The sequence below is a fragment of the Ictidomys tridecemlineatus genome, chromosome 4, assembly GCF_052094955.1.
Source record: "Ictidomys tridecemlineatus isolate mIctTri1 chromosome 4, mIctTri1.hap1, whole genome shotgun sequence".
In the NCBI taxonomy this organism is placed as follows: domain Eukaryota; kingdom Metazoa; phylum Chordata; class Mammalia; order Rodentia; family Sciuridae; genus Ictidomys; species Ictidomys tridecemlineatus.
Window position 1 is genome coordinate 55,408,993 of NC_135480.1, and position 72,089 is coordinate 55,481,081.

At 36.1% G+C, this 72,089-nt stretch overlaps 5 protein-coding genes across 7 annotated transcripts; 2 read left to right on the forward strand and 3 right to left on the reverse strand.

Annotated features, from left to right (window-relative positions):
• Nucleotides 1–709: 709 nt before the first annotated feature.
• Nucleotides 710–20,510, reverse strand: Znf215 (zinc finger protein 215). 3 transcript variants are annotated; one of them, XM_078046557.1, is made up of 6 exons: nucleotides 20,168–20,510; nucleotides 12,039–12,599; nucleotides 9,497–9,579; nucleotides 7,873–8,005; nucleotides 7,465–7,560; nucleotides 710–4,829 (listed from the first exon to the last, which is right to left on the reverse strand). In XM_078046557.1, the coding sequence occupies exons 2-6, from the start codon at nucleotides 12,352–12,354 to the stop codon at nucleotides 3,949–3,951; spliced, it is 1,509 nt and encodes a 502-aa protein (XP_077902683.1). In that variant the 5' UTR covers nucleotides 12,355–12,599; nucleotides 20,168–20,510; the 3' UTR covers nucleotides 710–3,948. The 3 variants fall into 3 exon arrangements, with proteins under 3 accessions (XP_077902683.1, XP_077902682.1, XP_040140772.2); XM_078046556.1 differs by having other exon boundaries at nucleotides 20,145–20,510; XM_040284838.2 differs by lacking the exons at nucleotides 7,873–8,005; nucleotides 9,497–9,579; nucleotides 12,039–12,599; nucleotides 20,168–20,510 and having other exon boundaries at nucleotides 710–5,109; nucleotides 7,465–7,861.
• Nucleotides 20,511–23,157: 2,647 nt separating this feature from the next.
• On the forward strand, nucleotides 23,158–23,856 carry LOC101977070 (PTTG1 regulator of sister chromatid separation, securin). The gene has a single exon (XM_005341071.5). The coding sequence runs from the start codon at nucleotides 23,173–23,175 to the stop codon at nucleotides 23,794–23,796; it is 624 nt and encodes a 207-aa protein (XP_005341128.1). The 5' UTR covers nucleotides 23,158–23,172; the 3' UTR covers nucleotides 23,797–23,856.
• A 14,922-nt stretch (nucleotides 23,857–38,778) lies between these two features.
• Or2d2 (olfactory receptor family 2 subfamily D member 2) lies at nucleotides 38,779–39,726 on the forward strand. The gene has a single exon (XM_005341070.3). The coding sequence runs from the start codon at nucleotides 38,779–38,781 to the stop codon at nucleotides 39,724–39,726; it is 948 nt and encodes a 315-aa protein (XP_005341127.2).
• A 3,613-nt stretch (nucleotides 39,727–43,339) lies between these two features.
• On the reverse strand, nucleotides 43,340–44,287 carry Or10a4 (olfactory receptor family 10 subfamily A member 4). Its single transcript, XM_005341069.3, has one exon. The coding sequence runs from the start codon at nucleotides 44,285–44,287 to the stop codon at nucleotides 43,340–43,342; it is 948 nt and encodes a 315-aa protein (XP_005341126.1).
• A 24,582-nt stretch (nucleotides 44,288–68,869) lies between these two features.
• LOC101976234 (olfactory receptor 10A5) lies at nucleotides 68,870–69,823 on the reverse strand. The gene has a single exon (XM_005341068.2). It carries the CDS (start codon nucleotides 69,821–69,823, stop codon nucleotides 68,870–68,872), a length of 954 nt encoding a protein of 317 aa, XP_005341125.2.
• Nucleotides 69,824–72,089: the final 2,266 nt, after the last annotated feature.

The window sequence follows — 72,089 nt, forward strand, 5'->3', positions numbered from 1 at the left end:
TGGGGACATTAACATTTCAATTTCCCCAAGTGCTGCTCTGCTTTCCTGGACTCCATTCTCAATAATGGTCTCCATTTTCTTTATCTTACTCAATATTAGACCTGATTTACCTAACTACACTACCTACCTATCTGTAAATCTAGCTTCAAGATTCTATAATTTTGAATGCAGGCTTGCCCTGGTACTTTCAAGCCTTCACTCCCAAAGTGGGGCTGCATCATTGCTCCCTCTTGTTCTGAGGCTTTCTTGCTTTTTGGACTGAGCAGTTACTATTTTTCCTAATTCTCTAGCCTGCAGACAGGCACTGAGACAATTCAATCTCTGTAAGTCAATTTAAGAAATTCACTATTATAATTACATATATTCTATTTGTTCCATTTCTCTGGAGAACCCTGAGACAGTGGATCTAACACTACCAAGCTCAAAGGTGGGTGTGACTGCATAGTAATTTGAAGTTGCAGACAGGAGTTCAGTCTCTACTAGGACCCAATATTATGTCAGAAGCTGCTTTTCAAAGGGTGAACAATTACCTTCTACAAAAAGAATGTTCTTGCTCCAGAACTCATGTCTACTTTTTTATTGGGAAGAGTCTCCCACACACCCAACATTGTGTTTTCAAGTTTCTGGTGTGAATCTCTGAGGTGTGCTTCCTGCAAACTTTATTACAATCCTATGAGCAGCTCTAATATTATTACTCCCTGTGCCAAGATAATATTTTCTATTTTATTATACATCAGCCAGAAGATAAAAAATAAACTGTTACTCCTATTTATACTTTCTTAATGTGCAAAAAAATATAGAAACCTGAAAGTGAACCAAAACATGGAGACAATTCACACATCATGCTTTGTATGAACCTAAACTGGGAAACAAAAGCACATGTCAACAGGAAATGGCTTAAAATTATAGTTCCTCTGTATATCAAAAAGTTATGATACGGCTCTAAATATTGTACAACGGTATGAACATATGATCTCATGTAGTTTAATACACAGATATATGAATGTCTATTTCTTTTTAAATTTTATTTATTTTTTAGTTTTTTAGGTGGACACATCATCTTTGTTGGTATGTGGTGCTGAGGATCGAACCCAGGCCGTACGCATGCCAGGCGAGCGTGCTACTGCTTGAGCCACATCTCCAGCCCTGAATGTCTATTTCTTAACAGCCTCAATGACATACAATTTATATATAGTCCATCATCAGTATATAGTTGATTTTAGTAAGCTTATAGAGTTGTGCACTGTCCCAATCCAGTTTTCAAATAATCTGTCACTACTAGTTCTTCCCTTGTATCCACTTACAGTTATACTTCCACCCCTCATGTCTAGACAATCACTGCTCTATTTTCTCTACGTATATATTTTACATGTGTTGAGATTTCCTGGAAAGAAACATCAATAACAATGTTTACTTGGGGAGTCTAATTGGTGGGGAGATGGATGAATGCTTTTTTCCTCAAAGTTTTTTTTTTCTTTACAATTAAAAGATTTATCTACTTTGTTCTTTACCCATTATTTGTATAGCTATTCCCATCATCTAAATAAACAATATCCACCTTTTATGGTCCATCACTGTGAAACCTTCTTATCCCTCCAATAGTAATTCTGTACTTTGTGAAATCTTTCAGGGACTTATTATGACTTTCCCTATTTTATTGTATACAAGTATTATATTTTATCATATAAACCAATGAAAAAGAAATATACAAAACATCCTTGTATACTTGTTATGGTTGGGGAAGGTGTGTAGTTTGAAGACTTTAAACCATTTTGACCCTCTGCTATATTATACATTTTTTTCTAATTATGTCATAAATTATTCTACTCTAGCCTCATTTTTTAGAGTGGTAAACTCTATCACCAGCTTTTGACTGTCTTGCATGGTATAACACAAAATTAGATTTCCAAATAATATCTCATCAAAAGTAAGAGCAATATCTTGTTCCCCCTCTCAACTTGTTCCAGTTTGCAAAACTCTTGATATTTTTAGAGGAATCAACAGTTAGCAGAAATGTTTGATATTTTAGGGGACAATGACATTCAAAGATGTGGCAGTGGACTCTGCTCAGAGGATGTTGTTCATAGATGCAATGCTGAAAAAATACAGGGACTGGTCTTACTGGTAAGTTTTATTAATAGCTCATAATCTTTCAGTTAGACTATTTGAGACGTTAATTTTAAGAAGGAAAACAATAATTAGGTTTTAAAGTACTTCACTGATTTTGGTCTTTTGAGTTTAGGATCTAATTTTTTTCTACTCAGATAATAGAGGAGATAAGCAATTGCATTGTGCTGCTGCTGAAGCTTGATTCTACTACCCCTTAAACAATATGAAAAATATGGGTTCAGGCTTAATTCTGGGATAGTTTGTCAGCACAAATAACAGAGGTGTACTCTGGTAAGGAGCATAATAGCACACTAGAGATTTCCATGTCCTAATCCCAGAACCTGAGAATCTGTTAGATTCCATGGCGAAAGGAAATTAAAGTTGTAGATGATATTACAATTATTTATTAGAGGATTTTAAAGAGATTGTCTTGGGTTTTCTGGGGGCCTTAGTTTATTCAGAAGGTCCTTAAAAGTGGGAGAGGAGAGGAGAGCTAGTCAGGGAAAGATGTTACTATGGAAGAAGAGGGCAACACTACTGGCTGTGTAAATGGAGGAAGAGCCACAGACCAAATAATCTGAGTACCTTTAGAAGTTTGGAACAGGCAAAAGAGTTTCTCTTTTAGAATCTCCAAGAAAGAACACAGCCTATTGACATCTTAGTCCAATTAAGACCCAGACTTATATCCTGAAGATCTATGATACATTTGTGTTAAGTTGCTAAATTTGTGGTAATTTGTCATAGCAGTGGGGAGCTGAATAATGTTCCTCTTCCCCAAAGATACCCAGACCCCTAATCCCTAGACCCTGTGAACGATTTAAAAAAAAAAATCCTGGAAAACTTAAAAATATATATAAAAAAAATCTTTGTACATATGTGATTAAGGATTTTAAGATCAGGAAATTATCTGAATTAACTGGGTGGGCTCTGCATGTAATTACAAATAGTTTTGTAAGGGAATACTTATAAGAGGGTAATAAGAGGAAGATTTGACTTTCGTATTAGTTTAGAACTTTCGACAAAAAGCCAGCATCATTATTTATTGGGAATGTCTCCAGTAGTAATCATTTGGGTAGATTAAGACATGCTTCTTGGCTTAAGAAACAATTTGGGACCCTGAGCTACCCTATAGTAAATACATTTCTAGCACACAAAATAGTAAGACATTTTATTGACCCCAGAATGTCTGGAACTAATGTCAGACCTAAGGCTACAATGTTTCTCCATCCTAGATCTCAGAAAGTGCTTTTTTAAAAAAATGAAATATTAAGACTATATATAACTGAACAAACCCACACCCATTTCCCATTGCAATTGATAAGTTTCTCCCAATTCTAGTTGCCAAGGATATTGTCAAGGGTGAAGTAACAGTATTTCACTGTACTCTTTCCCATTAATCCTTAGAACTATCTTCATATATCATCAAAAGCTCCTTTTTATGTGTGTGTGACTTTCTTATAAGGACCAACAGTTTAATATTGAATATCATCAACAATATTGCTTGGCTTCTCCCTAATAGATACTTCATTAATAAATCAGATAAGCACAAGTATGCTACAGATAACATTTTATGGACTAAAGAAAGATGAAGGTTACATCAAAATAATCAAAAACATATTACCATACTAGTCTTTGTATTAACTTCAAACTCTTATGGCTTCATTTTGGGAATCTGGAAAAGATCCCTCAAACAGATTTCTCTCCAATATTGTTACATCATTTAAAGAATAATCTGTGACAAATATTTTCTTATATGCGTGGGATTCCCTCTAGCAAAAATTCATGGATGCTGAATGAGTTCTACACTCTGACTGAAGGTTTTCTAGTATTTCTTCCTTTTCAGGATTGATCTCTAGCATGAAGTTTTTGGTGTTTAATAAGGTTTGAATGTCTGTTGAAGGTTTTCTTACAGTCCTTACATTTGAATGGTTTCTCTCCTGTATGAATCATCTGATGTCGAATAAGGGAAGAGCTGCGGTTGAAGGATTTTCCACAGTCAACACATTCATAGGAACTGTCTCCAGAATGGAGTCTTGGGTTTTTATTATTGTCTTCACTCTTACACAAGGCTTTTCCACTTTTATTGTCTTCATAAATCTTAGCCTTAGTATGAATTTTTTTATGTTTTATAAGGTTTGTATTTCGGTTGAACAATCTCCCACATTCACTGCATTTATAGGGTTTCTCTCCAGTGTGAATGATCTGATGTCGAATGAGGGATGAAGTCCTGCTGAAGGCTTTTCCACATTGATAACATTCATAGGAATTCACTGTTGTGTGACTTTTGGGGGATTGAATAATATGTGTACTTAGATTCAAGGAATTTCCACATTCATTATATTCTAAATGTTTCTTACCCACTAATTCTGAATTGGATTTGAAATTAGTTTTAAACTTGTGTTCTTTTGTGAGACCCTTTCTCATAGCAATTCCCTGTTGTATATCCCATATAGAGCTAACTGAATTAAGGCTTTTCTTATTTTCATTACATTTAGAGTCTCCCTCCTCTGTGCAGACAGTTTTATGATTAGAAGACTCTTGCAGCAAACTTACGTTCTGATTTTTCTGGATTCCATGTAACCAATCCTCACTTTTCCAGTCTTCCAAGAAAGGATGTTCACTTTTGGTAAACCTTGTCATATTTACTCCATAGGATGATTCTTCTGTAGAAGTCCTCTGCTTAGGAACTGAATCTTGATCTTTTGAAACAGTTTCCATGTCTAAAAAGAAATACAAAATTAGATAAAAAGAAGTAAAACTGCTTAGTGAGGAAAGAGAAGCTAATTCACATAATGGTATATGTATGTATTGTTAGTCTTAAATGCAGAATGTAAATAAGAGAATACTTATAGAAGGTAGTTGAATAGAGGAGCCCAGTATTCATGTCGTCTTCCACAAAGAAAATCAAAGATACCATGTATTTGTATTTTGAGGTGAATGACCATGGGAGAACACTGGATATCAACAAGAGAGAGCTTGGATCTTGTAAGATTCAAAGACCTAGGTCAAGAACATAATAAGAGAAATTAAATACCTGGTCACATGCCATAGCTGGGGGGAAAAGTCTCTCTTTTGCAGGGTAAAGGTGAAAGAGTATCAGCAAACTTTTACCAGTGTAAATGCTTGGCAATTCCAGCTGCAATAGCAGCCTCACTTTGGACTGAATATCACCTAATCTCTCACCAAACCCTAGGTTGCTGTATCCAGGAGCCATCTTGAGAAAGGAGCTACTGTTTGAATTTGGAATGCTCTAGGGATCAGAAACCCCTACATGTTCCCTCTGGGACCCCACAGACATTCCACTTTTATCCCAAATCAGCCCCAGTGATACTGCCAAATTTGACAAATATTTATCAACTCAGCCTAATTAATCTAATTTTATATCAGAAATTATCATCTGCACCACAGCCAAGCTAGAAGCTAGAGTATTAAATCAATCTATTGAATGGAGCCTAGGAATATACAATGGGATTTTAATCCATTTTTCCTGTCTCTGCCTCACCAATGTATGCAGAGTGTATAGGGGCTGGCCAAATGTCATTTTAATATACAGATCTTCAGAGAAAAGAGAAGAACCACTTTCAAACCTGTACCCAATTTAGATGATGAGATTCTGAACTTTAAGTCTGATAATAAGAGGTTCTTGGGGTCTTGGTAAAGAGTACATATATTTTACAAGGGGGAAGATTATGGATGACTTGTGGACAGGACAGACTATGATAGAACATAGCTACACATTCTTTGCCACTTTTCTCATACACAAGTAGAGACTTGATCCTGTGTCTGCTTAGCAAACAGAAGATTGTAGAAGTGATATTATGCCTCCTGTTGACCTAATCTTTAAAAGACTTATAGCTTCTGATTCCTCTCAGGACATTTGCTCTCAGAGAATCTGGCCACTGTGCCAAGAGAAGCCCAAACCTCAAGGAGAAGCCATGATAAGTACTGTGTCCATCGGACCAACTATGTTCCCAGGGACAGTCAGTATCAACTTCCAATCATGTCATGTGCTATTTTGGGCATTCTATCTCATTAGAACCCCAAGACATTGCATCCCCAGCCAACATCATATGGAACATAAAAACTCCTCAGTCAACTAAGAAAAAAATGGGAATTAAATGATTGTTTTGGGATTATTTGTTAGAAACCACAGATAACAGTAATCGTTTTGTAGCAGTATTTAATAATATCATTCATATTTGTATTTCCCTAAATAAATCTTTGTTCTCATATTTGTACAACTCATTTTTCAGGTAACTTTTTCATTCCTATTTTTTTTAAATGTTTATTAGTTGCCAATGATCTTTATTTTTTATTATTTTTACTTATATGTGGTACTTAGAATTGAACCCAGGGCCTCACATATGCTAGGCAAGCACTCTACCACTGAGCCACAACCCCAGCTGCTTTCAATCCTATTTTTAAAAATTAGTCTGACGTAATAACTTTATCCTATGAAATCATCGGATAATGCTTGAAAAATTGGTACAACCTAAATATCCAACAGTGGTGGTAGGGGATGATTAAAAATATAACTTGTAAAGGAACGTTAAGTGTGAATCAGAAAGCACATTTTCATAGTTTATTTGGTAAAATAGGTAACTGGTCATGATACAAAAGGTGAAAAGAACAGGATATAAAATGATATATTCCTCCTGAATTCTGGAAAAAATTTGAAAATTGTTCCATATTTTAGGAATAAAAGAAATTTTCAGAAACCACAGATCTGCATCACAAAGAAATGGCTTTAAAAAATTCAAACCAACATGTTAATATTGTGTAACTCTGGGGTCTGAACTATATTCCTTTTTAATATAATCTTACAATAGTTTTACACTATTACAAAGTGTTAATAAGAAAAGATTATGATGTTGTGGGAGTTAAAGGACAAATTAAGAAGTTTTACAAAGAAGGAAAAGTGGATGATTACTAAAAGTCACTCTAGCATAAAGTGAAGTTTTATTTTCTTCAAAAGGAAGGATAACATTCAATGTTAGCTGATTAATGGTTGTTACTTAGCACTTACCATGTACTAGGCAATGTTCTAAGTGTGTTCCATGTATCAACTCATTTAATCCTCACAGTAATCTGGAGGGAGCTACTATTAATAACTTTTAAGTTACAGGTGAGAAAACCAGCACAAAGGTTGCCCCAAGCCACCCAGCTTGAAGTTGTGGTCCTACCCATGACAATATTTTGCCACACAGGAAAGAGAACCTATGAATAAAAGGTAACGATGCTTTTTTAGGTAAAAATTTTGATTACACCCAGCTAATAATTCAAAGGCAGGTCACTATCTCTGGGTTTAATAAACCCTAGCTTCTTACAAATATATCATATCTGCCTGGTTCTTACCCCAAATGGTCCTTCTTGGGACTTCTCCCTCCATTATCCATCTTTCTTTCTTACTCTCCAATTTGGGGATCTCAACTGGTTTGGAAAGTGGATGAGCTGTGCATAGGAAAAATAAAAATGACGACAACAAAAAACATATAGACACTTAACACATTTTTATAGGGAAGAAAAGACAGTAGGTTAAGCTGCTGAAGGAGAAGGCCAGAAGAGCACCATGTCTGTATATTTCTGGCTGTATATAGAAAAGGACTTTCAACCACACAGAGTAGGAAAATGTGCTACTGAGCCCAAAGGATATTAGGAAATCTGAACCCAGACCCAAAGGAACATAAGGACTCTACCAGTTCAATAGCTTTTCACAGTAGAAAAAGAGATTACTAATAGAGTAAATAAATACATAAAAACCACCTTTATGCAATGAATGTAGGTTCCTATAGTTCTCCAGCATCACATCCCTGTAAAGGTTCTTTACAGCAGGGTCCAGTTGCCCCCACTCTTCCTTGGTGAATTCCACAACCACATCTTTGAATGTCAATGGTTCCTAAAACATTTAAGTTCCTTTTTAACCAAAGGTTACCCCAAAAAATATTACCACAAAAGGAATGAATTTGGAGAGAACAGGGAAGATGTCAGACTATATAAGAAATAGGACGTTTAGGGTTCTAAGTGATGAATATGAAGTTGTAGCAAGGGTCCATCAAATATATTCATATATATATATATATATATATATATATATATATATGAAACAAAACATTACAGAGCACCAAGAATTTATATAAAAGTTTAGGATGGGAAGAGTTTCAGGCAGATTCAAGGGGAAATTGTAACAAAAATGTAGGCTCTGCTGAAAGAGATGGGATGTTTTCTCTAATTGAGAAATGTAGTCTAATTCCTTATCATTCAGGTGTCACAGCTCAATGTCACCCTGACAAGATTGTCTGATAATGGATTTGTCCCTACTCCATCCTGGTTTTTTTTTTTTTTTTTTTACACTCCATTTTATTTGTTTATTTTTATGTGGTGCCAGGGATCGAACCCAGTGCCTCACATATGCTAGGTAAGCGCTCTACCACTGAGCCATAACCCTGGCCCCATTCTGTTTTTATTCTTTGTAAAAATTATTACTATTTGAAATACTATATTAGTTTGTGTTTACCTGCTACCTGTACTAGAATGTAATCTCCACAAAGTAGAGATTTTGTTTTATTTCCCAATCATATTCTCAAATATGTGTTAGTGAATAAATTTACTCTTGTCTCTCTAGCACCCTCAACCTTGTCATTATTGGCAACTTTAGTCACATGGAAATATATAAATCTCTTCCTTTCTCCTTCAGAGTCAGTCTGTCTACATTAATTCTGCCTAATTCTTCACCTTCTCTTCTTTCCATAACCCAACACAACCTGGCTTCTGTCCCTGTGCACATTAGTCTCTCCATGATAAGTAAACAGACGCTGCTTAGGTTGTATTTTTTTTTAATTTTTATTTATTTATTTATATGTGGCGCTGAGAATCAAACCCAGTGCATTACACATGCTAGGCAACCACTTTACCACTGAACCACAATCCCAGCCCCTAGGTTGTATTACTGACTTTTTAAAGCATTTTTTCCTTTAAATATTCTAGTACTTTGACCCTCAGTGATACCATAATTTCCTAATTTTCTTCTGTATCTTTGCTTTCAGTATCCTTTGAGGTTTCTTTTACTCCTGTATAATAAATGACATTGCTCAGGATTCTACTCTTGGACCCCCTTCATTTTTAATTCTAAACTTTCTATTTTAGGCTCTTTTGCTTTAATTATCATCTATCTTCTTGAGGGAACAGATGCACAAAGAATATATGAGGCTAAAGAAAATATTTCCAGAGTGTATCACCAACTAAAATCAGTCCAATGTCCTGTGAAAGAATAAGAAACTAACGCCCTTGGATAGAACTATGTTTGAAAAAAGTTTAAAGATAAAAAGTAAAAGCAGGTCACATTTAAAAAGAGCATATATTTCTAGCAAAGAGTGGAACCCTACTTCACCTGAGGCTTCCCTGTTAGTGAGTCAGCTTCCATGTTCTCCCTTGTGCTCCCATTTTGAAGGACACAGTTCTCTAAGGGTGTATCTGAGGAAGATGAAGGAAAATATTAGGGAGGAAGAGAAGTTTTGCCTGGAAGTAATGTTTTATGATTATAGTAGTAGTTTTAACATGTTAATCATAGGAATCATCTGAAGATCTCTGCAAATATAATTGGGCCCTACTAGCAATTAGAATCCCCAAGAGTGGAGGATAAGAGTATTGATTGTAACTTCTGAAAAATTCCAAAAGTGATTCTGATATATCATCAAGGGTTATGATCTACTGGATCAGAGCAAAGAGGGCCAAGATAGTATTTTCAGACCTTATCTGTTTATACCAGATTTAAAATAAAATAGCTTTGATCCTATCATTACTAAAACTTAACTAAGGCCTAGCTACCACAGGCTGTTAATTCCACTTGGATCTAAAAATATTTTATTTAATCAATCACTCCTCCGCCATACTGAGGAAAATTCTATTTAAGAGTTGTTTTCTATTAAGCTGCATAGATGAGGCAGTCTGGTCACTTTGAAATACTGATTCTTTAAAGGAAACAATTTAATGAAAGTAATTCTCTTCTCTAGCCCTTTGATAAGAAGTAGAATCATGGGCTACTAAAGTTTCTCCAGGATCCATGAGTTATATGGCAATCCTCAACTGTCAGACCACAGAGTTTTATTGGTCTGAGATGAAGTTTTCATTGATTTAAGGTGAAATGAGAAAAAAATAGAAACAATGTGGTAAGTTTGTTATAACTTTAAAATTATTCAATTTCAAGGGCTGTATTTTGATGTTAAAATGTCTTAGGTAATGATAATGGATTTTATTTTAACATATTGTTGAAAAAATAGAGTTGGCAATAGTAGCAATAATAATGTAATACAATCCACTATAAATTATGACCCCAACTCCTCTGAAACTGTTCAAACTAAAACTTAAAATTCCTCCATAATTAACGATTTCACTAAATTTTCTTCAATACTTATTTTAATAGGAATTTTTTTGTAGCACCACTGTTGAACATTTCAACAGAAAGAACATTTCTTTCTTGAAGACTTTTTTTTAGCTCAAAAAACTAATCTTTCTTGGTTCTTTGTTTCATTATTCTTTTCTAGCCTGTTTACCTGGTGTGTGTTATTTTTCTCAGTTTAATTTATATCTTTTTTTCTAGATAATGACTGAATAGGACCATAATACCACGATGACCTTGGAAATAATTCCTTTTCAAATATCCAGTCAGTTGCTCATGTCTTATAAGGTCCAGATATTCACAATACTGGACACACATCTTTTTAAGTTTCTTTTAATCTCTAAATACTTCTGCCCTCTTAGAAAAGTGGATTGTCTTATAGTTTCTCACAGTTTGAATTTTACTAATGACCTTAACATGGTAGGTTTAACATGGCCTCTATCCTCTGTACTTACTGTAATTGGTACTTACATCTGGACTAGCTCTTAAATATTGATGCTTCCTGAGGATTTGTATTTCTCCTACTTCTAGCTTAGCTCTATTTCCAAATCTTTCTGAATACTTTTTGTTGTAGCATTAACTATATACTGCTTTTAAATTGTGGATCGCCCACAGGAACCTCAAATTTAGCACATCACAATAATTAAATGTATCATCCTCTCCACACACAAAATTCAACACTCCATATCATTAATGCATTAACTTCTCCACACGCAAAAAATTCACTACTTATTTCATTCATACTAGCCAGAGCACATTAGTATGTATCAAACCTTATCCTACTCTTATATTTTACCTAGACGTAATTCTTTAGGCTTAAACTCTTCTGTTTTGCTAATGTATCTGCATTCTCTAATACCTAATCTAGTACAACAATTTGTTTTCCTTTTTTTCAGAACCCTCAGGTTCTATAGGTCTATCCATTTCATGAGAAGTTGGTATACATTTCCTATTCTAAAGGAATAGATAGAAATATTTTATGTTTTGCAGGCAATACTCTCTACTATAATTACTCAACTCAGGCCATAGCATGAAAGCAACATAGACAAAATGTAGGAAAATGGACATAGTTATGTTCCGATAAAATTTCATTTCTAAAAATATTTGGCTCGTGGGCCATATTTTTGCCAATCCCTGCTCCACATTCTTTTATTTTGGTACCAGGGATTGAACCACTGAGCCTCATCCCCAGCGCCCCCCTCTTTTTTTTGAGACAGGGTCTTGCTAAATTGTGTAGGGCCTTACTAAGTTGCTCAAGGCCAGCTTTGAACTTGTGATCCTCCTGCCTCAGTCTCTCAAACCACTGGGATTACAGGTATGTACCACTGCAACTGGCTACATTTTTTTAAAGGCAAACAAAACAGTGTTACTCCCCTACCCAATCTGTGTTCTAATGCTCTATTTATATTGCTTACAGATTAAAGTTCAGGCTTGCTAGTGGAGTAACAGAAAATCCTAATAGAGTGATACAGAAAAGATAGTTTCTTAAGACAGGAAGGCCAAATACTCGACCTAAAATTTTCTAAATTCTCACCTTTGTCTTTGAGTATTTCAATCACATCTTCTATGAGAGTCACCACATCTTTGCTGTTCTTGGGATGCTGTAAATTTATCCAAGCCCTGACTTCTTCAGGGAGGATTGTCCGGAATTGTTCCAGAACCAAAAGTTCTAGGATTTGCTCCTTTGAATGAATCTCTGGTCTCAGCCACTGACGACAGAGGTCCCAGAGTTTGCTCAGGGCTTCATGGGGTCCAGACACTTCTGAATACTGGAAATGTCTGAATTTTTGACGAGACTCCTCAGAGTCATATGTTTCCATAGCAGTAAAGGTTTCCTGATGCCAAGACATATCTGTTCTTAGGACCTCACTTTTTTCATGCAGAGTCAAGTTTTGGGGTTTTAAGATAGCCACCAACTTGTTAAGAGGCTGAATCTTCCTAAATAGAATGCCTGCTGTAGTTCAAATCTGAGGATTCCAATACTTTTTAGGTTTGGCTAAGCACCTGTTACTATAGGCAGTATGATTTGAACCAGGTTATATCACAGTAAGAAGAGTTCCAGGAGCTTCAGTGTAGAAATCAGCTTCCCAAGAGACTGAAAAAAGACAAATTTGACCCATAGATAGTAAACATTTATTAGCATGTTGTTGAAAGGTAAAATAGCATAAGTAAAAATTATTCTTAAAATTACCTAAAAAAATTATGGATTCTCTTTCATTTTTGTTTTCCTTTCTTAGAATAGGAAAATATGAGTATGTCTGCTCTCACAACTCCTATTTAATATAATACTTGAAATCTTAGCCTGAGCAATTTATCAATGGAAGAAAATAAAAGGGATACAAACAGGAAAGGAAGAACTCAAATTATCACTGCAGAAGATATGGTCCTATATTTAGAAGATGCATAAAAGCTCCAGAAGACTTTTAGAGCTAGTAAAGTATCAATATATAAAAATCAACATACAAAAAATTAATTAATACACTAATAATGAATTCAGTGAAAAAGAAATCTGGAAAACAATTTCATTCACAGTAACCTAAAAAAAATAAATACAATTCCTAAGAATAAATCTAACAAAGGAGGTGGAAGACCTCGACAATAAAAATTATAGAGTACTGAACAAAGAAATTGAAAGACCTCCCAAGTTCATGGGTAGGCAAAATTAAGTGTTAAAATGGCCATATCACCAAAAGTGATCTACAGATTTAATACAACCTCCATCAAAATATCAATGGTATTCTTTATAAAACTGCATAGTACTGGCATAAAAGTAGACATATGTATCAATGGAACAAAAAAGGGACTCAGGGACAGATAAACTCATTCGATCCTTGACAAAGGTGCCAAAAACATACATTGGAGGAAAGACAATCCTTTCAACAAATGGTGCTAGAAAAACTGGTTATCCATATGTAGAAAAATGAAACTATATCCATATCTCTCACTTGCACAAGAGTCAACTTGAAGTGGATAAGGACGTAGGAATTAGACCAGAAACTTCACAACTGCTGGAAAAAAATGTAGGGTCAACATTCCAATATAGTGGCTCAGGCAACAATTTTCTCAAAAGGACTGCTAAAGCTTAATTAGGAAATTGGATGGCACCAAATCCAAAAGCTTCTGTATAGCAAATGAAACAAGAGTATGAAGAGAATGGAAGAAAATCTTTGCAAGCTATTCTTCCAGCAGAGATTTAACATCCATAATATATAAATAACTCAAAAAACTTAACAGCAACTCCCCCTATAACTCAACCAATAAATGCCCAGACTAAACAGACCTACTTCTCAAAAGAAGAAATACAAATGGCCAACAAATAAACATGTTCAAAATCTTTAACAATCAGGGAAATGCAAATCAAAACTACATTATGATTTCATCTTCCTCCAGTTATAAGGGCAGCCTTTAAGAATATAAATAACAAAAACGAGAGAATGTGAGAAAAAAGGAATACTTCCACATTATTGCTGGGATGATAAATTAGTACAACTATGGAAATCAGCATGGAAGTTCCCTAAAAGGCATGGAACCACACATAACCCAGCTATACTGTAGTGATACATGCATACCCAAGTTTATAATAGCACATTTCACAAGCCACATTATTGGACCAGTCTAGGTGTCTGTCAATGAATAAATGGATAAAGAAAATGTGGTACATATGTATAGTTAAGTTTTATTCAGCCATAAAGAATGAAATTATATCATTTTTAGAAAAATGGGTGAAACTTTAAAGCATTAAATTAAGTGAAATAAGTAGAACTCAGAAAATCAAGCAAGGGTCCTATGCTTTCCCTTTTATGTGGAAGCTACAGAAGAACAAGGATAAAAAAACCAGGGGGGTAAGTGGGTGTTTCATGAAAACAGAAGACAGACCAGTAGAAAGAATTAAGGAGACCAGGGAGAGGGGGGTAGAAAAGGAAAAGGGAGATACTAGGAAATGAAACTATTGTGTGTACATGTGAATATGTAACAACAAATTCCACTATTATGAATAATTATAATGCACCAGTAGAAAAAATATAGGTTAAAAAAAAGGCAAATACACTTTCTCTGCCCCTCAAACACAACCCCACAAGAAAAAGAAATATAGATAAATGACATCTCAAAACAAGTGATAAAAGAAATGGTACCTTGATCTTAAAAAAAAAACCTCATAATTTGATTGAAATTAGATTGATTCTATAGCAGATAACAATTCATTTAAAAAACTGAGCAAAACAAATTTTCAGGCAGGATATTAGGGTTAAGGCTTCAGAATAGATGTCATCCTAATCTCTTATTAAAATACCAATGAGGGGCTGGGGTTGTGGCTCAGAGGTAGAGCGCTTACCTCACACTAGAGAGGCCCTGGGTTCCATAAAATAAATAAAATAAAGTTATTGTGCCTACAACTAAAAAATAAATATTAAAAAAATACCAATGAAGTTATATGAGTGAAAAACTGGCAAAATAGCACTAGAAATTAAGACACTGACACAATTATTAAAATATACTAGAAAAAAATCCATGAACCATTTCATTATTAGGGATAAAAAAAAAGTGAATTCCCAGACTGTAATTTACATTTGTTTAGACTTAACAAGGGGCCAGACTGCAATGCCCACCAAGGGGTCTTAGGCTCAACTAAACATTTAGACTCACAAACATTATCACAGGTCACATTTAGTTCCAATTTACTCAAAAGGTAAAAGCTTGGTAGCAGAGGAGTAAAAGAGATTTTTTTTTTCCCCAGTGACAGTATTCAAGAGTATACCCCAAGTGCAAAGGAGATAGGACTCACATAGGTCACACAGGAAGCACCTTGGCTAAAAAGCCTTACTCACAGAAGCCAAAATCTCTGAGCCTCTCTCTGACCTCAAATAACTCTCTCTGAGCCTCAAATAACCTGCCAAACAATAGGAGTGACTTCATTCAGGAAAGTACAGATACAGCTTTTTATTTGATTTATAGTTCTCCTAATCCAGATGCAATCTATCATTCAAGGGGTCATTTTTATTATATCTTTTAGGCCACGGGTTCTCAACCAGAGGAGATTTTGCCACCAGGGTATATTTGGCAATGTCTAGAAACAGTTTTGATTGCTACAGTTTGTAGGTTGTTACTGTCAGCTAGGTCAGCTAGTGGGCCGAAGCCAGGAATTCTATCAAATATCCTCCAATGTATCAGACAGTTCCATATAGCAAAGAATTATCTAGCCCCAAATAACCATAATTCTAAGATTAAGAAATTTTGCTCTAGGACTAGACTACATACTTTGGAATCATATCAATGAGTTTAAATTCCAGCTGTACTAGTTATGACATGTACAAACTTGAGCAAATTATCTGAACTCAAGTTTTAGTTTTCTCACCTGTACAATGTATAACAATATCTATCTGATTGAATTTTAAGGATTAAAATAATTCTCATCTCTCTTCTTAGCACATCTAAGTGTTGCCCTGGCAATGCCCACCTCAACAGATCATTATTCAACATAAATAAAAGATTAGAGAATAGGGTTGGGGAAGGACACTTGGGGGACTACAAAAGACAGCCAGAAGGGTGAGAGGACTCACTATACTTAAAAAAAGGGCAAGAGAACATTTGAGAATATGACTTTCTGTTAAAAGTTTGGAAATGAGTGTAATCTATGAGGTCAAAGACAAAGAAAACATACAATGTTCCATTCTAGTTAATATAAAGATTTCCTACGGGGGTGGAGGTTAACAATTCTGATAGTAGTATATGTGTATATTGGAAATAAACAAATAGGAAGGAGATGGTAGAAGACCATTTTCATGTTTAAGTAGGAATTTGCAAATAATCAAGGGATAGAGCCTAGGGTGATTCATCAGGTAACTGATTAGAATTGGAGACAATTATGAATTTGTGATTAGCATAACTTAGATGAAGATGGTTACATATATAGAAATATTTACAGATATATGTATATATACAGCCTAGTATAAACACACACATGTACTTTCTCTTGGAGCTGAATAAGCCTAGAAACAAGGATACTCTTCCCAAATCTTGGTTTCTTTCTTTTCTTTTCTTTTCTTTTTTTTTTTTGAGAGAGAGAGAATTTTTTAATATTTTTTTTTTTAGTTTTCGGTGGACACAACGTCTTTATTTGTATGTGGGGCTGAGGATAGAACCCAGGCCGTACGCATGCCAGGCGAGTGCTCTACGGCTTGAGCCACATCCCCAGCCCCCCAGATCTTGGTTTCTAATACAGTTCTCCGATAATAAGAACCAGGGCTTCTTGGAGAAATGGCTGATTTTGGACTGAATATATAAGATGCAAATGGAGCATCTCGAAGTGCCATAAAGAGCAACTCAAAAGTAAAACAAACCCCAAACATTTATTGGAGTATGTCAAAGATACCCAGAGTTAAATGAAAGAGTTCCCAGAGGCCAAAGTAGAATTACATGAGCAAGAAATTAAAAACTGGATTACAACTCAAACTATAAAAACACCCATAAGCCATAATGCTATAAATAAAAACTTATTGAATGAATAATTGAGGGAGAAAAGATACATCTTCTAAGTAGAAGAATTGCAAATAATTTTTGCAGATAGCCATCCAAGAGAAAAAATGTAACTTTTCCAACTCTTATGTGTGGGCTATACACAGTGATTTCCTTCCAAAGAGTATAGTATGGAATAGGAGAAAAGTATATTTACAGTAGAAAAATCTGACAAATACTATACCTTAGTCAGTTGGTTAACACCAACAGTAATAAATCATGTTGAGAGCATGCACTCGTGACAATGTGATGAAAATGACATTTTGCCTCTGTGATCTTCCTACTCCAAACCCATAACCACATCTACTTATGAGAAAAAGGTCAGACAAATCCCAACAAATGGGCAGCTTATACAATATTTGACCAGTACTCAAAACTATCAAAGTCATTAAAAAAAAAAAAAAAAAAAAAAGATCTGGACAACTGTTATAGCCAAGAGGAGCCTGAGGAGACATTACAATCAAAAGTAATGTAGTATCCTGGATCAATTAAAAAAAAATTCTTAAAAGACCTTAAGTAAAAACTTAAAAAACCTGAATAAAATGTCCCCTGCCTCCTCTCCTCTGTGAATGTAAGTTCCCAAATGGATTCCCCACAATAAGCAGAAAACCATGGATGGAGGCAACTGTCTTCTGGTTTGAAAGAGCCTATCCAGGTGGCCAAGGCTTAAGAAGAAGAGGATAATCATGTCCTTTCTGGGCCATTTTTTGGTCTTACCCAGCAGGCAATCACTTCAGCCACCCCCAAATAAGTCCTTCCTGCAATGAAGCCCTCCAGAGTATTCTCAAGCACCTCCAATCTTTAACAAAAATCCATCTTGCACCTGCGGAAGCCAATAATTAAGAAAGACTGAAATCTGCTACACTTGTTGACATCCATCACCTTCCTGATCAGGCCTTCTTAAAACTGATTTTAGTTTGTGCAATTATATTGTCTCAGGCCACCAAGAACTTCTAGATGGTAAGTTGTCTACCTGTTCTAAAATGACATTACTTAGTCGATCACCTCATGAGGACATAGGATACAAAAAGGTTGCAGTTAACTCAGCCAAGTGCTCTGTAGGTGAAAGGCTGCTTACAGGACTTGTAGTCCCACCTGGTAGAGAAGATAAATTTGAAATACAACCCAGCTCAAAAAACAAAAACAAAAACAAAACCCAACCTAACCAATCAACCAACAAAACTCCACAATGCTTGAGAAAAAAGAATAAAGAAGATCTCTCACATTTAATTTATGGCTGGCAGAAAAGTCCTGAAGAGGTATAATTAAGTACCAGGAAACAAATGAACTAGGAGTCTAGGTACTTTTTAAATTAACAGAGAGAAAGAGAGGGAGAGAGGAAGAGAAGAAGCGAGAAAGCTCACATACTCTATATGGCATATGTACAAAGGAAAACAAAAACCAAGGTGCTAATAATAAGAATACCCATTCCTAACAATAAATGTGCTGGGTTAAAGTTCAAACTCAACCACATAAAAACCTGAAATATCCAAAATAAATGAATTCCAAAACTGAGGGTGGGGAAGGAATGATCTAGAAAATACCAGGCAAATACGTAATAATAAAAAATTATGCAGCAATATAGTGAATTAAAAAATATAATGAATTGAGGGCTGGGATGTAGCTTAGGGATACAAACCACTTGCCTAGCATGTGTAAGGTCCTGAGTTCCACCTGCAATAACACACACACACATACACACATACACACACACACACACACACATACACACAAATGAATAGCACAAATGCATTAGACAAAAAGAAAAATGTATCAAACAACATACTTGAAGCATATTTATAGCAAAATCCTGAGAAAGCAAGAAATGAAATCACCAATGATAGAATAGAAACAGATTAGGCAATGTTCTAAATCCCTAATAGATAACATAAATTGCTAGTACAGTAGATCTAAGTAATATGCTTAGTTTAATAAGTATGTAAAACCAGATAGGTGCTTCAATAGAAACTTCATTCTATGGGAACATTTACAAAAGTTATTACTGGCCTACGAAAAGAAAATCTTCAATAAATAGAAAAGTAGACAATAGTAGAGACATTAATTTAATGCAAACTTAGAATTAACTTATTAATGGGAAAATTGGGAAAAAATTAATTACTTTGAAATTTAAAGTTTTGCTTCTAAAAATAACAATCAAAAGTACAATGGTAAAAAAACTAAAATTTAAAGATAATGCTTTTGCACATCAAAATCTAATGGTTAAAAAAAAGCCTTACAATTAATTAAGCAAGAATAAGTTGAATTAAATATTCAACTCGCAAAGTGAAAAGAAGCAACAAAAAGGACTGAAGGGAATTTATCAGTTAAAAAGAAATTAATGAATTAGTGTAAAAAATTACAGAGACAGGATGTTGAGGATGATATGCTTGCATTTACGATTTCTGATAACAGCTTAAACCGTCAGTAAGCAACAAACACTAGAACAAGCAAAACCAAAGACTGTTAAGTTTAAACTTAAATTATTGAATAAAGAACTCTGAGGATAACCTTGAAACTCACAATAAAGACAATGAATCAATACCACTGCAACGGAGGGGCTAGGACGCGCAGGAGACAGGAACCTGGAGGGTTGGATTATATAACCAGGTGAAACAAGTTGGATGGATTTTATGGCTTCGTGGATCTTGAGCAGCCACTAATTATGGGGAAACGGTAGTACCTGTCTGTGAAGAGGCAGTACTGTCTGTCTCGTTTTTATCGAACAAGTCATAAGGCAGGCAGCTTAAGGTAAGAAGAACCTTGAGTTAGCTCAGGTAAAGAACAGAGGGCGATTCCAAAACGGAACGTCTAAAATACGTAAGGTACTGGGAAGATTTAGAAATCAGGGGTGGTTAGGATTGATTGAATTGCAATATAAAATGGAATTAATCAAAAGAAAACTCGTTACTATTTGCCCGAGGCATCAATACCAGCTATTCCACAACCAGCTGACTGGTGAACTATTTATCAGGTTACGTTTCTTAAGACTGACCCGGAAAAAGCGCCAGCAGTGAAGTTGAGTCCCTGGTTTAGCAGATCTAAAACCCAGCCAATCTTTTCCCTCTGCGAACCCCCTTTATCTCGCTCTCTAACGCAAGTCTTAAGCCTTTCCGAAGCCTTCGCTTACATTCCCTGTTGGCCCGCGCGCACCTCCAGGATCCTGCGCAGAGACCGTCGAGGGCGGGGTGGGAAGCCGGCAAATGCCAAGGAGCGCAGAACTGCGTGTTCCGCCAGGACCTCCTCAAACAGGATTTCCGGAAGATACTTGCCAGCACCGCATCTATCCAGGGCTCCCTTTAGTCAGGCTTTGTACTGATCCTAGTAGATTCGCAGACGTCGCCGTCCTGCCTGTGCGTATCACAGGCGGTGGTAATCACGCGGGAATTAAGAACCCCTAGCTTCCCTCCCTTCTTGTAACTCACAACCACCTCTAAAGTGCTGGGACGAACGCGCACCGGCTGTGGAACCAAGGCCCAGAAGCCCCCGCGGCTCCGGCCTGAAAGTGGAAAGGTATCTTTCCGGCCCCGCCCCTTCCACAGGCCCCGCCCACTCCGTAGACTTTCAACCGACCAATTTATGCTACTCTGGGAGAAATGCATGGAAACTTCTGGCGACTCCCTACCTTTCCCTGAAAAGTGACCAAAACCTTCCTTCTGCCCCACAACCCAGGCTCCATTTACCTGGAACCAGAAAACAGTGACATAATTTCCACGAGATATATCTTGTATATTCGCATGGTCTTCATTCATTTGTCGATTCACTCATTCATTCACTCATTTGTTTTTCATCCAGGTAAAAGCTCTTGCTGATCTGAGCTCAGTTTTGGCTTGTTGGGTGTGAGATTCTTTGTGATATCCAAGAAGGGCGGTCAGTTAGGCATTTGGATTTAAACTCGTCTGGAGTTAGAGAAGTCAAGGGCCAGACTTGTAAAATCGGAGTCAATTCTTGTTTGGCAGAGATGAACACTATTAATGAGAATAAGATTGGAGAGAGAAGGGGAGATAGGAGAGGTGCAAAGATTGGCCTCTAGGAATATCAGTAACATTGGTTGGATCAGGAAGATGTGCCTGCAAAAAGAAGAGGAGGATCAATCCCAGATGTGGGAGGAAATCTAGATGTAGAAATGCAAAAAAAAAAAAAAAAAAAAGGAAAGTGTGTGTCATAAAGGAGGGAATGCTCAGCAGTATCAATGACATGATAATTTTGAGTAGATGCATGTGTCTGGTGTTGTAAGAGTAGAGAAAAAGAACTCAAAAGTCAGGAAAGACTTCCCACTTAGCTTTAAATCTAGACAATGAGTTGACTAAGGTAAAACAAGATGGGAATTTGGATTTGTTTGCCAACCCACTTTGGACTTCTCACTACCATAAGTAAACACAGATGTCACTCATTTAGTCATCATGGCATCATCATAACATTGAAGATAGAGATTGTCATTCCCAAAGTTACTGAAATTGAAAGATGGTAAAGCTTGAGTTCAAGTTCAGATCATTTCATATTTTCCCTACTGATAGCACTCTGTACTTCATGATTTAGATGGCCATTATTAATAAAATATACAGAATTGTGGAATAGTATTTTCTAAAATTAGAGTGTGTGGTGTGACATGAATTATTTATGAAGGGGTTGATCTCTATGAAAGTCATAGCTAGACAAAAAAATTTTTTGACTTGCCAATGTTGCCAGTAAACAAGCTAAAGCATCAGATACAGTCAATTAAAAGGCAGGGAGAAGGAAAAGGCACACAGTAGGAGGGAGAATAACCAGCTTTCTTCCAATATCACCTCTATGAGTGGTGTTTCTGACCAGATTATCTTTAAAAGTCCACTGAAGGTTTGATCTTGCTCTCTATGTGAACAAGGGTTATTTTCAAGTTGCAGTCATGTGACAGCCCAGTTATTTTTTAATGGCACGATTTTAAAAGGCTTCTCTCAATATATGATTAATTACAAAGGTGAAAACCCCTGAAGACATGTAGAATTATAAGGTGGGTTGAATTGTTTGCTACACATACTATTCCATTCTATCATCATGAAATTCATCACTTCTAGATTAGAAACTGTATTTTAGATAAAAAAATACAGAGAAAATCTGAACTGACCCAAGCCAATGGTTTTCTTAGATCACTAATTCATTCAGCATGTTTTTATCTGATAATGTGGCAGATATTATACTAGCCATTGGAATGTATTAGTAAACACAACCAGAAGAGGGCTGCCTTACCGAACCAAAAAATTGAGAAGATAGAGAATTCCATATAACCTGCAACCAGTTTTTCCTATTATTGTTATCTTTCATGATTATGAAAGATGCTACATTTGCTACAATTAATAAAGTTGATAACCCTATTATTACCCAAAGTCCAAACATACTTTGTTCATACTTAGTTTATTTTTTTACCATTTGTACTTCTGCTACAGGATTCCACCTAGGATAGCCATTACATTTAGTTGTTGTGTATTTTTCGGCTTCGCTGGGTTGTGATAATTTCTCAGACTTTCCTTTTTTTTTTTTTAATAATCTTGACAGTTTTGAGTGTCTCTGGTCAGGTATTTTGCTGACATCTACCTGACATTTTACTCATGGATTATATAAATTTGGGGGATGAAGATCATAGGGATAGAGTGCCATTTTCATCACATCATATTAAAGGTACATTTTATCAACATCACTAATTGTCATTGGTTTGATCTTAATCACCTGGCTAATGTAGCATTTGGCAGCAATTCTTTTTCTTTCTTTCCTGAAGTTGTAGTGGATGTAGTAATATCCAGTTTTCAGGCTTAGGAGAATCAGATGCTCTAGCAACAGTCTCCTATTGGCAGTGTAAATAGTGCCATCTAGTGCTGAATGATAATTTCTACATCATATACAATCAGAAAAAGGAGAAGTTATACTCCATTTATATATGATGTATCAAAATGCAGTCTACTGTCAGATATAACAAATTAGAACAAATTTTTAAAAAAGAAGAAAAATCTCCAAGTAGAGGGGTTGGCATTGTGGCTCAGCAGTGGAGCGCTCGGCTAGCACATGTGAGGCCCTGGGTTCGAGCCTCAGCACCACATAAAAATACAATAAAGATATTGTGTTCATCTATAACTGAAAAATAAATATTAAAAAATTAAAAAGGTGCGGTTTTGGAGCAATCCGGAATGGCTACTCTGATCTTTGTTGATAAGGAAAATGGAGAACCTTGTACTCGTGTGGCTCCTAAGGAGGTGCTGAAGCAGGCGGGGGGTGGGGTTGGGGTGCCTGGGCCTGTTAAAGCCTTAGATGGCAGGTCTCAGGTTTCAATACCACTTGTTGGCAAAACGTTTGATGGTCCACCAGCCGTACCTAAAACTGTCAGAAAGGCTTTGAGAACTGTCAACAGAGCTACAGAAAAGACAGTAAAGACCAATGCACCCCTCAAACAAAAACAACCAACCTTCCCTGCCAAAAAGATGACCAAGAAGACTGTTAAAGCAAAAAGCTCTGGTCCTGCCTCCGATGAGACCTATCCAGAAATAGAAAACTTCTTTCCCTTCAATCCTTTAGATTTTGAGAGTTTTGACCTGCCTGAGGAGCATCAGATTTCTCACCTCCCCTTGAGTGGAGTGCCTCTCATGATCCTTAATGAGGAGAGAGGACTTGAAAAGCTGTTGCAGCTGGGCCCCCCTTCGCCTGTGAAGATGCTGTCGTCACCATGGGCATCTGATTCGCTGCAGTCCCCTTCAAGCATTCTGTCAGCCCTGGATGTTGTCTTGCCACCCGTTTGTTATGACATGGATATTTAAATTTCTTAGTGCTTTCTAGTTTGTTTGTGTTAATAAATCATTTGTTTAACAGGCAAAAAAAAAAAATTAAAAAAAAAATCTCCAAGCAGAAAACCACACTATTAACTGTTTGAAATACTACATGTTTAATTACAATATATTCTTGAAACACATGAAACAGTTTGCAGGTATTAAACTTAATTTGAGCTTTAAAAATACAACAAATTTTTCTTTGGTTTAAAATAAATCCTTAGTATATCAAACACAAAAAGACATCTTTTTTATAGTTAGATATGGCCCTTTTTCTTTTTCCCTTTATTTATTTAGTTTTATGTGGTGTGCTGAGGATTGAACCCAAGACCTCACGCATGTCGGGCAGCTAGTCATTAGACCAGAGATTATTGTTGAACCACTACACAAAGAAAAGACCACTGACTCTAATTTTAAATCAAATTAAAGCACGTTTGTACACAAGAGCTGACCGGTACTGTCTCTCCCAAACTTGGGCTAGAGATCAGCACCCTAGCTCTCCAGGAAAAAGGTTTTATAGCACAAAAAGTTGCAAAGGGGGGTGTCTTGAGAACTTACAGTCAACAGGATTTTGACAAGCATAACACAAAGGCAGATAGTAGGTTAATGATCTACATGCCTTAACATTTCAAGGTAGGGAATGAATTTAGATCCCAACATCAGAATTTATGAGGCACCACTGAGGTTTCGGAGAAGATTGTTATCTGGTCAGAGGGAGCCAGACATGGGTGAGTTCAAGGCACAGGCAGGAATTCCAAACAAGTTTAGAAATCTCAGTAAATTATAGTAAAACAGAAATTAACTTTTGATGACTTTGTGATGAGATGGCCCCCAATCTTAAGATGGAATTAGGCTGGGTTCATCAATCATGTGCCTGCTGGAAGGAAAAGTAGGCCCAAATCTCAATCATGTTAGCTTAGGAATCTCTCAACAAGACTCCTAAAGCACAAGAAGTAAAATCAAGAATTAATAAATGGGAATTTATCAAACTCAAAATCTTCTTCACAGCAAAGGAAACTATCAAGAACATGAAGAGAAATCCTACAGAATGGGGGAAGAACTTTGCCACCTGCACTTTTGATAGAGCATTATACTCCAGGATATATAAGGAACTCAAAAAACTTATTACCAAATAAAATAAATAAATAAATAATCCAATCGATAAATGAGCAAAGGAATTGAACAGACATTTCACAGAAGAAATGAGAATGGTCAATAAATATATGAAAATATGTTCAACATCACTAGCAACTGGAGAAATGCAAACTAAAACTACTTTAAGATTTTGTCTCACTCTAGTCAGAATAGCTATTATCAAAAGTACAAGTAACAAGAAATGTCTGCATGGATATGGGGAACAAGGTATACTCACATATTGCTGGTGGGACTGCAAATTGGTGCAACCACTTTGGAAAGCAGTATGGAGATTCCTCAGAAAACTTGGAATGTAACCACTTTTGACCCAGTTATCCCACTCCTCTGCATATACCCAAAGGACTTAAAATTAGTATACTATAGTGATGTGGCCACATCAATATTTATAGCAGCACAATTAACAATGGCTAAACTATGGAACCAAACTAAGTTCCCTTCAATAGATGAGTGCACAAAGAAACTATGGTATATATAGACAATGGAATATTACTCAGCCATAAAGAAGAATGAAATTATGGCATTTGCAGACAAATGGGTGGATCTGGAGAATATTATGCTAAGTGAAAAAACCAATCCTCCAAAACCAAAGGATGAATGTTCTCTCTGATATGTGGATAATGACTCACAAGAGACAGGGCTGGGGAGGGGAGGAGTGGATTCACTGGAGTGAACAGGGGGGAATGGGGAAAACGGAGTGGGTATGAGAATGGGAAAGACAATAGAATGAATTGGACATAACTTTCCTATGTTCATATATGAATACACGACCAGTGTAACTCCACATCATGTACAACCCCCAAAATGGGAAATTATACTCCATGTATGTATGATATGTCAAAATATATTCTGCTGTCATATACAACTAAAAGAACAAATAAAAAATACAAAAAAAAAGAGAGTACACTGTGATGAGCTAAGGGTGCACTTTATGATTTCCAGAAAAATCACAAAAATATAAAATGAATTATAATTAATCAAATAAAAAATAAAAATAAGAGGGCATGAAAGGAGGACAAAGAGGAAGAGTGTATGGAGAAAACAGAAAGTAAAGAAAAGGTAGACTTTAATCTTATTCTACTCATAATGCCAAGTAAAGTAAATGGACTAAACATTCTAATGAAAAGGCAGAGATTGTCAGAGTGGACAAAAAGAGAAGCTCTAACAATATTTTATCTGTAAGAGATACACTTTAAATATAAAAACACAGTTGCGTTCAAGTAAAAAGATGAAAAATGATATACTGGATAAACACTAGTCATAAGAAAACTAGAAGGGACTGTAGTAATGTGAGACAAAGTAAACTTTTATATATAAGAAGGAGTATTTGTAGAAATAAAGAACATAGTTTTGTGTAATAAAAATATCATTCATCACAAAGACAAAAACATACTTAAAATGAGGGCACTTAATATGCTGCTTCAAAATACAGAAAGAAAAAACTGATCAAATTAAAAGGATAATTAGTAAATCCACAGATATAAATATTGCAACAATATTACTGTTGAACAAATAGAGAATCAGTGAGGATATAAAGAACGTGGGATCAACTTGACCTAATGAATGCTTACAGAGTACTCTACCCCAAAAGTACAAAGAATAAATTCTTTCAAATACAAAATGAATATTCACCTGGTAGACTATATCTGTCAGGTAATAAATTAGTCCCAATAACACAGGGTTGAAATCATGTAGGAGATATCACTTGACCACAGCAGAATTAAATTACAAGTTAATAACAAAAATCTGGAATATCTACAAGTATTTGGAAGTTAACACACCTCTAATTAATCCATAAGTCAAAGATGAAATCAAGTGAAATTATGAGGGAACTCTGTCAAACTCATTCTACAAGGTCAGTATCAATCTGATACTAAAACCAGACAAAGACATGTCAAGGAAAGAAAACTTCAGACCAATATACTTGATACACGTAGATGCAAAAATTCTTAAGAAAGAATTGACAAACTGCATACAAAAACTCATTAAAAAGATAGTGCACCATGTTCAAGTGGGTTTCATCCCAGGGATGCAAGATTGGAAATCACTAAACGTAATTCACTACATAAATAGACTAAAGAATCACATGATTATATCAATAGATAAAGCAAAAGCATTTTACAAAGTATAGCACCCATTCATGTTTAAAACACTATAAAAACTAGGGATAGAAGGAACTTACCTCAACATTACACAGGCTATATATGACAAACCCAAAGCCAACATTATTCTTTTTTTTCTTCATATATATTTCTTTATATATATATAATATATGATATATATTTTTGTTTTAATTAGTTATAAATGACTGTAGAATGCATTTTGACACATCATATATAAATGGAGTATAACTTCATTTGTCTGGTTGTACATGGTGTAGAGTTACAGAGGTCATATAATCACATACACACATAGGGTATAATAATGTCCAGTTCATTCTACTATCATTCCTACCCCCACACGCCCTCCCCTCCTTCACTCCCCTCAGTCTAGTCCAAATTACCTCTATTCTTACTGCCCGCCCATTGTGAATTAGCATCCGCATATCAGAGAAAACATCTGGCCTTTGGTTTTTTGGGGTTGCCAAGGCCAACATTATTCTAAATGGAGAAAAACTGAAAGCATTTTCTCTAAAATCAAGAACAAGACAAGGAATACAATTTCATCCATCAAAGACTGCTTTGCTTGACTCAAGGGACAAACTCAAGTCTCCTAGGTCCCCTTTCTGACAGAATATTTTCATTTGTGCAAATATCTAAAGGTGAGGTCCATGGAGTTATGTAAACAGGGCATTCCCTGGAGCTCTCAACTTTGTTAACCTTCCAATCCTCTGAGACACCCAGGGATAATATATACTATACTTGAAAGCACAGATTAAAGTTGCCAAATCATACTCACCCCTTTTTCAAATCTTATACGAATGTTGTTCAAAATGGCATCAACAGATACATGCTCAGGGCCTACAAGTCATCAACTTCTTATTTGTTCATTTGGTAACTAAATTCAAATGAAATGAGCATACATTGGATCAATTGTGTGTTGACTTTCCTCAATGAGTAACACAACTTAATTTCAGAATTTGTACTTTCATTTTATGATTTTTTGGGGGGTGCTGTGTAGTCTCCTGAAGTAGTAGGGTTCAGTTTGGTTAACTCCATCTCAACATCAACATGAGTGTAAGGAATAATAATCAGAGGAGACACAGAGACAAGGTGCAGAGGCAGGAAAGTGGCTACTTGTCTAAGGGGCCACGTTTATTTATACCAATGGGTTACATTTGAAGGTAAAAAAAAAATGTAAGAGAAAAATGGTGGAAGAATTGAGTTATCAGATGGTGTAAAACCTTGTGAGATTTATCTGGACATAGTGGCACTCTTGTAATTCCAGCTTGTTGAGATAGGAGGATCACATGTTCAAAGCCAGCCTCAGAAACTTAGAAGACACTGTCTCAAAAAAAAAAAAAAAAAAAAAAAAGGCGGGGGGTGGGGTGGGCTGGGGATGTGGCTCAGTAGTTAAGTGCTCCTGGATTCAATACTTACTACCAAAATAACAGAAAAACAAACAAAGCAAAAAAATATTTGTGAGATTCAAAAAAATCCTCTGAAGTTGTTAGTGGCAATTTAGCTTTAGCAAAACATCCATCATATTAGTGAATGCTATTAATTTGAATATTTTTGTTTTGGCCCTTGATTTATATATTATTTGTAGTTTAATTTGGGTTTAATAATCTAATTTATTAAAATACATGAATCATGTTCCATGCTGTAAATATGGCGTGATTTATTTAACAATACCCAGATTAAAGGACAGATTATGTCCAATCTTTAAGTGCTAAAACGGCCACAGTGAACATTTTTGAACACATATCTTTTTTCCTTTGACAGGTATATTTGAAGGAAAAGTTTCCTGAGGCTTAATTATTAAGTCTAAAGGTATGTTCATTTTTAAATATTGATACAGTCAACTACCATGTAAAAAGTTGTATTAATGTACACTGACATCAAAATTGCATGAGAGTTCCTATTTAGTAACACCTTCACTAACACTTGCTAATTTCAAACTCTTAACTTTTTTTTCACCCTTTCTAATATCTTAGGTAAAAAATTATATCACAAAAAATTAATTTTATTTATTTAGTTTTTTGTGGTGCTGGGGATTGAATGCAGGGCCTTATGCTTGGTAGGGAAGTGTCCTACCAACTAACTGATGTATATTTCCAGCCTTCATTGTTATTTTATTATGCAACATTTCAATTATACTTGAGGATGAGTATGGTTGTATCTGTTTATTGATAATTTTTATTTCTTTTTTCTATGAAGTGACTATTTCCTTTGCTAAGTTTCTTTTATTGGCCTGTGAAAAACTTCAATATTATAAAAATTGGCTCTTTGATTTTGCCTTGGGAATAAGTCTTTTTTGCTTCCCAGTTGACTTTTTAAATAAATGTATATTCCTATCATGTGTGTGTTTTATACTTAAATCTAGGCAAATCAGTCTTTTCTCTCATGACTTTGGATTTTTATGTTGATTTTTTGAAAACACTTCATTGTTTAAAGTTATGCTTTTTAAAAGGCATCCAATTTTTCTTTTAAGACTTTTGTAATTTGCTTGTATGTACGGCTTAATTTACATCTTCATACATTTAGAATTTATTTTGATACAAGGCATGAAGTAGGGAGGAAGGGATCCACCTAAGTTTTTTTTCTCCTCTTTCAAGTGGTCAGTTAGCATCATTTATGGGAAAAATTTACCATCAATCTAAAAAGTCTTTTTCACAAAATACTAAATTTTTGCTGAATGTGGTCAATTTTTGTATTATTGAGTCTTTTCCTTTTCTGGCTTTATATTTCTGTACAAGGGCCATGCAATCTTAATTTCTTCTTTTAAAAATTATTATTTGATTCTCAGGTACAGAGAATTTAATTATAGTCCTTAGTATATGGAATGTGACTATAGAGATTTCAAAGTTTCTCTATTTATTTTTTTAATTTATTCACTTGTTTTATTTATTGCTTGCTTAATTTATACCCATACCTCATTCCCACTGACCTGTAGTCTAATGCATACATTTTGTTCTTGAAAAAATAATTTTTGTTTTGTTGTTGTATTCTTAATTTATATAATTTTTGTTATATAATTCTTTGTTTCTTTTCCACTCAACTCTAGATGTTTAAGATCATTCAAGTTGCAGGGCTGGGTAGAGCACTTACCAGTACCAAAAAAAAAAAAAAAAAAGACAACTTTATAGAGGAAGGGGATTGAGGGTGAGAGGGAGGAAAGGGAAGGAACTGTGGGATGAAGTTGACCAACCTATACTATGTAGAAGTATAAATATATTACAGTGAATTCCACTTTTATGTATAATGATAATGTACCAAATAAAAAATTAATACACAGAAGACCAATACAATAGAGGGAGATGATCAGGGCGAGAGGGGATATAACACCAAGGATTAAAATGGAGCAAATTATGTTACATGCATTTATGAAATTGTCAAAATGAAGCCCACTATTATGTATGACTATAATGACTAAGAAAAATAAATAAATAAAAAGATCATTCAAGGTGCTGCATCTCTTTCTTCTAACTGTTGTGAAATATTCCTTGTTGTATATTTGTCACATTTCATTTATCTTCTCTCCCTGTGAGAGATATCCAAATTATACAATACCTCACGAAAGCAAAGAACAGAAAAGTAAACATTGCAGGAATATAACATAGATGTGTGTGTATATGTGAGCTTGTGTGTGTGTGTGTGTGTGTGTGTCAGTGTGTGTGTTAATTTTGGAGCTCTATATTTAATAGCAATTGGCTACATCAGATCATTATTCATAAGCATAAGGTATTAAGCAATGACAGATTCCTTCATAAAATGGCTGTACCTCTCTACCTTTTTTCCAACTCTAAATGAGTATTGTTTTCTACTTTTTGGTCAATACTTTACATATATGACTTCCAAATTTCTGCATGTCTAATAGGGATAACTAGGTGTATTTTGTTGCTTTAATTTGCTTGCATTTAATTACTAATGGCTTTGAGTATTGCTTTATATTCTCATAGTCCTCTGAAGTTATCTGTTTGTTAAGTTTTTATGATCTCTTCTTTTTCCTCTTTGGAGTTTCTTTTGTTGTTGATTTTTAGAAATGTATTGTGATTTCCCCTTGTTAAGTTCTTCTTTCTTATTGATTTTATGTAGTGCAAGTATCTTATCTATTCTTTCATCTGTCTTTTAACTCTGATATCATTCATTGAAGACAGTTACCAGATTTAAAAAAAATTTTCTGTTGTTTTAGATGGACAGAATGAATGCCTTTATTTTATTTGTTTATTTTTATGTGGTGCTGAGGATTAAACCCAGTGCCTCACACATGCTAGCAAGCACTCTGCCACTGAACTACAGCTGCAGCCCCAGTTACCACATTTTGATGAAATCAAATCATCACATTTTTCTTTGTGCTTTGGAAATTACTCACTGTGGGTCTGAATGATGTTCTCCTGCATTTTCTCCTGAAACACCATTGTTTTACTTTGACTTTTCAGTATTTAGCCCATTTAGTGTTTACATTAATGTGGTATTTTAGATAGAACCCAGTTTTTTAAGAAATAATGTAGAAATGTACATTTCTTAATGTATATTAAGAAATAATGTAGAAAGCTCATTTTACTGACATTATTTACTAAACTATTTGTCCATTCCCTAAAGATTTTTTAAATTAATTTTATTGTACTTTAAATTTTTACATGGGTCTAACTATGAGTTTTTTATTCTGTTCTATTTGTTCACTAATCTTTTTTATACCACTACCATCTGGCTTTTATGTTTGCTTCTAGGCAATATGTCTTGATATCTATTAGAAAATTCTTTCCTAAACCCTTTTAATATTCTCATTGTGGATTACTATTTTTCCACATTTGGGGTAGGGGTACCCAGGATTGAACCCAGGAGCACTTAACCACTGAGCCATATCCACAGCCCTTTTTTATATTTTATTTAGAGACAGGGTCTCTCTGAGTTGTCTAGGGCTTTGCTAAGTTGATGAAGCTGCTTTGAACTCACCATCCTCCTTCCTCAGCTCCCCAGCCCCTAGGATTACAGGCATGCACAACCACTGAGGGCTCTCCACATAAATTTGTGAGTAAATCTATTGAGCTACCTAAGAAATCCACCTGGAATTGTTATTTGTATTGCACTCAATTTATATAGCAATTTGGGGAGAAATAATATATCTGCAATATTATGTCATCTGATTGAAGGTATGATATATCTCCCCATTTATTCAGATTGTTGTCTATGTTTTTGCCAGAACCATTTGGCTCTCCATGGTGGTCTTGCACTTTCTTTAAATGGCTTCTATATACTTTGTAATTTTTTTTATTATTTTGCTATTATTAATTGCTAATTCTTCTACCAATAATAACCAACTGGAAAACTTTTTTTAGCTCCTTTCTAGGAAAGTTGAAAATCTTTCTTTCAACTTCTTACAGTTTGTTTATTGTGAGGTTTTTTTTCCTCCTAGGGTTTTTTTTTCCTTCTAATTTAGTAATCAGCAAATGTGATCAGCAAATGACACAGTTTTATTGATTCTCTTCCAATTCTTCCACTTCTAATCTTTATTTTTTCCAGGATTTTAAAAAAATGATTCTCAGTACTATGCTAAAAGGTAATAGTGATAGCTGCATACTTGTCTTATTCATGATACTAGAGAATGCATCTAAAATTTCTTTATTAAATAAAATATTATGATCAGGGTTTGGTGTATAACTAATTTTTATTCTATCAATATTCTAAAAACATTTAAAAATATGTATCTTTAATAGTTTTTTTCCTTTGTCACTGAGATAATTTCATTTTTAAATTTTTTATTAATTTTTTATTATATATATATATGACAGCTGAATGCATTTGATTTATTGTACACAATTTCAGCACAACTTTTCATTTCTCTGGTTGACACAATATAGTGTCACACCATATGTGAAGTCATACCTGTACCTAGGGGAATGAAGCCCATCTCATTCCATCATTTTTCCTGCCCCATGCCCTCTCCCTAGATAATTTGATTTTTATCTGTAAGTATAATTTGTGGATTCTTTGTGGGGTTCCTAATATTGCTTGTCTCTGCATCCCAGAGACAAACAATATTTAATTATGCTGTATCATTTTAAGCATATTTTTAGATTCAGTCAGGCTTAATTTTGGCTAGGAGTTTTACATTTATTTTCATCAGTGAAATAAATCTTTATTTTCCTTTTTTCACACACGATTATGTAGTTTTTTATTTGTCACATTTTCACAAGACTCATAAAATAAGCCAGGAAGCACAACCTAATTTTTCCAACTTTTTTAAGAAAAAAATGTATAAAGAAAATAAGGTACTATTTCATGAAAGTCTGGTGGAACTCAATTATAAAACTACCTAGATCTGGAATATGCTGTAAAGTGGCAGGAAGATCTTACAGCTTCATTTTCAGTGATGTCTATCATTTCAACTTCTCCTGAAGTTGTATCAATTATTTTCTGCACTGATTTTGCATTTTATGTTTTTCTATAAATTTACTTACCTTCTTTGTTTTAAAATTTATTCAAACTTAGTTGTTTATGATAATCTTTCATTTAATAAATCATTTTATCTAATTATTTCTGTAATACTCCAAATTTTATTTGCATTTCCTCTCCTTAAAAACATCATTTTAAAACCAAACTGGTGGCTTTATTTTTTATCCTGAAATAATGCATCAGAAGAGAAAAACTATTACATATAATTTGCAAGAAAGGTAATGGGTTTCATCGGTATTATTTAAAGAACAAAAACGCTCTTCAGAATATCTTTGTCCTGCAGTTTAGTAAATAAGTTTGGTCCCTGGCATTTATATCATTTTGTGTGTCTTTTTAATTTTAATTCATTGTTTTTATTTTGATAAAAATATAAAAATAGCTTTTTAACCATTTTAAAGTGTACAATTCAGTGACATTTAGTGCATTCATGATGTGGTTCAACCATCACTACTATCTAATTCAAGAACGCATTTTCCACCACTAAGAAGTCACTCCCCATTCATCCCTCTCTCTACACTAATTTGCTTTCTGTGTCTGTGTCTTTGCCTGTTCTAAGTATTTCATATAAATGGAATCATGTGATATGTGACCTTTGTGTCTTGTTTCTTCTGACCAGTGTAATGTTTTCAGGGTTCTTCTATGTTATAGCGTGTATAGACATTTTGTTCCCTTTATGGCTGAGGATTACTCTTTTGTATGGATAAGCCTCATTTTTCTTGTTCATTCATAGTTGATAAATATTTGAGTCATCTCCATTTTTAGCCTATTTTGAGTAGTGCTGCTGCTATGAACATTTGTGTGCTAGCATTTATTTGGACACTTATTTTCAGTTTTCGTTAGTGTACACCTAGGAGTGGAATTGCTGAGACATATGGTAATTGTATGCTTAACTTATTGAATCACACTGTTTTCCACAGAATCTGCACCCTTTTACATTCACAGCAGCAATATATATGTATATGGGGAGGGGCTCCAGTTTCTTCACATCCTTACCACATTTGTTTCCTCCTTCCTTCTTTCCTTTTCCCTCCTTCCTTCCCTTGCTCCTTCTTTCTTCCTTACTCTTTCATGTTTAAGGATACTGCCAAATGGAGTTTTCAAGTTGATTGTACCAATTTATGCTCCCATAAGCAGTAAAAATTGCTCTGTATTCTCATTCATTTTATCCATTTTGATGAGGGTAAATGGAAGTTCACTGTGTTTTTAATTTATATACCCTGTGGCTAATTATGTTGTATACTTTTTCATATGCCTATTATCTAAATATTGAAAGTTGATGTTCAAGTTTTTGGCTCAGTTAAAAACTGGAAATTTCCGGCTTTTCTTATTAACATGTAGGATCTCTTTACGTATTCTGAGCATTATGTCTATAGCTTACTATCAAGATATTAAAATACTATGTATATAAATAGAGACAAATGATAAAGAAAATGTGGTAAAATAATAATAATTGGAGAATCCTGTAAGGGAGGCACGAGAGTTCTTTGTGTTCTTCTTTTAACTTCTCTGAAAAATCCAAAATTATTTCAAAATATAATATTGCAAAATTAAAGTTTACTAAGCATGATTTACATATGTATTTTGATGAACATATGTAATTTTAAAATAATTTTAAAATAATTGGACAGAAAATTATAGAGATATAAAGAGTTTAACCTCATAATTAACTAATTTGGCTTAAAAGAATATCCTATTCCTTCAGGTTTTGCGAATGCTCATTGATGTTCAGTTTGCTTTTATAGTCGTTTAGGAGCTGTGACTGAAAGAAGGGTTTTGCCAGAAGTTCTCTTCTGATCTCTACTTCCCTCACCTACATCCAATTCAGCAAGTAGTATTCGCTTAGCTTTTTTAAAAAATTTTGTTGTGTTTGCTTTTTCAGCCTCTCACCCAGACATTTGAGGATTCTACAAATGTATAATAAATTTCTTGAACAGTGTCACATATGGTATGTGCTAAAACTCAGACACTATCCATAATCTCAATCCCTTACCCCTACTTATAATAATTAGAAGTAATATTTGTTGAGCTCTTTCTATGTGCAAACTTCATGTTAATCACACTCATCTAATTAGGGTTATCTGGGGCACATCATTTCCACATTCTGCCAATAACAAACTTTCTCAAAATCATTCAAAGCACATGTGGTAGACCTGAGCATCAGGTATACAGTATATAGTATATTTTGCAACAATGCGACCTTTCCCCAAAGACTTGTAAGAAGAACTGGTGATAGGATTTATAAACAAGATGTGAGTGCTATCTACTTGTTAGTGTTTGTTCTCCTTGTAAACATCTGGGAGCATTTTGAGAGGAAACAGCTCAAGATGCACACTAATGATTCAGAATTCTCCTGAGTACTTCCACTGCTCTAGAGACTGCTTCTAGTGTCCCCCATCCCCACTTCACCTCATTTAAGTGGAACAGGATATATGTTGTACTGTATATCCTGAAGGCAAGATAAAACCTTTGAATGGAGTAGAAGAATGCAGAAGATATGGGATTCCCCTTACTGCCTTGCCCTTCGTTTTGACTTTGGAGATTTTTACTGTATTTTATGCCTTCAGGACAAGATGCTCACCGTTGCTCCTTGGGTCACACTGAAACCAATGCACCTGCAGCACTTTCTCCGTCAACAGTTGAGTGTGTTTATTGGCTTTGGCATGCTAATGATCCTTTTATCCCCTGAATATGAGAACAATCTTGGTAAGATTAGTAGAGCGAGGGGATTTACTCCTATGTTGAACTTGGTTTGGAAGATAGTAAGTGGATGTGGTAGATATAGGATAGGTGATTTTAGCATAAAGGATCTTGGAATCAAGAGAATTTGAAGAGAAATTTGGTATTTTCTCCTGGTTCCCTATGGATTTACTTAGTTTCTTCTTCCTAAAATACACGTTGGATTTAAAAATGCATGTTTCTGTCACCCATTCATCCTGTTTCATATCAGAGACACATTTTATCCTTAGAGAAATGAACTCACAATTTCCTGTTAAATTTAGCAAAAGAAAAAAGTAAAATGACAGAAAGGCCAATGGTAAAAATGATTTTCTTACAGAAGCTTCTTAATTCTGAGGGCAGATTCACTATCACCTATGGATACAACTTCTCTTCCACATTTGCATTTGGTTATGCAGACAGTTTGACATTCAAAACTTTATTTCCTTTACAAATCTGGTTATAAATTACTTTTGATTTTGTTGGGTAAGTTAAATCATCTATAGTAGGTAGAGTACTAAGTACAAAAAGTGGTCCAAAGTAAGAAGTAGAATACTGGATCTTAAAAGAAACTGGTTTATGCACCAGACATTTTGTGCTTTGTTCTAATATTAACTTGATATCTGAGTGAAATGACAAAAAAAGAATGTATTTGAAAGAATACATGCTCTATTTGAAAGAATGCATGCTCTATTTTCCATCATTTTGCATACCTTAGACTGCTAACTATGTTGCTTCCAAGAAGTTTGACTCAATTTCTCTCTATATTTGCTGTCATACATGCCAACTTCAATCTTAAGATCAATTATGAGTTGAAGTCTTTCATCCCTTTGACTTACAGACCCGTCCAGATGCTAAGACTCTGTTACTAGATTGCATTAGGTGTAATTTTGCCTTTTTATTTTCTTAAAGACAATTCCTGTACTCCAGTGGTTTCTCAAATGGAATTGGAGTGTCCTTCAATATGGATGTGAAATGCTATTTCTATATTTTTACTTTCTTCTAACTGAAAATTAGTATTTTCTTCTGGTTTAAACACAGGTAACCAAGCCATCCTAGTCTTAGAAATAGCTATGACATTGTCAGCAACAGAAATCAGAAATATTTTCATATCACATTGCAGTTGTTGAAGATATCTCCAAATATTTAATATCATAATTATTTTGAAATGAAGGTGATTATTAGACCCAGTACCACATTTAAGAAATTTAATGTGTTACTAAAGACACATATTTTCTCTATTATTGTGTGTTAATAAAACACATGTATGGCTCTATACACATTTTTATCTTGGTAACTGTATTTTGATATTACTGGTTTCCTTGGCAATCATTAATACATTTATTTTGATGCACTTTAAAGCCTTATTTTGAAGTACTTTCTTTTAAAATAATGTTCTATTTTTATACCTTTATTTTATTTATTTATATGTGGTGCTGAGGATTGAACCCAGTGTCTCACACATGCTAGGCAAGCGCTCTACCACTGAGCTACAACCCCAGCCCCGTTTTGAGGCACTTTTATCATGTAGAGAATTAGTAGCTCAACCCTTGCATAATACCCTAGACTTTACACTTTAAATTTGCCTTCTTTTTAGAAGAGCTCCATGAAATTTTATAATTACTCTCAAAATCTTTCAAGTCTCTCCAGGGAAATTGGCAGGCCTTCTAAACAATTCTGCTTATTATGCAATCAAATTATTTTTATTTACTTCATTTAATTAATGATCATTTACTGAATGAAGTACTATGTCATGTCTTCTAAAGGACCCAGACATAAAAATGGCATAGACAGCTTTCCAAGGAGTTTTACAATCGAAAATGCAAGGCAGTGAGAGGTGTTGGGCAGAGGTGGTAGAGTAGTCCTGTTTGAGTCAAGTAGGAAACCAGCCAAGTGTGTCTTCTGTTCTAGAAGCTCATTCGCAGTTGAGATTTGTATTGCAGAGCTCAGAGGAAGTTGAGATAAAATTGCCAAGGGATATTCAGAGTTGTCCCCAGATCCTTCGAGGCAGGTTATTTTCCCTACGATATACATGAATTCTATAAGGTATTTTGGCTCTTTTTGAATTCTTACACCTTCTTAACTGTCCTTTCAGGAAAGAGACAACCAGATCAGTTTCATGTCCAAAATATCTAAAACAAAGCAAAACAAAATCATGTGATGGAGGAAATGTGACAAGAAGCATTAGACATATGGGATTCACTTACTGAATGAAATGTTATGTCATGTCTTCTAAAGAACCCAGAGATGAAAATGATATAGACATGGAAATTACATGGCTGAACTTAAAAGTGTGATGTTTAGAACATGGAAGATGATTCTTCTGATCTACTCTACACTTGCCAATTGAAACCAAAAAATGAAAGCACTATCTTAGGAAGTATTATTCCGAAACACTGAAAGTGTTCAAACTGAAGCAGCATGATCGTCATGTAAAAGGTCTTGTAAAGGGGATTTTTGAAAAGACTTATTGTGATTGGAGTCATTCCTGGATATGCACAACTGTGTTTACAAGATAGTGACTTCTTATTGAAAAGGGAGACAGACTATGAGGCAGATAAATCAGACACAAGTGACAGAATTTTTCCTTCTGGGACTCTCTGATGACCCCCTCACCCAGCAGTTGCTCTTCATCTTATTCCTGGGTGTTTATTTGGTCACTGTGCTTGGAAATCTGCTTCTTATATCCCTTGTTCAGGTTGACTCCCGGCTTCACACACCCATGTATTTTTTTCTCTGCAACCTGTCTCTGGCTGACCTCTGTTTCTCTACCAACATAGTTCCTCAGGCCCTAGTCCACCTGCTTTCCAGAAAGAAGGTAATTTCATTTACACGTTGTGCAGCTCAGCTTCTGCTCTTCCTCATTTTTGGGTGTACACAGTGTGCCCTTTTGGCGGTGATGTCTTATGATCGGTATGTAGCAATTTGCAACCCTTTGCATTACCCTAGCATCATGACCTGGAGGGTGTGTCTCCAACTGGCCACAGGATCATGGACCAGTGGCATTTTAGTTTCTGTGGTGGACACTACTTTCACACTAAGACTACCTTACCAAGGTAGGAACAGTATTGCTCATTTCTTTTGTGAGGCCCCTGCACTATTGATCCTGGCATCTACAGACACTCGTGTTTCACAGATGGCCATTTTCCTCATGGGGGTTGTGATTCTCCTCATACCTGTCTCCCTAGTTCTTATATCCTATGGCCGCATCATTGTGACTGTGGTCAAGATGAAGTCAGCTGCAGGAAGACTCAAGGCATTTTCTACCTGTGGCTCCCACCTCATGGTGGTCACCCTTTTTTATGGGTCAGCAATTGTCACCTACATGACACCAAAGTCTTCCAAAGAGCAAGAGAAACTAGTATCTGTTTTCTATGCCATGGTGACCCCCATGCTTAATCCCCTCATCTACAGCCTGAGAAACAAGGATGTGAAGGGAGCTCTGAGGAAAGTAGCCACAAGGAATTTCCGGTGCCAGCTTGAAATCACCCACTGACTTACAGACACTTTTGACCTCTTACATAGTAAGACTTGCTAGGTAGTCCTCTTCCTTGTAAATCTAAATATGGCAAAATTCTCATTCTCGGGTCTTGACCATGGATTCACTATCATTTATGCAGCTGTTCTTTTGTAGAAGGAGAAGGATAATATTTCATGATCAAAAGGATGCAGGATCTGCTTCCTTGTGGTTCATCCTTTAACACATAACAGGAATTCCTCTAAGAAAAAGTAGTATTTCATAGACCTTGTAAAATCTTTTTTTTTTTTTTTTTTGGTTATACAGGGGATTGAACTCAGGGGTACTTTACCACTGAGCCACATCCTCAGCCTTTTTTAAAAAATGTATTTTAGTTGTAGACATACACAATACCTTTATTTTATTTATTTATTTTTATGTGATGGCTGAGAATCTAACACAGTGCCTCACACATGCTGGGCAAATGCTCTCCCAACTGAGCTACAATCCCAGCCCATCCCCAGGCCTTTTTATCTTTTATCTTGAGATAGAATCTCACTGAATTGCTGGGGGGCCTTGCTAAATTGATGAGGCTGGCTTTGAATTTGCAATATTCCTGGCTCAACCTCCCAAACTGCTGGGATTACAGGTGTGTGCTACAATTGCTTGTGACCTTGTAAAATCTTTTAAAACATGATGTCTATTCCAGATCTATCATTGCGTATTTCTGAATTTTTTTATATCATAAAATAATAAACATTTAACAAACATTGCTTTTTCACTTATCATGAGCTAGGTGCTGTGTATTAGCACATGTTGTATCTGTATGTGTGCTTGAGGAAATGGAAAACACGTGTACAAGGAAGCAGACTACATGAGCTCTGCTGTCCATCTTACACTTTTTTTTTTTTTTTTTGAAGAGACATGAAGATCAGATCTACAAGGATACACTTTCACATTGGTGAATTCAGAGTTTTGGAATCTTACAATCAATAATGACATATTTTGGGGATAGCAAGTGCTAGGAGGTATAATCAACCCTAAGCCTAAAGGACAAAGAGGAGGGTATTAAGACCCAGAAAGGAAGCTATATGCAGAGTGGACCAGGCAGGAGCTGGAGACTATGTGATATGGAGGGAGCAAGCCACTGAGAGAAACATTTTAAGTGCATTCCCCATCTACCTTTTGATCCTCTGCTATTGTATTATAATTAGAAGCCAGAGAACAAAGGAACAATCCGTAAAAGATAGCAAATGATCTGAAACACATGGACATATACCCCATTCCAGCACAGTCCTACACCAGCCCTCAGGCCTAAGTAGTAGTCAGCGACTCCTTGCGAGTCCCTGTTCCACAGGATCGACCATGGTGGATGCCAGTGAAAAGCAGCAGAACAATTTCACCATCAACTGCTTCGGCAACAGCGAGTCCAGTATGAGTGGGGGCAAATCCTTGGGTGAAAGCACCACCATGAGGGACTCCAACAAAAGCAGGGCCTTCATTTGGTCTCAAGTTGTCTAGTCTCTCAATTCAATGAGTCACTGCCCCAGGCCTTCACAACAGCCTCCCAGTAAATTATGCCTCATCGTGTAGGAACACAGTAGACGTAGGTTTTAGTGGTGGCAATAGTGAGTGAGGATTATTTGATATAAACTGATCTTCATTTAAAAATTTTGAGCATCTGCCAAGGTACAGGTTTTGATGTTCAAGTTTTACTGGGATGAGACCCTTTGATTCCAAGATAAGGTGGATGGAGTGTCAGGACATATCTCTGCTCCTGAAGTCTTTAGGGCAGTGTCTCTGTAAGGACTTTCCTATTGGGAAGTATTACATACAGTTGTATGAAGTAGGTATGAGAGGCAGTCATCATTGTTCTCTATAATTTTTTAAATTATAGACTATATTTTTCAGATGTCTCCCCACCTTATTTTCTTCTCAGAATTCTTTTGTTTACTTGACTGGGAGAACTTGTAAATTAGACCCTAAATCCAGAGAAGGCAACCTGGATAGGAAGTCTGGTATTACCTTAAAGGGATTTACAAAAACATTTGCCATACCTGGTGCCTAGACCCTGGTTATAGTAACCCCTTCTTTAGCCATATATTAAGCACTTTGATTGCCTTTGATCCCTAATTTGTCATCAGTCCAACCATTTGTCCTTTGGAAGATTTACCTTTGTGATAAAATTTTGACCCTCTTGTACTGAGAATTTTACATGTAATAAAATATCTTTTGGGCATGACTCCAAGTCAAGAGTTGCTCACTGAGAACCTTGTTCCCTAAACATTGGCCTGAACATTTGTGCAGTCCAGTCCAAATCAGACCACTGAACCGATCAGTAATATTTTTTGACATTCTTGTCATTAAATTACAATGTAACATAAATAGTCTATGTATGTATTGTTTATATATGTATTGTTGTATAAATTTAATATAACACCTTATATGCTATAATAAATGATTTATTATCCTGCTGTTAAGTTTGTCATTTGGGAGCCCTTGCTACAAGAAAGCTAAAGGACACCTTGTCCTTTATGGCACACAAAGGTAGGGTTATTTATAGAGTAGGTGGGGGGATAGGCTTGTGTGGCAAATACTATTTAGCTTTATGATTATCAATGAAATATTAGGAATATGTTTGCACACAGATAGATTGCCTGGACCCCAAGGCTGCTGTTTGCTGAGAGTCCAGAGTCATATTACTTCACTAGGAAAAACTACTTGAACCAAATAAGAAGCCAGCTTGAAAAGGACAATTGATTTCATCCAATCACATTAAGATTACAGAAAAAAAGTTGAGTACACAAAGAATCATTTCAGTTCCTTACAGCCTGTTCCCATAATCTCTCTCTACTTATCTTTGACTGGGGAGTTCTTTACCCTTTATGTCAAGCAGCTTTCATATCCCATGTGGCTAATGTGAGATTTAGGCTGTTGTCAGTGCGGAGTCTTTTACCATATAAGCGTAGGCCACTGTAGCAGAGGCAGAACTCCTCAGGTGCTAGCCACCTAAACGTGTACATTCTAAACCCCTGGGGCTTCTAACCATCCTTTCATTGTCTCTCATTCTCACTAGAATATAAATCCCATGAGGCAAGAAATGTATCTGTTTTACGCACTAACATGTCTTCAGGGCCAACACAGGACCTGATGTGAAAAATGCTGAATAACATTTCTGGGGGGATTTTTGGGTGCAAACTTAAAATCTGTCGGAAAAAAAAAATGAGTGAAAGAATGAAAAATCAGTTATTTATTATCATTAGTATAACTACTTTTATTACTTTGTAAATAAAAATTCCCTGGAAATATGCAGGTAGGGTTTTTGGGCAAATAGAAGAAAAGTCAAGTACAAGATCATAAAATGAAATGGATAAAATATTAAAAAATGGTGTATTGTAATAGAAATTCAGCCTTTAGAGGATCCTCATTTATGAAGAGTCTCACAGCATACTGAGCCTGCTGTACTGATTTTATTGCTCATGTCCTTCCTTTCAAAAGAGGATCCTGGTCAAAAGTCCCAAATCCCAGTGGGCACACACATTGTGTCTCCTGGGAAGAGGAATTCCCACTTGAGGAATTCAATTCTCTTTCCTTTGTCTCTACATGCTACCCCTTCAGTTTCCATCTGTCAGTCACAGTTTCCATCTGTCAGTCACAGTTTCTGAGGGCCCAGGGTCCTGCGGACAACCCGCTTCAGTGCAGACTTCACTTCGTTATTCCTTAAGCTGTAGATGATGGGGTTCAGCATGGGAGTCACCACTGTGTAGGAAAGTGACAGCAGCTTCTTGTTCTCAGGAGAGGTGTTAGATCGGGGTCGGAAGTACGTGAGGATTGCAGTGCTGTAGAAGAGGGAGACAACCAGCAGGTGGGAGGAGCAGGTGGAGAAGGCCTTGCGTTTTCCCTCAGCTGAGGGCATCCTAAAGATGGTGGAGAGGATGCGCACATAGGACCCCAGGATCAGCAAGAAAGGGAAGAGGATGAATAGGACAGTGGCTGTCAGGGCCTCCAGTTCAAACAGAGAGGTATCAGCACAGACCAGGGCAATGACAGGAGGGCTGTCACAGAAGAAGTGGTTGACTCTGTTGGGACCACAAAAGGGGAAACTGAAAATCCATGTGGTTTGGACAGTGGCCACTGGAAACCCTGAGAACCAAGAGGCAGCTGCCAACTGGGCACAGGACCTACGGCTCATGATGACTGGGTAGCGCAAGGGGTCACAGATGGCCACATAACGGTCATATGCCATTGTGGCCAGGAGACAGCACTCAGCAGCCCCAAAGAAGAAGAAGAAATACATCTGAGTAGCACAGCCAAGGAAGGAGATGGTTGTGTCTTGGATGATCAGGGTTCCCAACATCTTGGGCACAATGACCAAGTTGAAACCTATCTCCAGGAAGGATAAGTTTCTGAGGAAGAAGTACATAGGACTTTGCAGGGCAGAGTCAGCTGTAGTGACCAGGATTATGAGGACATTGCCCATTAGAGTAATCAAGTAAATGGCCAAAAACAGGAGAAACAGTAGAGCCTGTAGCTCAGAGGAAAGGGTTGAGAAGCTCACAAGAACAAACTCACTGACCGTTGTCCAATTTCCCCACATCATTCTCCTGCCCAAGATTTCACTGGGCATTTAAACTCTAGAGAGGAAGAATTTTCCATGTTATTTTTACCCTGGTATACTATAAAAAAGGGAAGCTCCTGTGTCCTCATTCTCTGCATTTCATGTTATAGTTGTTGGAGATCAAATATCTGTTCTCTCCTATATGTAAAAAAGAAAATTTGATCATTGGAATTACACATTTTTGGTAGAATTTCATTTTTTTCCAGACTTAACGAGATGCACTATGCATAGCTACACATGACTTTTTTTTTTTTTCAAATGGAGAATGTCCAAAGTCCCAGCTTCACGCTATGTTCCTATTTCTATCTCTATTTGATAGCGGTGTTAAGAAAGCTCAGATAAGTGTTTCTGGAGAAAGGAGACTTGATGCATAATGAAAGGTGGTGAGATCAGTCAGGACATCTTTTCTGCAAAGCAAAAGGGTGGGAAGGAGAAAATCAATAAATATGAACAGATATTATCAAATGATATCTAAAGAGAAGATCTGAATAGATCCAACTGAGGAGGCCCATACTTGGGAATACTTCACTATGTTGTAGGAACTTCCATTATTAAGCTCAGAAAATTTCAGTCTAAACAGAAAGACATAGAAATGGGTTTATATTTATCTCTGGGCTTAATGTTCTCCATGTGACTGTATGTGGTCCAAGGGAACACAGACAGGAGACAGTGCCAGAACCATGGACCGAACCTAGATGTGTTGAGTATGAAGCTTTTCATCTACTACTCTTGGTTAATTTGTGTCTTGATTCTCAAGAAAATCTGAGGTTCATATTTTATATGTAAGTAAAGTCCAACTCAAATATGCTAATGTGACTAATAAGATAAAATCCTATGAAAAAGAAATGGAAGATTTTGTTATTGTATTAATAACTAAGTTTCAACATTGGGATCCTGAAAACTTGAATGGGGGAATAAATCTAAAAGCATTTAGCATGTTATAAGATGCATTAAAAATGTTCAATAAATGCTAACCATTATTATTGTTACTATCATGATGATGATAAGGCTGACTCTCCTTTCTTTCTTCTGCTGCTTTTTTGGTACTAGGGGATTGAACCCAGAAGCACTTTATCATTGAGATATGTCCCTAGCCTTTTGTTATTTTTAAGACAGCATCTCACTAATTTGCTTAGGGCTTGGCTAAATTGCTGGGATCATAGGCATACACCTCCATGCCCAGCTGAATCTACTTTCTAAAACCTACTTCTTTTCCAAACAATAGCTCAAACAGCCTGAAAGCCCTGCTATTCAATCCTTAAGATGAGATATTAATTTCTTAATAAATATTGATTAGCTTGGTGTGGTGGCACATGCCTGTAATCCCAGAGGCTCAGGAGACTAAGGCAGAAGGATTGCAAATTCAAAGCCAGCCTCAGCAATGGGAAGGCTCCTAGCAACTCAGTGAAACCCTGTTTCTAAATAAAATATAAAATAGGGCTTGGGATGTGACTCAGTGGTTGAGTACCCCTGAGTTCAACCCTTACTACTACTACTACTACTAATAATAATAATAAATATTATCTTCTGTAAGCCAGGTCCTGCTCTAGATACTGAAAATGATAATAAACAAAAATCTCTGCTCCATAGAACTCACTTTCTCATAGGAAAGATAGGTTATAAACAAATGATTTTAGGAGAACATAAAGTATGTTAGATGGTATTCAGAGCAGCAGAGAAGAAAAAAGTAGAGAATATGGGCATTTGCGATGTGGAAAGCGTCAGGGAAGGTTTCACTGAGTGAATAATATTGTGTAAAGTCCTGAGCAGAAGCAAGAAATGGAGTATGGGTAAAGCATAAAGGAGGGAGGGAAAGAGAAAAAAAAAGAGAAAATTGTTTTAAAAATATTTTGCTGATTCCTTTTTACTTGTAAAAGCTTAACCATGCTATCACTTCTTTTAAAAAAATTCTTTGATGCTTCTTCTATTTTCATAGTAAGAATGAACATCTGTGACAATGAAAATAAATATCACATTCTATTCTAAGCATTTTGAAGGTATTATTTAATTTTCATGACATCTTAAAAATGCTGATACTATTTATTAGGCAAAATTTACAATAAAGCAATCTGAAGCACAGAAAAATAGAGTAATAAATTTCTAAGGGTAAGCAGCCAGGAAGTGAGGGCATTAGGAAGGTATCCCAGATGGTCTGACTCCATGTCATGAATTTAATCATCAGTTGACACTTTCACTCATTTTTTCAGAATAGCAATAAGTCTGAGTCCATTGCCGAGGTCAAACTAGAGCATTTGGCATAGGGTGGCAGTATAAGAGCAAAGGAAGACAAATTCGAAAGATGGGGGAGAACTCCAATATGAAGAAACACTGGAGAAGTGGAATACCATTTCCATTGCCCTTATTTTAGAATAATCATTACTTTATCACTATTTTATACTCTAGATAGTATGTTTCTTGAGAATAGAAATTGTGTAATTCACATTTTTACCCCAGTGCCCAGAAAGGCACTCAGTGTATTGTTACTGAATGAATTAATGGAAAATGAAGAAAATATGGGAAATAATCAGGGAAACATCTACGTAGATATAAGGTAAGTACAGTACATACATTCTAAGGAATTTAGACATAAACACAAAAGAATATTATATAGTATCATAAAATTAGCAAAGATATAAAGAATGATAAGAGAGATAAATCCTATTCATTCTCTTTTCCCAGCTTCCAGTCCCCTACAAAGCTGATGTCACACCAGAATACTTTTTGTTTCCTGCACACACACAAAAAGAAATTTTTACCCCATTTTTGCATTTGTGCACATGGCTGTCTTAGAATCTTCTTCATAAGTACACATAATTTTCTGCTCACCTCATGAATCTCACCACTTCCTCTGTAAGGTTTCCCTGCTCACCCCCCATCCCCCACCTCCACTCCTGGAAGAATCAAGGAATTATTTCTTTTACTTTCTCAATATTTTGTGAAAATCTCAATTAGAGAACTTTTATAATTATGTATGTGTATATCTATTTATGTTTTCTTAATTGTCAACACCATGAGGACAAATGAATTCACTGGTATCTTTTGCATCTAGCAGAGGACTTAACTCCAACTGCTCAATATTTAATATAGACTAAGATTCAATTATTTTAAAAGTAGTTTGATGCCACTGTTGTTTCTTTAGTTGAGCCACTCAGGTCAGATTGCAGTGTTTTTTTGTTTGTTTTTTTTTTTATAGGTGCTATTTTAGGTTTTGTCTTCCAAGGTCAATTTATTTTGTTTAAAATTTTTGATATGTTCTGAAAAAATATTTTAAGAACTTTATTACAACACCTTGGCATCACTTAGCATGCCATGGATGTCCACTTCCGTCAAATATTGAATCAAAATATTTCACAGGACAGAGTCAAGATCTTGAGACCTATCAGCTAAGTCATATTCCAAAATGGGTTCACACCAATTTTTACCTCTTGGGCAAAACCATCTACCTTTTTATTTTTTTAAAGAGAGAGAGGAGAGAGAAGAGAGAGAGAGAGAGAGAGAGAGAGAGAGAGAGAGAGAGAGAGAGAGAGAGAAGGAGAGAGAGAGAGAATTTTTTAATATATTTTTTCAGTTTTCAGTGGACACAACATCTTTATTTTATTTGTATGTGGTGCTGAGGATCAAACCCAGCGCCCCACGCATGCCATGCGAGCGTGTTACTGCTTGAGCCACATCCCCAACCCCCATCTACCTTTTTATACCAGCAAACTTAAATCATTTTAGACACAGGTTGGGTATAAAAAAATACAATTAGACGTTCTAACACCTGAAACATACCTCTATAATGTACAATGACAATCTCATGAAAAAATTCACCAAGTGACTGAAATGTAGATAAACCATAAGCACTGAGATCTAATATCAGTTTCCTCCAGAGGCCTTTTGGTCATCCCCTTCTCCCACATGGCTATAATTAATCACTCTGTACTCTGTTCTTCATAGCATTTTAAAACACCTTTATCACAATGGTTTAGCATCATAATTATATTTACGAATGTGTCTTACAACACTCCTTGGAAACACAAATCATTATGGTATCCATGTTACATTGCCTAGAACCTGGTAACTAATAACAAATTCTTGTAGGATTACAATTAACTTTTTAAATTTTTTGATACTGGGGATTGAACCAAGGGGTGCTTAACCACTGAGCAACATCCCAATTCTTTTTACTTTTTCATTTTGAGATAGGGTCTCACTAAGTTGCTTGGGGCCTTGCTAAGTTGTTGGAGCTGCCTGGGATTTGCTATCCTCTGATCTCAGTCTCCTAAATTGCTGGGATTATAAACCTGTGCCACTACACCCAGCTTAACTTTTATTTTAATGATATTATTTACTTGGTCTATCTATTTTTGCTATTTGTAAAAATAATTATGATATAAATATTGTTATAAAGGTATTTTAAAATGGTATGATGAACACAAGGACACAGTAGTTAATTATACCCATGTGAGGGATGGGGATGACCAAAAAGACCCTTGGAGGAAACTGACATTAGATCTCAGTGTTGATATGATTTATCTGCATTTCACTAAGGCATTTGGTGAATTTTTTTCATGAGATTGTTGTTGCCATATTAAATGTTTTAAAATGTTAAGGTTCTTTGTCATGAAATTTCTTAGTGAATTCATGATGGGCTAAAGTGATCACTATTTTTTAAATGTTTATTAAAAACAACCCTTTAAACGATGTTTTAAATTATTGTCTGACAAGAAAGATGGAAATAAATGTAGAATTGTACATTATGCGAACTTAAATTATTATTGTCATAATTATTATTTTGATGTTTCTATACTTCATAAAGATTCTAAATCAAACCTTCTGATAAAGTGGTATTGGATAAATATAAAACAAAGTAATAAAAGTATAGCATAGACCTATGACAGTTGAAAGTGAAAAAAAAAACTGCAAGCACAACAGAATTTAAGAATATTCTAAGGATAGGCAACAAAATGAATCTAGTTAGACATTGGCCAACATATTACAAAAGGCTTGGAAGACAAAAAGCAGATCGAAAATTAAGAAAGTATCAGAGTATCACTGTCATTGTACAATCAGCTGATAAAGTTGAGGGAACTTTCATATGACTAATAAAAGTTTTCTGATTTTCCGAGCAGGGATGTGATATTTTACAGGGAATGGTAATTCTTAAATTCAGCGAGGATTTGAACTTAAGGAAGAGGCAGGGTCTCAGAAATCCACTTGCCTGGCCTTTGCTTTTCTCCTTTGCCATGAAATAGCCCCTCCTGTATCTTATGAAGGCCTATCAACTGTAAGAAACATAATGTGAAACCTGATTCAAGGCTTTGCATTTGTCTTCTTTCCACTGAACGTTCTCAGTGCAGCACAATTCAGGTACTGTTCTTAGTTCTGGTGCAGCATAGAGCTTTTGATAATTGTGATTGTGACTGTAGCCATCAGAGAGGGAGAGGGAATGCTAGAGAAAGGGAAGATTATTGGGAAAAAGTTGAGGTTGTCCAGTCAGCTGCATCTCTGTCCAGAGTGTCCCCTTCTAGGCATAATATCTGAGGATTCTGTGTTTTGTTCCAATAAAGAAGTACTAGATAATCTATTTAAGAGAACTCTTTGAAACTACTGCATAAACAATCGTTTGAGACCACATAGCTATAATGGCAAGGACTCTGGTATCATGAGTTCAGAGCTCAAGTTCTGGATGTTAGTTTTTTAAGCTGCGAGACACTTTACTTTTCTGAGTTATGGTTTTCCTCAATTGTAAATTGTTAGTTATAATAAATACCCTCCCTAACTGACAGGGTGATTTATGAGAGTGAATGAGGTAAAATATATGCAAACACTTTGAGCTTTCCAAAGCATAGCATAAATATATAATCATTGGTTCTATCCTTCCCAGCTTCCCTGATTTGTTAAATCCTGTAAAACTCCATGTCCTTTGCATGAAATTTCTAATGCCATTCCATGTCTCTCAGAAATGTGTCAGAGAGAATATATTTTTGGTGGTGAGCCATTCTCTTTACAAGAAATTTCAAGTCTATACCCCTTTACTCACCTCCTGCAAGCGACGTCTATATAAATTCCAGAGAAGCCCTGGTCTGTGTCAGTCACTCTAAAGCAGCCTTGGAAAATTTCTGAATGAGTGACTCCAGGGGAGTCCTAAATTATGGCTTTTCTGTACAAGCAAGGCATTCCAGAGAAGTCCTTGATTCTGTGTTTGTCAGTCATTCCAGAGACCCTCTGGGTTCTGCTCATCTCAGTCCACATTGCTGGTGGATTCTGAGTTGTGCCTTTGTCACATTCTCCAAAAAGCTTTGTCCCAGGGCTATGCCAGTCACCCCAAGTAAATCCTGGGCTGTTGATGGTCTAGTCTCTATAAAGAAGCTCTGAGCTGTGTAGCATTCATCACTCCAGAGATGATCTGAGTTAGGCCTGCGTCAACTACTCTAGAGGATTCCAGCCTGGGTCTCAGGACTATTTCATTCCCTGCTGTTTACTATAGGGAAGTGATTCCCCCAATATTTCTTCTTCCTCAGGTGGAATCATAGATTTAATTTCTGACAGTGTGAGTTTTGGAGAATTCCCAGGTGTGCCAAAATTCATGAAGATTCTGCATTCCTATAATTGGAAGGAGGTCTTTATTTCAGCTCCAACTTTCCCGGTAGATGCGAAGCTTTTGAAGTAGTTGTTTGATTGTATGTTGCTTACTGAAAGCAAAGGGACAAAACTCAGTGGCCTTTTTACCCTCCAGGGTGTGGACTCCAGAGAAAATAAAAGAGCCTGCCAGTATTCTTTTATATATCTCCCTTACTTTTTTTTAAAAAATTATTTATTTATTTATTTTGCATTACAATTCTTAATACACCATTATATAATAATTTATCACATCTCTTATTATATATAAGGTATGTTGATACCAAATATCTCCCTTACTTTTTGATCCTCATTGGCTGGTTCTAAGGAATGTTTCTGACCTTAATGCTGGAGGAGATGTTTTCAGGCATAAGAAAGACAATTAATCATTGTTTAAACCAAGTGAAAATATTAACAAAGACAATAATCAGGTGGGGAGGTTATTAACTCTAGGTTATGATGAGGGAAGAAAGTCTTATTGTAATCCCAACCCTCCTGGAATAGGAATTGAAGCCAAGAGAGTAAGGTGTGGTCAGTGTTTGGGACACAATTTCCTCCAGAAGATAAGGGGTTCATTCGTAGCCTCAAGTGGATATCTGAACATTTCTCACAATGCTTTTGAAGTAGTTGTTTGATTGTATGTTGCTTACTGAAAGCAGTAATCAACATTTGACTTGTTCATTTTTACTTGATTGTTATTGAGCACGTTGCCTAAATATATGTGCTTTAAAATGTCCACAAGTCACATTCAACATAATTTTTGTCTCACTCCCATCTAAAAAGTTTGAGATATTTTGTTTTGATTAAGATGGCAACTTCAAATTATGCCTTGTTCTATAGGATATTCCACATTCTCAACACAAGCAATAATAGAGAGGTGGCTCCATGGGTGAAAAAGAATAGCTATGTATTGTTTCCTCTGGTAGTTCTTTTCTTTGTCTAGTATATACTCCAAATCCTTGTTAGATCCCATGCTTAGTTGAGATTGCATCTAACTACAACAAGTAGATACAGCTCCCTTATCTTTCCCTATCATTCTTCCTCACATCCTTTTCTTTTCCCTCAGTCTCACTCTAGAATTTGCAAGAGAAGCAATTTTAACATGGGTTCCAATGGCAAAAAAAAAAAAGCAAAGAGCCACTTTGAATGTTTTTCCTTTATTAAAAAAAATTTTTCATTGGGTGTCTAACATGTACCAGGCACTAAGGATTTAGTAATAAATGCCCCTTGCCTAATGGATATAAAGTTTAAAAATAAAAACAAACATCAAAGCATCATATTAAAATTACATCATATTCAAATTACAACTGCAATGAACATGTAACTTGAAGAAAAGTGTATAGCTGCAAAAATATCAGCACTATGTTCCTTTACCCAGGACATATATCTGGACATGAGGGACTTAGATAATGATGTTATTATGAATAGCAACCTCAAAGGTTCAGACATGTGTTTGGATGGCCAAGATAGAAGGCTTCAGAGATAAATCAATAATTATGAGGTTACTTTCTGAGTCCTAACAATCTCAAAGAGGGGTACTATTTAAATGAGAGATAAGAACTATTGCTGCCCTATATTATGATGTGCCATTTTTTAGTCTGTTGGGAAAAAGAAAGATGCCTTGAAAACGATGTATTCAATATATGTTAGACTGTATTGTTTCTGATGATTAATTCATATCCTTGAGGGAGAGTTTGAATATTTGTGTTTGGTTCAACTTACTCATGAAAGGATTCAGAAAAAAATCTGAGGATGGAGTCTTGGAAAGGGGTGTCATTTACTTTGTGCAGCTTATGGCCCTTGAAAAGTGGTACTGACTCCCATGACAATCTATGGGCTGCCTCTTAGGTTCAAGACTGTCACATTCATCTACATCATCTTAGTAACAAACACTGTTATTCTAACTAAAGCACTGCTGGCATTTTTATTATTCTATTATTATGCATGTTAAATATTCACTGTGGCAACCTTTAGCCTCACTGAGCTATCTGCCTGGACGGTCTCTGTTGTCTCCTAGGTACCAACTGCTGTTTCTGGTAATACTTGGGTTTCAAAGATGCATATATTTTGAGTCTGACCCTAATACTTACTCTATTTCCTCCTAATATTTTTAGTGTAAAGATTTGCAAAACTTAAAGTATTCAAGAGTGCTTATGTCATATTAAAATAGAAATACTTGTGTGGGTCTTATTTTTAAAGTTATAGATACTCTGGTGGACAATAAATGTAAAAATAAATACATAAAAGTGTACATAAAATTTAATTTTTCTATTGATAAACTTAGAATAGATGCATACAGGAGAGAATAATTCATGCTGTATGCAGAGACTTATTTTTTGGCTGATCCTGCAGTGTAGACAAAAGCCAAGCCTGGGAAACATTCCTTGTCAAAAGGTGAGGAAGTGAATAGCCTTGATACTTGGCTCTGCTGCTAATAGTTACCAGATGTTCCAGTCCAGTGGGTTTTCTGGGTACAGCAGGGTAGTTGCAGAATGTTCCTGACACTGTAACAGCAGGATAGTTGCAGAAATGTTTCTAGCTCTGTAACTTTTTAGTGCACAAAGAAGGCTCTTGAAAACTCTCAAGCCTTGAACAATTTACAATGCCCCTATAGTTAAATTTTCTGATTATGAGATCCTATAAAATATACTTGTGGAGCTAGTTCTGGGTTACTGTTTCTCCATCCAGAGGGCAATGTTCCACTTGGCCTGAGATTTTTAAGGTCTCTGTGTTCTTCTCCAGGACCCCACTGGAGATCCTTGGAACAGGGGAACTTTAAAAAGAAGAATCAAATGAGGAGATTCTTCTGGGAGACGTGCATATATAATTTTGAGATCTTGACAAAAGAAGAGGTCACTGTGTAGAATAGCAAAACTTTGAGGCAACAAAAGAAGAGATTGCAGGTAAGGAGTGCTTATCAGTAGTGGGATATCTATCAGTGGCTGGTTGTAAAACATGGGAAATTCAGGTTCTCAAGAGAGGACCTTTTATGTGCAAGTGCTTAGAATAATGCTTAAAGCTCAAGGGTGTCCCATTAAAAGTCATCAGCTTGCTGAATTTTTAAATTTTGTCAGTGAAACTTGTCCCTGGTTCCCAGAGGAAGGCATTTTAAATTTAGATACCTGGGAGAAGGTAGGAAAGCAGCTGCGAACTCGCTATACTAGTGAGGGTCCAGATAAAATTCCCATACAAACTTTTACCTTATGGTCATTAATTAGGGACTGTTTAACTCCTACTCAAGAGGAATTAAGATTACCCTCTTCTACCCTGGCAACAGATCTAAGACAAACTTTGGGTGGGTGTCAGACTCTAAAGTCTTGTCTGCCCTCTGCATCACCTCCCCCTCCACTGGTTATGGCAGCAAACTCAGCTACAGGTGGTAAATCATTGCCCTTGCAATATGAACAAGAATTAAAATTTGAGGTGAATCAAGATAAGCATCAGCGGGCAAAGAGAGATGTTTCTGATAATAACAAGGACATAACTAAAAAGTTTGCTGCTTTGACTTTAACTGTACCTCCAGTGCCCTCTACCTTAGGTGCTAAATCTAGAAAATCAACTGTTTCCTGGCCGCTGGCTTTGTCCCCATTCCAACTGAGCTTACTAGAGGCTAGACAGGCTGGGGAAGATATTTCAGGCTTTCGAATTTTTCCTGTAATTGAAAGGGCTGATCCAAATAATTCTGGACAAATGTTACATATGTGTGAGCCTATTCCTTTTAAGACCTTAAAAGATCTAAAAACAGCTTCTAGGGCATATGGGCCAACTTCCCCATTTGTTATTAGCTTGCTTGATACTATCTCCAATGATGCCCTGACTCCAAATGATTGGCAGGTTCTGGCTAAGGCATGCTTGAGTCCTGGAGATTACCTAATGTGGAAGTCAGACTGGGTGGAAGCCAGTGGTGAACAAGCAGTTAGAAATCAGACACATGGTATAAATATTACTACAGAGATGTTAACAGGGACTGGAGCCTTTCAGGGTTTACAAAATCAGCTAAATTATACACTACAAGCTTATCAGCAAATAAATATATGTGCAACAAAAGCATGGAGGAGTTTGCCAACAAAAGGAGAAAAAACAACAGATATCAGTAAAATTAGACAAGGACCAGATGAGCTTTATGCTGATTTTGTGGCTCGCTTGTATCAGGCTACACATAGAATTATTGCAGATCCTGATGCTGGAAATATTCTGGTAAAACAACTGGCATTTGAAAATGCAACTAAGATTTGCCAGGATGCATTACGCCCTTATCGAAAGAAGGGTACTGTGAGTGACTTTATTCATATATGTGCAGATATTGGGCCATCTTATATTCAAGGGGTGGCTTTTGCCACTGCATTAAAAGAAGTTTTTCATCCAAACAAGCAAAAAGATAAGCTCAAGAGACTTTGTTTCAATGGTGGTGAGTCTGGGCATTATGCCAAAAATTACAAACAGTGCTCTAATCCTGTAAAGGTTAGTGGGAATCAGGGTTCCCCAAGGCAACCAGAGATAAGCCTTCGATGCCAGCTGGGTAATCACTGGGCAAAGGAATGTAAATCACACACAGACATACATGGACATCCTTTAGTCCCTCAGCAGGGAAGCTGCCCACTGGGCCAACCCCAACCCCGACCCCGACAAACAGTGCGGGGTCTGTCACTTACCCTACCTAGGCTGGGGAAACCTGCAAACCCTCAGTCAGGGACCTCTACCATGCCAACTCCTAGAAGCACAGGATTGGATCTCTGTCCCACCTCCATGTTTGTATTGATTCCAGAGATGGGCCCACAGGCTATTCCTACAGGAATTTATGGTCCCCTGCCACAGGGTGTTATGGGCCTTATTTTGGGAAGAAATAGTCTAATAATGAAAGGTGTTCAAGTGTTACCAGGAGTCATAGATCCTGACTATGAAGGAGAAATTAAGGTCTTGACACAAGCAATTAATACTACTGTTCAAATTCTTCCTGAGACTAGAATAGCACAAATTGTTCTTTTGCCTTATAGGCTGACTAGTAAAATTCTTTCTCTGGAACCTAGAAAAGAAAGAGGTTTTGGTTCCTCTGATAGGGTATACTGGTCACCATTGATTAAACAGGGACATCCAGAACTTGAATTAAAATTAAATGGAAAATCTTTTCAAGGTGTGATAGAGACTGGGGCTGATGTCTCTGTCATTGCCCTGAAGAACTGGCCAAAGTCTTGGTCTCTAAATATGACCTCTGCAGACTTACAAGGTATTGGTCAGGTTTCCCTGCCCCAACAAAGTGTTCAACAACTTAGATGGGAGGATCCTGAAGGTAATACCGGATTAGTTAAACCTTATGTCCTTGATAATCTTCCTTTTAATCTCTGGGGAAGAGATATATTAGCTGACAAGGGTGTCCTATTATTCAGTTCCAACTCAGTGGTTACCTCTCAAGCTTTAAATCCAGGTTTTAACCCTATTAAAGGATTAGGTAAAATGCAACAAGGTAGACCACTTCCAATTCCTGCCTCTCACCAACAAGGGCCAAAAGAGCTAGGCTATAATGTTTCTTCATCTTTTAATTAGAGGCCTTCCTCAACTCTCCAACCCAGAAAACAGTAGCCCAAATCATCTGGCTTTCTGATGAACCTGTTTGAGTTGATCAATGGCCCTTAATAGGAGAGAAGCTTCAAGCAGCCCAGTTATTAGTACAATAACAGCCTCAGGCTGACCATTACTAAATTTACTTTTAGTTCTTGGAATACTCCTATTTTTGTGATTCAGAAAATATCTGGAAGACGGAGACTACTGCAGGACCTTAGGGCAGTCAACAAAACTGTGGAGGTGATGGGCCCTCTACAGCCTGGACTACAATCACCTACTGCTATTCCTTTATCCTATCACTTATTTGCACCCCAAGGATCATAAATGCTTTGCTTTTGCTTTTGGTGTCCCTGTGGAAAATTTTAAAGAGACAGTTAAATTATATTGCTGGAAAGTGTTGACATACGGTATGGGTGACAGCCCTACTTTATGCCAACTTTCAAAAGTTTTCTCCCTTTCAATGTCTGTGTGAAGGACACACAGTTCATTCCCAGCAATTCCAAATTAGGAGAGACACTTTATATACTCTCAATGACTTCCCAAAACTCCTGGGTTACATTAATTGGTTATGTCCTTCTTTAAAATGAACTACGTAAGACTTGGGACCTTTGTTCAATATCCTCAAAGGAGATCCCTCTCTGTCTTCCCCTCAGCAACTTACTCCAGAACCTAAAGCTGCGCTGACTTGGGTAGAGTCTGTTTTTCAACTGGCTCAACTTATAAGGGTTGGCCTAAATAATCTATTCAAGTACTAATTTTTCCTACTACTCATAGTCCTATGGGAATCCTTTGGCAAAAAACAGGAATTATAGAATGTCTTCACCTGCCACATTCTCCTTCTAAATCTTTAATACCATTTCATTGCAAAAGCTCCATATTTCGTGCAGCAGCTCTTAGAGCTAGAACCTTCTTTTATTATAGTACCTTTTACTACTGTGCAACAAGATTTGCTTTGGCAGTACTCCACAATTTGGCAGATTATACTTGCTAATTTTTCTGGCCAAATAGATAGTCACTGCCCTGTTAATAAAATTTTATAGTTTGCTCCTATGACCAGTTTTATTTTCCCTAAAATTGTTTCCACTAAACCAATTTCCCTGGCTCTAACACTTTTTACTGATGGATCCAACTCAGGTAAGGCTAGAGTTTATAACAAAAAGAGTCTAAGGTTTTTCAGACAAACCTTTCCTCTACACAGCATACAGACATAATTTTTGCCCAGCATCAATTTAAAAAATTTTTAAAAATTTGTTCTAAGTAGTTATACATGACAGTAGAATGCATTTTGATACATCATACATATATGTAGTATAACTTCTCTTTCTTCTGATTGTATATTATGTAGAGTTATACCAGTTGTGCAATCGTATATGCACATGGGGTAATAATGTCTGATTCATGCTACTATCATTCCTACCACCATACCCATTCTCTTGCCTTCACCCGCCTCTGTCTAATCCAGAGTACCACTATTCTTCCCTAGGTCCTCGCCCCCATTGTGAATTAGTATTCTCATATCAGAGAAAACATTTGGCCTTTGGTTTTCTGGGGACTGGCTTATTTCACTTAGCATGGTATTATCCAGTTCCATCCATTTACCGGCAAACGCCATAATTTTATTATTTTTTTGAAGGCTGAGTAATAGCCCTGCAACTATTTTCATCAGAATCTGTAAATATTTACAGTGATAGTGCTTATGCAGTGGAGGCAACTCTGGTGATTGAAGCGACCACCATTATGAGGCCAGGGTACAAAAGGACAGTCAGCTAGGTAATGAATAATTGGGTTGGTTTGGGAAGATGGAAGTTGATTCAAAGGGATGTGAATACTTTCCCTTCCTCCACCTGTTGCCAAGATTACCTGCCTCCAGGGAATTATTTCTCCCTAGAAGGAGTTAATGAGTAGCCCCTATGTGGCTCTCTTTCTACCCCTACCCTTGGGTGGCTTTGTTCCCACCCTTGAATCACTCTACCTTTTGGGTCATGTAGGCAGGATGGGAGGAGAGAACATGAGAACAAAGGAAATCTAAAATGTATAAAAGGGGCAGGACATCCCCGCTTCCTTGGACATCCAGCTCTGGGGCCCCTTCTTTTTTGGAGAAGTCTATCTCTGTTCTATCCTTTAAATAAAACTTGCTTTGTATGACTGCCTTGGCATTTCTGGGGTGTTCAATCTTCAACACCTCAACACCGGGGGAATGGGACTTGGCCCTGATTCTCATCACTGGTATCATCTCTGGAGGTCCCACTGAGACCGTCACCAAGGTAAGCTCCTTCACATGCACCCAACATATTTTGAGGTGTGCCTTTCTCTTCTTTCTGGAGGACAATAATGGGCAGCCTTAGCTAATTAAATGCAGTTAATGCAAGCTTCCATTGTACAAGACTCAGATGACAGGATTCATAGCCTAGATGGTTCTCTTGCAGGTCAGGCATTTTGGGTTCTGCCAAAGCCATTTCTCACTATCCTGTCTGGTCTTGGAGTACTTCCCACATGAATACACAATATCTCTAATCCCAGTCTGTCTTTGGGTGTGTGAAGATGGAAAAAGGGTTGGAATAACTGCAAGGTTCTGCCTGGGGCCACTTCCAGTGAACCTCAAAGTTTCCTTCTCCTGACTCCCCTCCTTACTGCCCCTATGGGGTATCTTGTGGCAACTGGACAATTAAGTTGCACTGGTAAAAGCCCCAATAACATATTCCTCTGGATGAGCCATACTGCACTCTCCCATGCTCACTCCTTCCAAGCAACCCACTCCTCTCATTTATTGAACACTAGCCATGGAAAGAGGGACATTTTACATGGAGTGGTTCATAAAGAAATGCCTGGGTTCTCTTTGTTTGCATAGTAAACCTTTATAAACCCATAAGGAATATTTCCATTGTTGTTGCAGGGATTATTCCCATTGTTGCTTCTGTGCTCCAATCTGCTCCACAAATTTCCTTGGATGCACAAGAGAGGCACTTGCAATTCACCCCTTCCATAAACTCCTCCAGGAAAAGGGCGTTAAGCATCTAATGACCACTAGATGTCTTCCTTACCCTCTGGAGATTCCTTTAGCCCACAAAGCAGAGAAATGTACCCCATCATTGGCTCCCCTGGCCCTTGGATCAACACATTTGGAAGTTCATAGTAGCAGGAGATGATCAGTGATGCCTCTAGGTGTGATTTCTCCTGGGTCTTTGGCATGGGGTGAACAAAGTTGCTAGCATTCTGTTAATTAAGACAGTAATAGAATTGGCAGAGCCACATGGTGAGAGATGGATGTGCTGGCCCATCAGAAGCTCATGGGGAGAAATCCCTAATGAACTGGATGGTTTTCTCTGGAATGGGTGCCTGTCTTTTTTCTTACTCAGAGGGGAGCTTTGGTCCTAAAAGTTATGCCAGGTTTGCCACTAGCCTGCATACTGAAAAACTGGGATAAGTTTGACCCACAGATGCTCAAGAAAAAGTGTCTCATTTTCTTCTGTTTCCAGGCCTAGGAAATTACCTAATCACAGTTGGAAAAATGAACTATTTCATAATCTTCTGCATCCAACCTGACCTGATTATCAACTGAGGGAATAGAAACTAGTCCCCGAAGGAAACATAAATTATAGGACCACATCTTAAAAGACTGCTTTTATAAAAGAAAAAAATGGTTAAAATGCCTTATACATGAGGCTTTGCCTCTAGAGCTCAAAACAGTACCTTCCCTTATTTAGCTTTTGCCAGATCTCTATCTCTCCAAGGCTTGCATTTGAAATGTAAGTTTCAGAGACTTACAGGGCTTGCAAAGCTTGCAGAGAACTGATTTGGGATTGAAGAAAAAACAATGTTACTTTTGAATTCAAGCTGCTTGTGCAGCCTGACTGGCTATCCTACCATCCTGCTTTCTTAACAAGTTCCTCCCTAAACACTACAGTACAGGAAGGATAATAGAATGATATCATATATACTAGTCTTCTTTACCTTGAGAATCTTTACCTGAGGATTTCAGGACTCTTACATTCTTTAGATATCTAAACTGACTCTAATCTGAGCCCCAAAGTGCACTCTGATCTAATAAAAATGTTCTGCATGGTCCTTTACTAGAGTAATTATAGCCCTGTCTTTTTTCTTCTTCTTTTTTTTAACTCCTGATTTTTCTTTTTAAAATTCTATTTTGAGCTCATGGTTTTATGGTGAATCCACATTTGATCCAGTGTACCTTACTTAATGTATTTTTTTCTGATCAGTCTTATTTTATCTAACTATAGAGGTTTTTACACTATATCTTTATTCAAAGGCCAATTTTCAAGGGCTAGCTCTCAAATACAGTGGGAAAAATTTCCTTTTGCAAAATCCTAAGAAGGACATAGACATGGTGACATTGGGAATAAATCTGATAGCCATCGAGGACAAGTGGCCATTTGAACCTTTGTTTTCAGTGTCCATCATGTCTGTCAGACTACCTAGCATTTCCAACTGTACAGGCCTGCCTTGTATTTAAGTCATAATGTAAAAATCTGATAGACCCTATTTTAATTTCTAACAGGTCAAGGCTAATAAAGGCTTATAATAAACATCTACAGTATTGCCTCTTACTTGTGGAGATTCACCTACAAACAGATACAAGATCTGTGTTTCTGTCTGTTTTATGTATGTATGCCCACCTGTGTTTTATATTGTTGTGTATACATATGTGCTTATGTCCATAACATGTACATGGTATCAAAATAGTCATATAGAAAAATGAGTATCCATAAATCAAAATTTAAATGAGAAATGGATCCAAATACCTTTTAGTTAATATGACTTTAAGAGTTTGATTTAAATTAGGTAAATGGATGAGAAGAAACATGTCTTTAAAGTTACTAACTCACAACTTTTTCTAGATGGTCAGGTAGTTAAGTGTATTGGTTTCTATAAAATGTCTAGAATGTAATATCCATTGCTTCTATTATTTTTCTTCAACAAGAAAGAGATGGCTCATACTGTTAACTATACTTGTGTGATATCTTGATTTTTATAGTTAAGAATGAGTAAATTAGATTTAACATCAATGGTATTAATCTTCATAAATGTGTCTGTTAGGGGAGACATCAACTTAATTTACAAAGTTAAAATGCTAAAACATCAATTGCTAAATATAAACTTAAGTACTCTTAACTTTTTAAATTTCATAAGGAATATATTTAAACATTATGTGTGTTTTCATATATTGATAAATAAAAAAGGTTTGAGATTGCTTTATTTCTTTGTCTTCACTAAAGCAAGAATACTAAGAGTGAATATTCTATCAGGTGTAATTTATATGTAAATAATAAAAGAGGTTTCAATTAAAGTACTATAAAAACATAAAATCATTTCACCTTATTAAAATGGAGTAATTTTTTCCAAGTTTAAATATGTTATAATGGTTGTTTCTGGATGTGAATATTAAAACAGGGTTCAACAGCTAGAAAAGAAATATAAGAAGGTTCTCGGTATGAAAATATATTTTAGTATGGAAAGTAGAAGGAAAAATGTTTCTGGATGAAAAATTCTTTTGTATGATAAGATAAAAAACTGTAGAATGTCTAAGTTACAGAAGGTTTATGGAGGGAAAATTTCAAAAATGTGTAACTAAGTTGGTTATATGTAAGTAGCACAATCAGTTAAAGTTATTTAAGGCTTTTTCCTAAGGTCAAATATTAATGTATTGATATAAACCAAAGTTTAATCCTCTATGGGTTGAAGTAACAAAGATTTCTTAAAACATTAATCTGATCTTATCTATCAAGACAATTTCTTGTGTCTGTTAAGTTTTATTATTTAGAGGAACTTGTCTTAAAGTGATTAGGTTTTGCACAAGTCTGGTTAAACAACAACTGTTATTTTAGAGAATTACACTACATTACTGAGTCTAAAATTTTCTTTAAAAGCTAAACCTATTAATATATGAACATCAGTATAATTGTGATGCTATTACTGGCTTCTTGGTATAATAAATGTAGTCATATCTTCCAAATATACAAGTCTTTAAAGTATAAGGTTTAGAAGAACATTTTATCAAGCTGGTGTTCTTCAAACTAAAGTTAAAGTAAAAGTTTGGATTATAAAAATTGTGTTTCTTGGTCCATAGCTATTATACGAAATAACTATGTTTTTACTCTTGTTAATTTCATTTTATATTTTTCTTATAAACTTTATAACTATTGTTTGTTAGTACTTTACAGAAGTATAAATTCTAATATAACAAACTGAGTTAATTTAAGATAATAGGCCAAAATCTATAAGACAAACAGGAGGTAAGGTTGACTTCCAGTACTAATAATGACCCCAATTAAACAGAAGGAGCAAAATAACTATAAAGTTATAGACATTAAAGGTAAAACCCATTAAGCTTATTTAAGACTGGTGAAACTGGCTTGCTGGATGTCTAAGACCAAAGCTTAAAAACTAAAGTTAGGGAAGTAAAAGGGACAAGGAAAAATTGCCAATATTTGGCTCTTGCCCTCTGAGTCAGCTTAAACTCAGGGAACAAGGAGACTTCTCTAAGAGCTTTGCAACTCTGGGTCACATGACCTCCCGATCAGGGGGATCACTGAGATCCTAGAGAACAGAAAGCCAATCAGTGCACATGCTGCAAAGAGGAGGGTCATTGGAGAGGGAGATATCCCTTATGCTTCCAAGAGAAGCCACCTGGTCAAGGAGACCCTGACCCATCCTGGCAGATGGCACTAAATGAGCTAAGAGGCTGCTCCCAAGTTCCTAAGAATGAGCCCCTGTGGGTAATCAGCTGACTCTTAACAATAGATAGGAACAATGTCAGTTTGACCAGCTTTGTCTTAAACATCCAGCAAAACAGTTATTACCAAAACAGAGCCATGCCTTTAAAAGGAAAGACAATTGCTCTTTTAATGTAACTTAAGATGTACACTTGTATTAGCCCCACCAAGAGCAAGTAAGACTGGAGGCTAAAAAAGAGGAATTCTTAGAGAGGAGTGCCTGATAACTATCAAAAGAGACTACCAGAGTCAGAAGTTTTCTTAATCAATAGTCATTTTAAGGCTTACAAATCTACCCAACCTCCTACACAGGTAGGTTTGATCTGTGTTTGCTAGTATGATTATCTAGCTCTAAGTAACAGAAATAAAGGGATCTCTACTAAATACAGAGGTTATGCCAATAAAGAAATATTTTACAAAAATTAGATGACATTAGATATCTTAAATATATCTTATGAGGACATCTGTGAAATTATTAAAACTAAGTGCTATGCTTACAATCCTGATAACTCTGGCAATGTTAAAAATGTACATTCCCAAATAGAAGCCATGTACTCACTGGCTTTGTTAGGGGAACAACATTTTAGCTCTTACACTTCCTGGTGAGAGATTACTGGTTTCTATTATCACGGTAATCATTGACAAGTTCCAGATGCTATGACATTTATTTTGCATTAATCTCATTCCTGTACTCACATCTTCTTGTTTCTCTCATAGAAGCACCCACCTCCATGATGACTTTACAGCTTCTTGCTTCCAAACCAGACTTTTGTCATAAACCCCTTGACTGACCCAAAACTTTCTTAAATGGGAACCCAAACTGCTTGCCCCACATCTCCCCCTCTCAGCTTGAAGCAGCCAGAGCGGTCATCGTCCATTTTCCCTTATGGCAGTAAGGGTTTCCTTCTCAGAGGGAGGTTTAGGCTGGGGGGCAAATGACATTTTGGGTAAATAATGAGTGATTACGTTGAGTTAGAAAGTTTGAAGCTGATTCAAAGGTAATGGAATGTGAATACCTCTCCTTCCTCCACCTGTTGCTAAGGTTACCTGCTTCCAGAGAATTATCTCTCCTTAGAAGGAGCTTGTGAGTAGTCCCTGTGTGGCTCTCTTCCTGCTTGTACTCCTGGGTGGCTTTGTTCCCATCCTTGGATCATTCCACCTTTTGGGTCATTAAGACAGGATGGGAGGAGAGAGTATGAGAACAAAGAGAATTTAAAATGTATAAAAGGGGTAGGACATCCCCACTTCCTTGGACACCCATATCTGGGGCCCCTTCCTTTTGGAGAAGTCTATCTCTGTTCTATCCTTTAAATAAAACTTGCTTTGTATGATTGCCTTGGCATTTCTGGAGTGTTCAATCTTCAACACCGAGGGAATGGGACTTGGTCCTGATTCTCATTATTGGTATCAACTGGATATACTAATGCTGAGATATTAGTTCAGCTTTTTAAATCTTTATAAAGCACTATCCAACAATGATATTATCTATGTTTTATTGGGCACATTCAATGCTTATTCAGGTGTTACAGGATGTTAGTATAAGGAAACAATGTTATATCAGTACAATGTGTATCACCTTATTCCCTAGCCCAAGTATCACATGTCCTACATCATTAACATGCTTCCAGTTTATGCAAAGAATTTTATCTTACTAGGGAACAGGCCCAGACCATAGTCAAATAATTCTTCCAATGTGTTATTCACTTCCCGATCTTATTAACAGCCATAAATCATTGAGGCGTTAAACTAAATCACATTTGCCAGATGGATGTTATACATTGACAGGAGTTTGAAAGATAACGGTGGGTACCTGTGTCTATTGATACAAAGTCTCATGTTTTTTTTGTTTTGTTTTGTTTTGTTTTTGCTACAGTACAAACAAGAGAAAGTTCTAAACACGTAATTAATCATTGCCTGGCTGCTTTTGCAGTTGTGGGCAAATTCCAAGAACTCAAAACTGATAATGGTCTGTCTTATGCCAGCTCCTCTTTTCAACACTTTTGTGCTTCCTATTATATTATTCATAAGACAAAAAATCAAACAATGCTAAGGACAAGCAATAGTGGAGTGTGCCAATAAAATGTTAAAGATTCAACTTCAAAAACAAAAATGGGGAGAGAGGTTTTATCCATTTCCACAGAATCAATTACATTATGCTCTTTTTACTTTAAATTTTTTGAACAAACAACCAATGGAAGGCACACTAAGTACAAATCCCCTGACTTGGGGTGATATCAAGAAACCAGTGAATGAATGTTGTTGAGAGTCAAGGGGCCTCTGTGACACAGGCTACCATGTTTATAGCAATGCTGGCCATTGTAAGTTTCCAAGTACATATGATGATAGGAGAAATTTTCTGAACATATTTTCCCGACCCTCCTGTAGTTATTCTGCTTTCTGGGCAGGAGGATCTATTCCAGTGTTCACAAATCTCTCTGCCTGGTGGTAGGCCAATTTATCATATTATTCTTTCATTAATTTAATTATACTTATTCTGGGTGTAGTGCTGAGGCCCCTATTTGTCAAAAAACTGAGTACTTACAAGTGTCTCAGGAATATAAGACATCCTATGGTGGCACTCATGTTGCCACAATTTCTGGTTCTTGAGATTTGCAAAAATATACACAAACCATTATTAAAATAGGGTTTCTTAATTCTAGTGATAAGAACTCTGTCAAATACCCTTTGCTTCCTTATTGCCCTAGTTCCACTTCCTTAGAATCGGGGACTTTTCCCCCAATGGCTAGATTGTGCTAACTTAGTTCCTGTAAGTCATAACATTTCACAGTGTGAGTCATATGTCCTGGATTGGTCCCATAGATTTGATTCAGTGCATCCTCATAATGAATTCATTACTCCTGGGGGATTTGTTAGTAAAATCTTGACCACAGGTTCAGAAAATATTCAGAAGGATTTATGGCTTCTAGCTGCTGCTTTGGGTTTTGTTAACTTTACTAGTCCATCACTAACAGATGTAACCAGTGGTTGTACCACTAGCCCATGAGCATGTGTTCGGTCTCCTTATGTATTATTAATATAAAATACTAATATCATAAAAATGGACAGTGAATGATATTTTGTACAGGTACTAATTGTACTCTCTAATTGCATGACTAGACATAACAAAGATCAAGATATTTGGTTTTATAATAGCCTTCCTTTTTTATGATTCTCACTAGTATTACACATGACTTGTATCAAGATAAAGGGCTGCAAGTTCTTCAGGAACTTCATAATCAGTTGACTTGATCATGCTGTGACAGAGGACTTGTAGTCTTTGGTATTGTTATCCTAAGTACTGTAATTACTTCTGCAATCACTGACTCCATTGCTCTTGTGAGAGGCATCCAAACAGCCTATTTCGTCAATACTCTGGCCTTTCAAATTCAGGAGGTTATTGATAATAAACCTAAAGCTAAGTTAAATGCTTTAAAGATACAGTAATGAGCCTAGGTGATCAGATATAAAGTCTTAAGTTCAGACAAAAATTATGATTCCATGTTGCTTATCAATTTATTTGTGTAAAAACTGTTCCATATGATAGTTCCCAATGGAATTGGAAAAAGATTAAAATGCATCTATTAGAAATTTGGGATCATAACAATGTTAGTTTACATCTCTTGCAACTGTATCATTACACCCAGCCATGCAGGAAAGTCAGATTCCCATGTTATCTCCTGCCAGTTTTGCAGAAAACCTGTTAGATGACCTAACTGGTTTCAATCCTTGGAATATGCTAAAATATACTACATGGTATCTCATAGGGTTTGTTTTCTTTAATTTTGTATTGGTTTTTTGCAGTCAGCTGCAAGCTCATCAGATCCCAGTTCAACACCTCCAAATAGACATGCATTAGCTGTAGTTAAAAAAATTAAAAAGGGGTAGATGTGTAGAGTAAATGAGCCCTGGTTGTTGGCTGATCCTGTGGTATAGGCAAAAGCTAAGCCTGGGAAACATTCCTTGCCAAAAGGTAAGGATGTGAACAGCCTTGATACTTGGCTTTGCTGCTAATAGTTACCAGATGTTCCATTCCAGTGGGTTTTCTGGGTTCAGCAGGGTAATTGCAGGATGTTCCTGACACTGTAACAGCAGGATAGTTACAGAAATGTTTCTAGCTCTGTAAATTTTTAGTACACAAAAAAATTTACTCTTGAAAACTCACAAACCTTGAACAATTTACAAAGCCTCTATAGTTAAAATTTCTGATTATGAGATTCTATAAAATATACTTGTAGAGCTAGTTCTGGGTTACTGTTTCTCCATCAGAGGGCAGTGTCCCAGTTGACCTTTATTGTTGTTATGCAGGTTGAGGCAGTGCTGTCAGAGGAATCACAGTGGAACATTGAAAGATGGGATGAATTTGGCTAAAATAAAGGTGAAACAAAATCTTTCAAGAAGCAAAAATAGAATGCCAAAATATCACCAATGGTAATTATCTTAACTATGAATTTAGAAATTTGAATGAAAGTCATAACTTTTCTCTGATTTACTTACCTATATTTTTCTTATTCTTCAAAATTTGTTTCATTCAAATTAAAATTTCATTGAATTTTTTTATGTTAAATAAGGAAAATTCCAGGTGTTTTATGACAAATGCTATTGATGAAAACAAAACTACCAGAAAACAAGCATACTTATAAATTGCTAATAGAAATTTAAAATTGTGCAATCACTTTGGGAGAAAACTTGCCAATATATAATAAGTGTATTTACCTTTTGCTCAAGATTTCTAATTTTTAGATTTACATCTTTCACATGTAAAAGAGAACTATAAAAATACATAAGGATAAAGCTATTCTTTGTAGCATGGTCTTTAACAGTAGATAATTGGTTAAATAAATTATGGCATGTCTACAAAATAGAGTACTAGGAGGTTGAAAAAGAGTGAGAACTATTTTTGTGGTTAAAGAATACTTATGCTGGAGTTAGGATCTATTTTAGCTTCAATGAAAGCAGCACCATGACTAAAATTAGTGTTATTACTTTAACAAAGTATAAGAACCTAAATATGGGATAGACAACTTATGGAGCTCAGTTCATTCTTCCTGGGAAAAGTGTAGTGAGGAAAGAAATGATTATTGAGGTTATAAAGACATATACATGAGGATTATGGATCCACTTTTTCTACCCATTTTGTATAGCAATAAACTGAAAAGAACTAACTAAAACAACTTCAAGGGCATGAGAACTGAAGTAAAATAGTGAGAAAAATTTTGTACTGGGAGGGATCACAGGACTTTCCATCTGATAAATAGATGGTCAGATTTGGCTAAAGGAAAAAAAATGGCAAGATGATTTCTGATAAGGTTTTTCTTCTTTTCCTGTGTATGTATCCATGTTTTAAAGTTACTAGCAGTTTCATACTATCCAAAATGTATGTTACACAGGAATATGAATATCTGAAAATACTTGGCCACACAAGTGTTGAAAGACCAACACTACCAATAAGAAAAAAAAAAACAGTTGATGATGGGTAGGCAGAGAAGCTTTTGCAGGTGGCAATAAGACATCTAAAATACTTCTGTATTCCTTCCTCTTTACTGAGCTATCCAAAAGCCATTTCAGGAATTGAATTTCATTCCAATGGACATGTAAAAAGTGGCAGAGAGGAAACTCAAATGTGAGATTGATTGTGCTCCATTTAATGAACTTTACTCTTATATCATAATGTCTATAGGATATGGCTTCTGAGAGCTAGGGCCTTGTGGAAGGTCCTGCTCAGGGCATTCTTCACCTCATTATTTCTCAGGCTGTAGATGATGGGGTTCAACATGGGAGTCACAACAGTGTAGGACAATGATAACAATTTCTTGCTCTCAGGAGAATTATTTGATTTGGGCCGGAAGTAGGTGAGGCTTGAAGATACATAGAAAAGGGAGACAACAAGGAGGTGGGAGGAGCAGGTAGAGAAGGCTTTGTGCTTCCCTTTAGCTGATGGAATCTTGAGGATGGCAGCAGCAATGCGAGTGTAGGAACATAAGATCAGCAAGCAGGGAATCATGACGACCAGAATGGTCCCCACAATGGCATAGATCTCAAACTGTGCTGTGTCTGCACAGACCAGCCTCAGCACAGGTGGGCTGTCACAGAAGAAGTGGTTCACCTTGTTGGTGGCACAGAATGGAAAGCTGAAGAGCCACGTGGTCTGGATGGTAGCCACAGGAAAGCCTGGAAACCAGGAGGCAGCAGCCAGTTTGGCACGTGTCCTTTGGTTCATGAGGACTGGGTAGTGCAAGGGACTGCAGATGGCTACATAGCGATCATATGCCATGGTGGCCAGAAGGAAACATTCAGCCACCCCAAAAAAGAAGAAGAAATACATCTGAGCGGCACAGCCAGTGAAGGAGATGGTTGTGTCCTGGGCAATGAGGGTCCCCAGCATTTTGGGCACAATGACTAAGTTGAAGCCAATCTCCAAGAAGGACAAATTTCTGAGGAAGAAGTACATGGGACTATGCAGCATGGGGTCGGCCAAGGTCACCAGAATGATGAGGCTGTTTCCCATGAGAGTGACCAAGTAGATGGTTAGAAATGTCAGGAAGAGCAGTGACTGTATTTCGGTGGGTAAGGAAGAGAAGCTCAGGAGGATAAACTCACTTACTCTTGTCCAGTTCTCTGCTGTCATGGATGTAGGCATAAATTCCCAGTGTGGTCACGAAGAGAAATTGTTGATTGGGAGATTCTGCATTTGTTTTTCAAATTCCCCCTTAGTTTCAGGAAAAGGAAGATCAGGTTCTGTTGGAAGAAGAAGGGTAATTGCTAAGAATAAAGACACTAAGCTTAAGAAGGACCTATATCAGTTTCTGAAAGAGTTGATATGTTCCTATTTGTACATTAACATATTTAGAAAGGTCAAGCGATGTCAGACTCATGAATCTCTGAAGCAGACACCAAGGAATACATTTTAGGAGACCATGGTGTTCCTTAAAACTTCTAAACTTTTGAGAAACCTATCTAATGTTCATGATCTCACTGAAGAACATATAAATGTGAAATTTTAAAATCTCTAGAAATGTAATTACAATGGAAAGTAAGGCAAGTAATTATTTTTCTAGTCTTAATAAATCTTTCTTGCCCGGGTAGAATTTGAGAGGTAAGTGAAAGGCTAACATGTATTGACAACAGATTACATGTATATCTTTTTCTTGTTATTACTCTATTCTTTACATGAAAACATTATCTCAGAGAAGTTAAGAAACAACAATTAGATGGCAGATCTTGAATCCAACCCACATCCAAATTTTGAATTCCAAATATCTTTTGATTTCTACTAAACTCTGTTTTGCTTTGTTGGATTCTTATACCTTGATCTGAGGACTAAATGCTTGAGATCTAGGGAAATAAATGGAATTTTCTGAAAAATCACAGTGAAGACAGAGGGAAAGAAAATCAAGAGGACCAACATCATTAACATTAAGATTCAAATTTTAAGTTGAGTATCAAGAATCTCCTCTTATTATCTTGGTAATCTAAAATTTTAAAAGTCTAATAGAGAAATAGTGGGATAAAGTTGGCAAATGAAATTGGTTCGGAGTCTAGGATAAATGAAAAAGGAATTAGGGTGAGGGAACTATCATAAGAAACACTCAAAATTTAATAAATAAAAACATTATTAGAAACAGTAGAAAACAGAAGTGACACACAGTGAAAAACAAATAAGGATCTGGTCAGTGTTTTGGATATTTTCCATCAATATGCTTTTATTCCATGCTAAAGAATTTGGACTTTATTCTCTAGAGAACAAAATTAGCCCAGATATTCAAAACAGTGGAGTCATATTTTCAAATATACCATGAAGAAAGACCATTCTGGCATTGTTGTGAGATTATGTGGTAGAGTATGGAAGTAAGGAGGGATAAAAAGTTGTATGCCTGGGGTCAAGGACAGCAGGTGAAATGTGCATCATTGCTATTAGTTTTCAATAATAATTTATTTTCAAGCAGCACATAATATTAACAAAGAGAGGCTAAATATTATTCAATGACTAATTTGTATTTCAAGGTTATATTCAAAATTCTAAACCATTTGAATCTAATATTTCTTAGAAAAACATAATGTCTACAGTTTTGTTCCCATTGTCAGAAACACTAAATATTTTTTTTAGAAATACTAAATATGATTTAAAAGATAATAAAAGGATCATTGATGCAGCAGAGACTCTCAACTAGAAACTCTCTTATAATGCTGAAAGACAAGCTAGTTCTTTCAGATTAAGTAAACAGAAGTCACGTGGGATATGAAGGCACAACATTTCACATTAATGAGATAAATCCAAGGCATCATAGCAGTTGTTATCCTTCCCAAAAGAGTCTGGAAGAAACTAGATAGGCATCAAATTGTCTCTATTGCTTACTTTTAATAAATCTCATAAAATGTTAAATACTGAATGAATAGCCCTAAAATTAATCTTAAGCTCAAAAAAGAGCACCAAAGCGGAAAATCATGATTACAGAATTAAAAAGCTGTGTGTCACAGTGATAAAGACTTAAAAAAAAAAACTGAATTAGCAGATTAAGGTGTAAATTTGAGAAATTATAGCAAATTATGAAAAGATTGAAATTATGAGAAATTATGAAGTAAAATAAAGGAAATGAAAAATCTACCTAATAGGCAAACCTAAATAATAGAACAAAGAAAAGGGCAAGAAAACATTTGAAGAAGTAACAGGGGAAGAAAAAACATCTCTGAGCTAAGGGAAGACCTGACTTGTTGAACTGAGAAAATCCCTAAGTAAAAAACAATAAATTATAAAATATTCCTAGAACACATGACTTTATGTTAGTGGAATTTTCTTTTAATTTTGGAAATAGTGAAAAATTCTGCTTAGTAACCAGACTGGAAAAATGATTTAAATATTCCAAAGAAGATAAAAAAAAAGTCCCTATATTTCA

Coding starts and splice junctions, on each gene's coding strand:
- Or2d2 (XM_005341070.3), top strand. CDS start 38,779: ATGAGGCAGATAAATCAGACACAAGTGACAGAATTTTTCCTTCTGGGA.
- LOC101977070 (XM_005341071.5), top strand. CDS start 23,173: ATGGCTACTCTGATCTTTGTTGATAAGGAAAATGGAGAACCTTGTACT.
- Or10a4 (XM_005341069.3), bottom strand. CDS start 44,287: ATGATGTGGGGAAATTGGACAACGGTCAGTGAGTTTGTTCTTGTGAGC.
- LOC101976234 (XM_005341068.2), bottom strand. CDS start 69,823: ATGACAGCAGAGAACTGGACAAGAGTAAGTGAGTTTATCCTCCTGAGC.
- Znf215 (XM_078046557.1), bottom strand. CDS start 12,354: ATGTCTTGGCATCAGGAAACCTTTACTGCTATGGAAACATATGACTCT. Junction 8,006..9,496: donor CACTAACAGGGAAGCCTCAG/GTGAAGTAGGGT, acceptor TAAATGTTTTAG/GAACCATTGACATTCAAAGA. Junction 4,830..7,464: donor CCCAAGAAGGACCATTTGGG/GTAAGAACCAGG, acceptor ATTTCTTTTTAG/ACATGGAAACTGTTTCAAAA.